This window comes from Apium graveolens, chromosome 4 (genome assembly GCF_009905375.1).
Source record: "Apium graveolens cultivar Ventura chromosome 4, ASM990537v1, whole genome shotgun sequence".
Taxonomy (NCBI): Eukaryota; Viridiplantae; Streptophyta; class Magnoliopsida; order Apiales; family Apiaceae; genus Apium; species Apium graveolens.
In genome coordinates, this window is record NC_133650.1 from 315,067,478 (window position 1) to 315,139,566 (window position 72,089).

General features: G+C 34.0%; 6 protein-coding genes across 8 annotated transcripts in view; all 6 read right to left on the reverse strand.

The window, feature by feature from the left end:
- The window catches only part of LOC141720252 (uncharacterized), a 2,688-nt gene extending 568 nt beyond the window's left edge, over window positions 1-2,120 (reverse strand). Inside the window, exon 1 of the mRNA XM_074522602.1 lies at window positions 446-2,120. Coding sequence (XP_074378703.1) covers window positions 446-2,120 — 1,675 coding nt within the window. The remainder of the gene's footprint in view (window positions 1-445) is intronic.
- A 1,701-nt stretch (window positions 2,121-3,821) lies between these two features.
- LOC141720253 (uncharacterized) lies at window positions 3,822-4,883 on the reverse strand. Its single transcript, XM_074522603.1, has 2 exons — window positions 4,464-4,883; window positions 3,822-4,388 (listed from the first exon to the last, which is right to left on the reverse strand). Exons 1-2 carry the CDS (start codon window positions 4,881-4,883, stop codon window positions 3,822-3,824), a joined length of 987 nt encoding a protein of 328 aa, XP_074378704.1.
- Window positions 4,884-17,785: 12,902 nt separating this feature from the next.
- Window positions 17,786-23,520, reverse strand: LOC141721848 (glutaminyl-peptide cyclotransferase-like). Of its 3 annotated transcripts, none has more exons than XM_074524978.1 (11): window positions 23,156-23,517; window positions 22,616-22,672; window positions 22,377-22,412; window positions 22,165-22,229; window positions 20,853-20,916; window positions 19,634-19,751; window positions 19,267-19,364; window positions 18,739-18,809; window positions 18,607-18,634; window positions 18,408-18,462; window positions 17,786-18,072 (listed from the first exon to the last, which is right to left on the reverse strand). In XM_074524978.1, exons 1-11 carry the CDS (start codon window positions 23,450-23,452, stop codon window positions 17,954-17,956), a joined length of 1,008 nt encoding a protein of 335 aa, XP_074381079.1. In that variant the 5' UTR covers window positions 23,453-23,517; the 3' UTR covers window positions 17,786-17,953. The 3 variants fall into 3 exon arrangements, with proteins under 3 accessions (XP_074381079.1, XP_074381081.1, XP_074381080.1); XM_074524980.1 differs by having other exon boundaries at window positions 22,377-22,431; window positions 23,156-23,331; XM_074524979.1 differs by having other exon boundaries at window positions 17,989-18,072; window positions 18,607-18,629; window positions 23,156-23,520.
- Window positions 23,521-34,275: 10,755 nt separating this feature from the next.
- Window positions 34,276-39,204, reverse strand: LOC141721849 (uncharacterized). Its single transcript, XM_074524981.1, has 2 exons — window positions 36,143-39,204; window positions 34,276-35,469 (listed from the first exon to the last, which is right to left on the reverse strand). The coding sequence occupies exons 1-2, from the start codon at window positions 38,972-38,974 to the stop codon at window positions 34,480-34,482; spliced, it is 3,822 nt and encodes a 1,273-aa protein (XP_074381082.1). The 5' UTR covers window positions 38,975-39,204; the 3' UTR covers window positions 34,276-34,479.
- Window positions 39,205-65,509: 26,305 nt separating this feature from the next.
- LOC141721852 (uncharacterized) lies at window positions 65,510-66,769 on the reverse strand. Its single transcript, XM_074524983.1, has 2 exons — window positions 66,643-66,769; window positions 65,510-66,396 (listed from the first exon to the last, which is right to left on the reverse strand). Exons 1-2 carry the CDS (start codon window positions 66,722-66,724, stop codon window positions 65,648-65,650), a joined length of 831 nt encoding a protein of 276 aa, XP_074381084.1. The 5' UTR covers window positions 66,725-66,769; the 3' UTR covers window positions 65,510-65,647.
- LOC141721850 (uncharacterized) overlaps window positions 66,284-72,089 on the reverse strand; it is a 6,297-nt gene continuing 491 nt past the window's right edge. Inside the window, exons 1-3 of the mRNA XM_074524982.1 lie at window positions 69,624-72,089; window positions 68,599-68,940; window positions 66,284-68,153 (exon numbers count right to left, since the gene is read on the reverse strand). The exon at window positions 69,624-72,089 is cut by the window's right edge and continues 491 nt beyond it. Of these exons, the coding sequence (XP_074381083.1) occupies window positions 67,023-68,153; window positions 68,599-68,940; window positions 69,624-72,089 (3,939 nt within the window). The 3' untranslated portion in view covers window positions 66,284-67,022. The remainder of the gene's footprint in view (window positions 68,154-68,598; window positions 68,941-69,623) is intronic.

Here is a 72,089-nt window from a genome sequence, read left to right on the forward strand (position 1 = left end):
GGTGGCAGACTGCGCTAAAGCTCTTCTGAATCTCCAGCTGCTCACAAAACTCTCGCATTTCCTTGCTATCAAATTGTTTCCCATTGTCAGATATCAGCTTGTAAGGAATGCCATAGCGACATACAATAGCCCTGTATACAAACTCCTTGAGCTTTTTCGCTGTGATGGTGGCTAGGGGCTCAGCCTCTGCCACTTATGAAATAGTCTACCGCAACCACCGCATACTTGACGCCTCCCCTGGCCTTCGGGAGTTCCCCAATCAGATCAATTCCCCACATGGAGAAGGGTCAGGGGCTCATGAGGGATGTGAGAGAGGCCACGGGGCTGTTGTAATAATTGGCATATCGCTGACACTTATCACAAGCTCGGGAGAATTCAAAGGCATCTTTTTTCAGCGTTGGCCAGTAGTAGCCTTGACGGAGGATTTTCTGAGCTAGAGAGCTACCCCCCGAGTGATTGCCACAAATGCCCTCGTGTACTTCCCTCAGGATGTAGTTGCATTCATCTCCATCTATACATTTGAGGAGAGGCACACTGAACCCTCTTCTATATAGAATCCCGTCATATATCACATAGCGGGCTGCTTTGTATTTTATCCTCCTTGCCTCGTTCTTTTCATCCGGAAGTGAACCTTCCTTTATGTATGCTAGAATAGATGTCGTCCACGTGGGGCCGAGCTCATTACTGAGGCTACCCACCTCGTGCTCGGGCACACTAGGTTGCCTCTGTATATCAAGGGGCACGGTCCCTAGCAAAGTGCTCTCGCGGCGTGAGCCGAGCTTAGCTAGCTCGTCCACGCCTTCATTCTGCCCACGCGGGATTAGTTCCAGCCTCACCTCGTTGAATCTCGCGATTATCCTCTGTGCGCACTTCAGGTAAAGCTCTGTTCTCGGCCCCTTAGCTTGATACCCCCCGTATATCTGATAGACCACAATCATGGAGTCACTAAACACATTCAAATTCTCGACCTTCATTTCCAGAGCTAGCTTGAGACCGTTGATCAGGGCCTCATACTCAGTATCATTGTTGGTTGCATGAAAGGCCAGATGGGTCGCACGTCTTATCTTGTGCGCCTCTGGGCTGATTAGCTCAATTCCAGCTCCTGCTCCATCACCGTTAGAGGCACCATCCACAAATAGGCTCCACCATGGGGCACTATTTTGTCTCTCCAGTCCAACTTCTTCTGTGCTAGGTATAACAACAAGGGCTCCCGGCTCCACTTCTTGATGTGGGGGAAATTCTAGCACAAAATCGGCCAGGGCTTGGCCTTTGATCGTAGTCATTGGCTTATAATCCACCTCGAATTGGCCGAGCTCAACCGTCCACTTCAACATTCGACCAGAAAACTCTGGTTTATGCATCACTTGTCTGAGGGGGTAGGAGGTTCGCACTTCTATCTTGTGTGCCTGAAAATAGGGCCTGAGTTTTCGGGAGGCCAGGATCAAAGCATATGCTAGCTTTTCGAGGCTTGTGTATCGAGTCTCGGCATCGGCTAGCCTTTTACTCACATAATATACCGGGAGCTGGACACCATCCTCCTCTCGGACTAATACCGCACTTATTGCAAAGTCGGAGACAGCCAAGTATAGGATCAAAGTTTCTCCTGCCTTTGGGTTGGACAACATTGGAGGGCTGCTGAGATGCTTCTTTATGTTCTGAAAGGCTTCCTCACATTCTTCAGTCCACTTAAAATCCCTCCTCGCTCCTTTAATTGCTTTGAAGAACTCTTGGCATTTATCGGAGGATTTTGAGACGAAGCGATTCAAGACAGCCACTCGTCCCATTAAGCTTTGAACATCCTTCACCCGTCGAGGGGATCTCATCTCGAGTAGGGCTTGTATCTTGGCTGGGTTGGCCTCAATGCCTCTATGGTTGATAATAAATCCCAAAAACTTCCCCGATTCAACCCCAAACACACATTTCTGGGGGTTGAGCTTCATTCTGTACTCCCTTAGGATCTGGAACATTTCTGCCAGGTGGCGGAAATGATCCCTCGCTTCTTTCGACTTCACCAGCATGTCATCTACATAGGCCTCCATAGTCTTCCCCAATTGTTGTTTGAACATCTTATTCACCAGCCTCTGATAGGTTGCCCCCGCATTAAGGAGCCCGAAGGGCATCCCGATGTAACAGTAAAGGCCCCGATCAGTAATAAAGGAGGTGTGCTCCTGATCTGGCCCATACATGGGGATTTGGTTATATCCCGAATAAGCATCCATAAAACTAAGCAATGCGTGCCCAGCCGTGGAATCAACCAGCTGGTCAATTCGGGGTAGAGGAAAGCTGTCCTTCGGGCAAGCTTTGTTCAGTTCGGTGAAGTCTACACATGTCCGTCCTCCACTTGCCATTGGGCTTTTTGACAAGCACGGGGTTGGCCAGCCATACGGGGTAGAAGGCTTCTCTCACAAGTCCTGCCTCCATTAATCTATCCACTTCTTCTCTGAGGGCCTCTGCCCTCTCTCCACTAATTGGCCGTCTCTTTTGCCTAACCCCCTTCTTTTTTGAGTCCAAGTTGAGCCGGTGGCACTTGACATTTGGGTCAATTCCTATCATATCAGAGTGTGACCATGCAAAGACATCCAAATTCTCCCTTAGGAAGCGGGCTAGATCCTCTCTCAAGTCGGGACTTAGGTTAGAGCCTATTCTGAGTACCTTGGAGGGATCATTTGGGTCTACCAAGATCGGGATTGTGTCCTCTGCGGCCCCAGCCCTCTCGACCATTGGGGGCATTCTCGGGTCTAAATCTGCTCGAGCCTCACTAGATTTTCCCATTTCCGTGATTGTCAACCCTTCTGTATCCTTGAGCTCGGGCTGGTGAGCTCGGGCCAGATTTATCAAGCGTTCAGAGGTTGTAGTTACAGTGTGAGTGATTCCGTTGGGCAGGTCCATAGTGATTATTGTTTCTTCGCGTGCCCACTTCCCTCTCCTAAGTCTTACAGCGATTTGTTCTGTGCTCTCTTCTTCATCACTTGCTTCTTCCACAATCCCCTCTTGTATCAACATGATGGGCTGAGAGGCTTCCATTAGCAAGGCCCCTGGGCGTGGTTCCACCTGAATTCTCATGTGCTCGAAGTAGTTCTCGGGCAACTCCTCCATTGAAATCAAATTACAAGTCTCGTGGCCCTCGGGACGTATCCTTTTCCTGCCCTCTGCCTCTTCCATGGGGACGTCACATTCAGTTGTCTCCCTTGAGACGTTTCTTGACTCGGCCGCCTTGAGTGCCTGATTGTAGCAGACCCTTGATTCGGATTGACAGCTCTTCAAAATGCCTACCCCCGTGGGGGTTGGGAATTTTATCGTCATATGATGGATTGAGGTTACCATCCTCATCGCCCTCATAAGGGGTCTGCCCACTTTAACATTGTAGGCACAAGGCTGATCTACAACTGTAAACATAGCGATCTGGGTGGCCACATGAGGCTCCTCTCCTATGGTCACCGGGAGCCGAATTGTCCCTTTCACTCCGATCGAGTTTCCCGTGAACCCGTACAGGTGCCCACCTGTTAAGGTTAATTCTCTATCCAGTAATCCCAGTTTTTTGTAGGCATCATAAGTCAGAACATCAGCCGAGCTCCCGGTGTCCACCATTGCTCGGTGAACATTCACCGTCCCAATCTTCATTTTTATGACTAGGGCATCGGTATGAGGATAATGCACCCATTTTGCATCGTTCTCCTTAAACACGATATCATCGGCCTCCCTTTCAAAGAGCTCCGGGGGCCTTTGGCTTAGATGGTTGACGTTGGTGAGGGGCTTGTCCTTTGCTTCCCGGGCATATCTGTCCATTGCCTTCCGGCTGTCTCCACCAATGTGAGACCCGCCTAGAATAATATGAATACTACCAGCCCGAGGGACCCTTCTTTGTCTTCTGGGGTTGGAGGAGGGACGGTATGATAATCCGTCCTGTGTCTTCGAACCTCCTTGACAACCCACTCCGTAAGCTTCCCTTGTCTAATCAAAGTCTCGATCTCATCCTTTAGTTGTCTACAATCAGCTGTATCGTGTTCGGTGGCCTCATGGTATGCACAATACTTCGAAGTGTCTCTTTTATTGTAGTCTGTGAGAGGGGTTGCCTTCCTGAATACCCCCTTCCCTACATATGTAGCATATATGTGGTCGATAGAGGCTACCAGAAGGGTGTGTGTCTGCCATTTGCTTGTATAAGGCCTTCCCGAATCTTTAGTGGTCTCTTTGCCACGGGCAGACTTTTTCGGGCTCGAAATACGCCGATATGTCTTCCTCCTCTCGTCAGGGGTTGAGGATCGGTCCCTCTTGTCTCGATAGCTTTCATTGATTTTTAGCTCTCTCATCGATTTCTCTACCCTCTTGAAGGGTTCGGCTTGCTCATAGAACTCGGCCAAGGTCCTCGGCTCACTCGCTTGGAGGCTCTTCCAAAATTTCGATCCTTCTTTCAGCCCTGCTATCAAGAAATTTTTGATGGTCTCCTCACTGGCTCCTCTTACCTTGGGGACCTCGGCGTTGAACCGACGAAAGTATTCTGCCAAGTGCTCCCCCTCCCTTTGCTTGATGTTGGCTAACGTGGCCACAGGAGGCGAATAGTGGAGGGTCGGCTGAAATTGTCTGACGAACAAGTCTTCCAATTGTCTCCACGTTCTTATGCTAGCTGGTCCCAACTTGGAGAACCATTGTTGGGAACTGCCTCTGAGTGATGCCGCGAAGAGTCTGCAGCGGGTCATCTCCGGCACCTGATAGACTTCCATCTCAGTGTTAAATTGTATAAGGTACTCCGCCGGGTCGGCTTCGCCGTTGAATAGCAGGTCGGGGTTGTGCCTAAACACCCGAGGTAGGGGGGATGATCGGATAGCAGCCGTAAACGGAGAGGGGGCAGCCGAGGCAGGGGGCCCTCTCTTCTCTCGCTCCATCTCATCTAAGATCCTTCTCAGGTCCCTTACCCTAACAACTTCTCCTTCTCTGTCACCACCCGCATTACTCGAATGGTGTGAGCCCTGAGGTCATTCGCGGCGTCCCCCTCCTCCAGCTCGCGCCTGCGACTCCTCTTCACGGTTGTCTCTGCGTCTACGTCGCTCCTCCCTCCTGGGCGAGGTGTGTTGACGTCTTTCTGTAGGGGTCGCTGCCCGTTCCCTTTCCGAGCCTCTCTGATCTACGGGCTCTTTCTCTTCTCTCTCCTTCTTACAATTCTCCAATTTGAGCCTGAGGTCATGCTCGCTTAGTTTTTTACCCACTCGGTCTAGCACGCTAGTTGACCTTGCCTCAGATGAAGCTGGCTTCTGCCCCGATCTCGTAGAGATCTGGCTGCCCCGCTCATCATGGCCTCGGGGTATATCTTCCTTTTCGCGTGATGTTTCTTTCTTCTGCTTGGTCTCGGTTGCCACGTCATCAAAATCGTGGATCAGCTTCTTCTGAGGGCCTTTGCCCTTCCAGCTACGCTGTGAGACCTTGAGGCGGCGAGCCTTACGCTTGGTGTTCCGGACCGAGCTTCTTTCTACCTTTGACATTCGGGCGTTGATCTGATTCATCTGATCGTCCAGCCCTTCGAGATACATCATCACAGCCTGCCCGTCCACGGTTGCAATTGGTGGAGGTGGCGCCTGATTCTCTGGGGGCGTGTGTTCGACCTCAGTAGGGTCCTTCTTCTTGCCTCCGCTCCCTGGTGTCGCCGCTTGCTTGTTTTCTTTGGTCATCTTTCTCCCTAAGATGAACGAGGCCCCTCCTTCTAGCGCCAAATGTTATAGGGAGAATTTCGTATAACAGTGTTGTGGAGGTTAATGGGCGGAACAAAGATCAAGGACGGTGTTTGAGGGCAGAGGAAGGTTGTTTGGTGGTGGCTGAGCTTGTATGTTGACTCCTTAAGAAAGAATAGGGTTTGTTATTCTTTGTCAAGTGTCGACTCATGTCTCATACAAGTGCCTACGTACCCTATTTATAGGGATCAAGCCTCACGTAGTTCTTGGGGAACAAGTCACATAGGTTAGGGTTAGGACTCTTCAGCCCGTGCAGCCCAAGCCCATGATAGAGTCAGGCCTTCAGCCAATTTAGTCACGTAAATCTCAACCGGCTCCACACGCTTCCTACAATCTCGCGGCATCTCCGCAATCCTTCCCGTGATTGTAGGAACAACCCGTGTCGGCCCCGAAATCTATGAGCAACTCAATCATCTATGAGTTACTTTCCATATCAAGCACAAAGTCCTCTAATGCGGTCCGGCCCGGCGGCCTCGGCCCGCACCGCCTTCATTTTTAATTAATAAATACAATATTATCTTTAACTCCATTAGATGTGAGCTCATGGGCCCAGCCTGCGTGTGGACAACCGAGCCCAGCTCGAGTATCGTCACTTGAGCCTTCTTCGCATATGAGAGCCCAATCGACAAGTATGAGCCTACCTTACGGGCGTGACCCAGCTCGCGTGTCACGAGCCCAGCTCGTATGTCACGAGCCCAGCTCGCATGTGGTCACGTGAGCCCAGCTCACACACCACGAGCCCAGCTCGCATTGGCCCATGATTCTAGCCCACACATGATAGTCCAGCTATTCAAAGCATCTAAAGGGACCTGTTTAGGGCCCATGACCGAAAGCGGGCATAACATTATGTATATTAATCATGCAAATTTAATTGATTTACACAAATGAATGACTGAGTAAAATGAATAATACATGCACATTAAATTAAAGGTTTAACAAATTATAAATGAGTTACATAATGAAAAAATAACAAAAATAGCCAATTTTTGAAAAAAATTAACAAAAATAGTCATTCTAAAAAAAGTGGCCAATTTTAGCCGATTGAGTACTCCACTGTCAGTTGGGTATCCCAATTTGTATAAGATATTCCACTGGTAGTTGGGTATTTCATATATGGGATACTCCACTGGCAGTTGGGTATCTCGTATAAAGTGAATACTCCACTAACAGTTGGCAATCCCGTCGGCTAAGTTGGCCAACTTTTCAGAAATTGGTCATTTTTGTTAATTTTGTGTAAAAATAGGCTAAATTTGTCCTTCACCCTTACATAATGTTATTTAAATAAAGTATATATATTATAAATAAATACACATACATAATAATGAAGCATAATATATATTAATTGTGAGAATAAGTTCGAAAGAAATATTATATAGACATTAATGTAGAGGCATAATAATCATATGAATTAAATATTAGTATTCATGTCGATTATTCAATTTGAGTACTCATTTTTCCCCCTAATACATATACACATGTATGCATGTGTGTATGTATGTGTGAATATGTATGTATAAATGTATATTAATCATGCAAATTTAATAAATTTTAACACATGAATGACTGAGTTAAATAAATAATAAATAATACATGTATAATTAAATTATTGTATATTTATAATTAAATACACAATCATAATAATGAAGTATATTAATGATGCGTCATTTAATATATATTAATTGTGAAAATAAGTGTAAAATAAATATTAGTGATGCGTCATTTAATAAATATTTATTGTGAGAATAAGTGTGAAATAAATATTATATACATATTAATGAAGGGGCATAATCGTCATCTGAATTAAATTGCTCATCAAGCCCCTTGTTGTTGTACTGTATATATAATAGATAGATTAATACTTCCATTTTTTAGTATTGACTATCAACGATCAACTTTATTGACAAAAAATTATAATAATACATTCAACTAGAAAAAGATTAAAACACATTGTGGCATATATTACATATGCTAACAATCAATAGGAAATGAATTCATTATAACAAAAGATTTAACAATTCTATAAAAAACAATATAAATTTTAAAAAGTACAATTCACAATATTAATGTGCATATTATATCTTTTTAAAAGATAGTAAATTTGGGTCCCAAAAAAATTCTCAAAACTTTCCCAAAAAGTGAGATTGGTTGGTTGATTGTTCATCAATGTAATGGATCCCATGTATGTTAATATGAGTCACATCAATTAAAACATGTCATGTGTGTTTGAGAGTTATTTTGAGAGTTATTTTTGTACCTCTAGCACTACTCATTTGAAAGACACTTAATTTTTATAGGCAGCTCATATGTGCACACCTTTATCTACTTGTGCACGCCTTCTTATTATATTAGGACCAAAATACTCTTGTTTACATATTTAATTCTAACCTATTTTCATGTTGAGTTACGATATTTTGGTCTTAATTTTAATAAGAGTGTGCTGAGGGTGTGCACAACTCCTTTTTAAAATAAGAATATTTCCTTTTTATGTGGGTATCAATAAATATTCAAAATTTAACATCTTTGTGGATTAACAAAAATCTAAACATAATCTGAATATGCAATCAACAAAATAAATGATATTATAATCTGGACATAACCAGTATCTAATATTTCATAAAGCATATAAATTGAGATTATTAAAATAAATGATATTATAATCTGGACATAATCAGTATCTAATATTTCATAAAGCGTATAAATTGAGAGGAACAGTGTGCTATGTTTTCATTTCAACCAAAAAACAATCTGATATAACATAATATAATAGTATATACATATATATAAGGCTCAATGGAAGTAAACCATATTGCGAAACTTATTATTATGATTCTGGTGTTAGAAATGATAGTGATTACAACATCAACTACTTATAATAACAGCGGTTTTGATCATATAGATTTTGTTTCAGTGACATGCGTTGCTGAATGCAGAGCATCATGCAAGGGTGAGGGATGGCATACGCCTATCTGTCTTGCGAAATGTATACATAAGTGTAAGGATTTCTCAACTGTATCAGAAAAAGTCCTAATGTGCACGTCTACATGTGCTCAATTTAATTGCTCCAAATTTACTGGCTCAGGTAACTAATATATTATATTTAATATTATTTATTATTTCAATATGCATCATAATTTTATTATTGATAAAAATTACACACACGTATGTATATGTGTGTAATATTTATGAACATATATATAACACAAAAAATATGATTTGTTTTTGCATGTTACAGATATCAAGAGATTGGAGGAATGTGTTATGAGTGATTGTGCCAATGATTGCATTGCTCGATCTGGAAATTAACACTGTTAATACTTCCAGTTTTACGTTGGCTACTTTCTTTATAGGATGACTTTTTATAGGACGAAGAAGCAAAAATAAATTGTGTGGATTTTATTTGCAAAAGCGGTTATGGTCAAATCAAATTATAATAATATTTTGTTATCGTGCGTATGGATGAGATATATGATAATCCGATGATTTGAATTTTTATCTTTTGGTTAAATATTCATGTATTTCTAAATTCGAAAAAAATAATTCAAACATATCACTAAAATCTTACCAAATATTAAAATAAAACGTGCACTATATTAAATTGATGTAAAAAATCTTATGTAACATTCATACCCCAAATTTAGTGGCAAAGTATTACAACTAAATTCTCACCAAATCATGATATTTTGGTGGAATAATAGACTATTCAAGTTGGTTACGTTTGCGCCACTATACTTCGGCTTTTTGCGTACATGAAATCTAACTTAACTTGATTTTCGAAAAAAAATCGGTATTTAATACAATTGTCAAATCTTATATATAAAAAATTAGGAACTTAAAGCGTAATTATGAAATTCTTTTTTATTTTCCAACAATGTTTAAAATTTTGTAAATAATACGAGACCGCGTACAAGTTAGAAAATAAACAAATTTCCTAGCATAATAAACAACTCATTATCTAAAATAAAAGAACAAAAGATTAAGTGAAATCAAATTTTAATAATCAGATATTAATATTCAAAGATGTATAATATTCATTTTTTATTACACTTCACTAAATAACCTCCTCAAATAACATATTTAAAATTACAAGTGTTTTAAATCTTGGCTGACTATGCCGATAACATGGACTCATTTCCGAGCTGATTTTTCACTAATCAGGTAGTAACCCGATTTTGAGCATAACTCGGGTCAAACTCGACAAAAATCGGATCCAAACTCAGTCCGACTCAGATTATACATTAAAAATTTAAAAATAAAAATAAAATTGAACCAACATAATAACCTAATTTTTGAAAAGCTCTCTAAATTTCACTCATTTATCATGCCATATTACCGTATCGTCTATATAATTCCGATTATGTAAAAAAGTTGACGATTTTCATCATTCTGAGGCTAGGACTCATGTTATTCTCGGTTTTCAACCATCGGATATGAACTAAAAAATGATTCTTGTTTTTTGTTATTTAGGAAAATATATATTGATAAGAATAAGAGTGATATGTATTGTTTCGGTTGATTTGTAGTATACTTCCTTCGTCCTTTCCAATTGTTTACATTTCTGAGAGAGTGTCCGACACGTATTTTAAGGTGCATATAAATTTAGTTTTGTCAATTTTGTTTACAATTTTTTTTCTGAACAAAAATTTAAACATTCAACTTTTTTTTCAGAAAAAAACTTGTTAAAACAAGTTACATAACTACACTTTTATGCACCTTAATGCGTGTCGCACACTCTCTCAGAAACGTAAATAATTGGAAAAAAACTGAGCTTGTAGAATTTATACTATGATGCATTAATATACTAATTGTTTAATTCATAAAATTTATTTTGAATGCATTCGATTCCAAGTACTCATTCTGATTACACCCTCCTATTAATCCGAGTACTCGTAATTTGATAGGCCCACCAAGTTAACCCAACTTTCAATTTTTACAATATTCAAAATTACTTGAACATATAAATTTATTATCATTAAAACAATCTAGGACCTAATCGGAATCGGAACCCGAACTGAACCGAGTCACAGTCTACAAAACCTTTCAAGAAACTCATCCCTGCTCGAATGCCTTGACTTCCAAAACTATAGATTGAAGGTCACTTTTCATTTCAAAACTATCGCCGACACGACCTGCCTCTCGTAAAACTTGAGATAGTATAACGATTTTTTATTATGACCCAATGTTGAGAGCTACCTTTTATTAAACTTGAGATAGGGAAATATTTTCTTTATTACGACACAAAATTTTCTCAAAAAAATATGTAAAGCCCAATTATAACAACTAATGACCTTTTACAAAAATTTTAAATGTTCATATTTATACTAATATTCAAAATATTCAAAATTTTCAATTTTAACCTAGTTATCCTTTCTAGTTTTTTTTTTGAACAAAAAAGGAAGATTTTATTGCTGCAAAATAGAATCATACAATAATGTTTCCAACACACTAGGTGGAAGAGACAGGAAATCATTGGAGCTATTAACCAAACAGGGAACCCTAGCTAGTAAATGGGCAACCTTATTGGCTTGCTTCTTAACAAACTTGACGGAAATATCAGGCCTAGAACGAAGAATGGCGATGCTTTCCTCTAGAATGAACCCAACTTCAAGGCAATACTCTGTCCTCTTATTCAATGTTGTCACAGTAAGCAATGAATCACATTCAACTTCCACTTCAGTCACCGGCAGAGATTGGATCCATTTTAGTGCTTCCAAAACCCCCCACACCTCAGCTTCAAACACTGGCACCTCACCAGCACATCTTGCATTTCTAGATTTCATAAACGAGCACGATGGTCTCTTAAAATCATACCAACAGAGAATGAAGATGTCACTGAAAACACAGATGCATCTACATTCAACTTCAGCTTACCTTCCTCAGGAGTAATCCATCGAGTTGTACTCCTACCTGCACAATGAACACCAGTGGCCATTCTTCCCAACCTACGTTTTCTTGCTTTCTGCCACTCTGATATGTATTTCATACTACAATCTACTGCAAGTTGAGCTGAGATTACCTTATTCTCCCACACTTTTTGATTTCTGGCTGACCATATACTCCAAAGCACCGTAGCTATTTTCACCATAATGTCCTGAGATTCTTCTACGAACTTCTGAAGCAGCCATTCTGAAGCATATTCCACATTACTAAAATCAAATTCTAGGTCCATCACTCTCCAACACTGCTTAGCAAAATCACAATCAAGGAAAATGTGTGCCAAATGTTCAACATCATGCACACACATTGGACAGCTGAAAGTACAAAGCACCCCTTTCCTTCGAAGCATATATCGAACAGGCACATTGTTACGAGCAAACCTCCATAAAAAGACTTTAACTTTTTGAGGGACTTCCAATCTCCAAAGCTGATTCCATCCAGACTCTCTATGCTCATTAGAACCTGTAGTACTGTGCCAAAACTGATAGCCTGTTTTCACACTATACTTACCATCCACAGAGTGAACCCATGCCACACGATCTTTAACCTGGGTTTGGGGAACAGGCGTTGCTAAGATTGCCTCAGTATCACAGTTTGAGAACAAACTATACACCTTTTGGTTATCCCATTTTTTAAGACCAGGAACAAACAGATCTCTTGCTTTAACAATGTCACCTCTGTCATTAATGTCAGATTCCACTCTAAAATCAACTTTATCTCTTAACCAAGCATCCTCAAAAACATCAATACTCTTCCCATCTCCGAGAATCCATCTAAATCCCTTCTTCAATGTTTCTTTAGCTTGCCAGAGTCCCGACCAAAGAAAACTCGAGCCTCCTCCTCGACTATCATTAAATAACGTACTATTAGGAAAATATTTGGCTTTGAATATACGAGCAACCAAAGAATCAGGATTGCTCAAAAAGTTCCAACATTGTTTTCCTAGAAAAGCTAAATTAAAGCCATGCAAGTCCCGAAATCCCATACCTCCTCTGCTTTTTGACATACTCATATTCTCCCATGAAAGCCACCAAATGCCTTTACCAGAATTATTACTAGAACCCCACCAAAAACTATTCATCATACGCTGTAATTCTTGACACAATGACTTTGGAAGAAGGAAACAGGACATGGTGTATGTGGGAATTGCTTGAGCTACATTACGCAGAAGAACTGCTTTCCCTGCATTTGACAGACATTTAGAACTCCATCCATGAATTTTCTTCCTCAAACGCTCCTTCAAAAAACTAAAGAATGCCTTCTTAGATCTGCAAATCAACGAAGACAAACCTAAATAATGACCTGTGCTCAGATCATTGTTAACTCCCAAAATATTCTTGATCTCATTTTGCTTGTCTTGACCAACATTAGTACTAAAGAATATGCCTGACTTTTGCACATTTATTGCTTGACCTGAAAGCTCCTCATATTTCTCCAAGATAGCCTTAATCTCCATAGTTTCTTCAGACGTTGGATTATAAAAAAGAAAACTGTCATCAGCAAACAGCAAGTGGGTCACACCTGGGGCGTTAGCACTGATTTTACAACCTTTGATCTTACCAACATCTGCAGCCTCCTTCAGAGATAAAGATAATCCTTCAACACAAAATAAAAAGAGATTTGGGGATAAAGGATCTCCCTGTCGAAGACCCCGTTTGGGATTAATAGGCCCCACATAATCGCCATTAAAGCACACCGAATACGAAACCGTAGATACACACAACATGATCCAGCCAATCCATTTTTCAGAAAAACCCATTCTCCTCATTTGATTTTTCAAAAAACCCCAATCCACTCTGTCATACGCCTTATTAACGTCCAATTTCAGGGCTACCTCTCCATCATTACTTCGATTATTACGTTTCATATAGTGCAAGACCTCGAAGGCCACTAGAACATTGTCTGTAATATTCCTCCCTGGGACGAATGCTGACTGGTTTTCTGAGATAACACCTGCAAGAATCAATTTAAGCCTGTTAGCCAGAACCTTGGCTAAAATTTTATATAGCACATTGCAGAGTGCTATAGGACGGAGATCCTTCATATTATCTGCATTGTCTTTTTAGGTATCAAGACTATATTAGTATCATTCAGCTCTGTAGGGAAGACACCTTCTCTTATCCAATTGTTGCAGCACTGAAAAATATCATGCCCCATAATAGACCAGAAATGCTGAAAAAATGCCGGGTTTAGTCCATCCGGCCCAGATGCTTTGTCAGGGTGCATCTGCTTGACTGCATCTGAGAACTCTTCATAAGTGAAATCTGCAGTTAGAACTTCATTCTGATCACTAGTGATTACTGCAGCAGTACTGTATTGCTCAACATCATGATCCACTTCCGCATTTTCAAAAACAGCTTTGAAATACTCTTTGACAACGTTGCACATCTCTTCATGCTGAACTATTACCTCACCATCGTTATTCTTTAACCGAGTAACTTGATTTACTTTCTTTCTGGCATTAGCAAAAGCATGAAAGAATTTAGAATTCGAGTCGCCTTCCTCAAGCCAAAAAGCTTTAGCCCTTTGCTTCCAATACACCTCCTCATGAAATAAGAGGTCATTGAGCTGATTAGTTGCTTCAAAAAACTTACGATCACCCTCCTCATCTTCATAATCAGCGTACAGGTTTACCTCCTCTTTTTTGTGTTTGACTTTATCCCGGAATTTATGAAAAAAATTACAACCCCATTTGGCCATAAAAGAAGAAACTGAGATCAGTTTTGGCATCAGATGAGTAGGTTTCAGAGACTTCCAGAAATTAGTCACATCAACAGTGAAAGAATCTTCCTTAAGCCATGTGTTTTCAAACCGAAAACGAAACTGTTGCTTAGAATGCGAAGTACTAATAAGCTAAAGAAGGATTGGCTCATGATCAGAGCAAATAGTGTGGTGCACTGTAAGATTGCAGAGAGGGAACATATGCCACCAAGCTTCAGTAGCAAAAGCACGATCTAATCTCTCTCTTACCCAATTTTGAGTTCCTCTACTCTTCTCCCACGTATAATTTCCTCCTTTCAAATCCAACTCCATGAGATGACACTCCTCTATTGTACTACTAAAGCCATTTAAGAGATACTGAGGATCTATTTAAATTGCAATTTCATTACTATCTATTGTAATTTGAATGAGGGCTAAACAAAACAAAACCGATACCCAAAAATTGAACCCAACCAAATACAATCCTAACTTCTCAAAAGTTCGGTCGGTCCGTAACCCCAACATTAACTTCGAACTCCGTGCATTGCCGTAAATTTTATATATATCCAATTGTTATAATAAAAGAAGAGGGTGATAATATTCCTGAGTTTAAAAAATATCATTAAAAAAACTAAATTACCCCTGATTTTAATATTTATATAAAAGATATGTTTTGTGAAAATAGAAGTCGGGATACTTCATTTACCTATACAACCTCATACCACTACACCATATTGTCGCGTGTGTTTTTTATCATACGCATAATATATAATTGTGCTAAATAAATATTTTATTTAACTTTAAGGATAGTTACTTGAATCCGTAAAATAAAATATAGTTACTTGAATATTTCTACAGTTACTTTTAAATAATTGAATTCCAGATATAAAGTTAGGCACAATACATAAGTGGATTATTATCTTATTTATTAATCATTTTTTAGTTTAAAAATATATCTCATATATTTTTAAAATATTTTTATTATAAAAAATAATTAAAATGTACATATATAATTTTCTAAAAAACTATTGAAAATAGATTCGCTTATATATTTAGATAATTTCTAATTATAATGAGTCAATGCATAATAGTTTATTTCGAATTTGAAATCAAAATTTGGCTCATTATTCAAAAAATACTCGAAATTTAAGTACATGACCAGGGCGAAAAACATCATCACCTTATACGTTTATTACATTTAAATTACAAGCTCGGCGAGAATATCTTACCAATAATGTGAAATTTTTTTACTATCTTATGTTAATATAAATTAATGTGTTTGAGATTTTTATAGGATCAAGTCAATTGATTATTTGTATTAAAATTACTAACTTCACTGGTAACGCATTATTATTTTTGGTACTTGTCCCGATTTTAAAAATATTCGAAATTTGGTATGAGATTTCACGAGATTTGTTAAAACTACGATAATATATTAAATCGATTTATTTTTCATTTTTCACTTTAGAAAAGCTAGCTTTTAAAAAGAATTCTTTTAGATAAGCAATATTCATTGATCAAGATAATATTGTACAAATATTTTGAATTATTTTAATTTTTTTAATTATACAAATAAAAGTTATATCTATACTATATTGTAGCATTTGATTCAATGCATTTTATACTATTTAAATAAAAAATATATATTATTTAATAATTTGAAGAAATTAATCAGTTCAACCAATATTTATAAAACTTTATCGAATTGAAAAATATTTAATTTTAAGAGAATAGTATACAATGTTATCAAATTATTATATAAAGAAATATTAGAATCATAATGAAAAAAACTTAAAAACGGTTTAAATAACGATATAATTACAATTTTTCCTTCGAATTCTAAAAAAATCATGAATATGGTAATAAGTCTTTACAATATTTAATTTATTTTTATGTTACAACCATGATTGATATCCGGTTCCGTAAAAATAGATATAAATCGTTTGTCAGTGATAATGTGAATACCATATATACATTATTGCAATTTATTTATTCCATAATTTTAAATTTTGAATAATTAAGTAATCAATTGCCTCACTAGATGTTAATAATGATTATACATGTACTTTAATCAGATATTTAGCATATAAATAATTGAAACCATCTTAATTTACTAAGAAATATAACATATGATATTTTACCACACATATAACTTAATCTTATTTTGTTAACAGTATTGTAAATAAAAAACTAACATTTTTCCATACATACGTTGAATTTCAAAAACTAACATTTTTTTATTAAAATCAACTTTCATATTAACATTAGTATAAATTTTACATTATTGTATATAATGACTACAAGTCATTCTGACTTGACTTCAGTTATGCATTTTTTATTTTTTTTAAATTGAGGAAGTTAATTGTAATTTAGTATTGAACTCAGTAATAATATAGACTAGTACATATATTTTATTTAAATAAAATTTAAATTTTTTTGTCAACTCTGTTAACGTATATGTTAATTTTTAACTTTTTCTTTGTAAAATACTAACGGCATTCTATTGATTAAATTTAATCATTTCGTTTTAAACATACACTGACTACCCTATTTATATTATTAATTAATTACAAATTATACAACACAAACAAAATATATAGTTTGCTTAAAGATCTATATTGGAAACGTTGTATAATTTGGTAATATCTTATATGAAAATAATACATTAATAAACAATCAACTTGTATTTGATATATATTAGATATTATACATTAACAAATAAGAAAACAACTAAAAATATTATAATTGCATGACACATAAAAAAAACTCTAGAAAATGACTCGTGCGAGGCACGAGTTATTATGCTACTCTTTCTGTCTCACTCGATTCTTTACGTACTTTTACCTCATACTTGATAAGCATTTTAAGGCTATTATAAAATATAGTTTTATAATTTATGTATTTTTAAAAAAAATCTGTATAAAAATTTAAATATTATATTTTTATTTAAAATAAAAAAAAATTAAAATTATTTAGAGAACCATATTTTACGGGAGGCTTAAAATGCGTGTCAATCCCCTGTTCCCAAATGTAAACTATCCGGTGGGACGGAGAAAGTATTAAACAGCTAATACATCGTCAGCTAATACATTCTCCACTGGTTCTTTCTGATGAACGGAATTTCTTCAATTTTTTATTAAATTTTGTGATTAAGAATTGATTCTAAACACATGAATGACCTCAATTTCTTACCCGTTACTGATTCCAAACTCGTCTCTGAACGACACCAACAAGGTTTAGACAGTGAATGCTTTGGCAAACAAGCAGCGGGTTTGCACAAGGACTCTACTACAGACAAGATACCGTGTAAACTTGTCAAGCAGCTAATGCAGGATGTGGTTTTCCTTTTGTTCAAAGGTAAGCTCCAATTGTCAGGAATATCTAACAATTTGGTGTACCAATGTAATTTTGTAATACCATGAAAAAGCTAAAAGAACAAATAGTTATAAGATTAATCATTCTCTCACAAATTGTTAGGGATATCCGCCCAATCAGCGAACTAGATGTCCATGCTAATTCGGTTTTGTTGATGTATGACTATCTCTATATCCACGGCCTACTTTTGGCTGACATTCAATTTTGACATATTAATCATTTCAGCTAGTCCCAAATACAAACCGCTTTGGCATGCAAATATCCCCAATGTTTCCATGAAGTTCTTTCTTCATAGGAAGCAGCTTTATTTCGTATAGCTTTGGCCAAAGCTTTCCTGTCACTAAAATTTGGCTTACTAGTTAATAACAAATTTAAACCAGCACAAAGCCAAAAACCAATGGCTTGAGTAAAAGATCTGAGCTTAGCAGTTTAATGTGTTGTTTTTATGCCTTTCCAGGGATCTAGAGACTTCCATTATATCCTACTAGAACCACGTGTTGTTAAATATTAGTACCATGCAACTAACAGATCTAATAATAGGTTGCTTACACTGAACACACTCTGCAGGAATAAAAGTGTAACAATGGCCCTGCTGTATATAGCTTAACCACAAGTACAATCATATTACCATTATCCAATAAATATTACTGTAAAGTAAAATAATAAGCAGCTTACCAAAAATTCTGTTTTTCTCTTTATCCCATGCTATGCCATTCAAAACATCAAAATTCTGAAACACAGGGAGCAAAGCATTAGTTTAAAAAGAGAGTTCAAAGGTTCTTTTTCTATTAAATCAATTATATTCTCCTTCATCTATTCTTGTGAAGTCTAAGTTTGAATAACAGCAAGTTAGCAAACAAAAAAATATCCTTACTTTTCTCCCAGAAGCCAGTAATCCTTCTCTGTGGAGCAGTAAAGAAATTAGTAGTTTAAAATTTAAGGCGAAATTTCTTAAAATAATTAGATAAATACACATATTTTATTAAAGGAATTTTGAAACACAAACCTTAAACTTTGAAGTAGAATCCACTCACGGACAATGCCATCTTTTGGTGAAATCTTAGCAATGCAATCAGTCTACTTCACGAAAAATCGAGAAAACAAGTTTAAGGCATTTCAAACTACAACATTGTCAGGTGAAAAATATATCCGTGAAGATGCAACAAAAATTATCTTAAATGACACAATTTTATCTTTGTAAGCAGATAATAAATAAAATAAACTTAACAGGTTATTTTCAAAGAAAAGCAAACAAACAGGCATCTGCCGACTACATTGAATTAAACAGAGGGTAACTATCAATTTAAAGCAGCAGAGATGAAGATATGACTGCAAAAAACAATTTTACGCAATTTGTTGCTCATTTGCAAGATACCGATCGATAATACTACTTTTTCTTTGCTTTTAAAGTGTTATGTGCTGGACAACTCTCACACAACAAATTTAAGAGCTAATAATATAGAAAAATGCCCACTATAATACATCATTGAAAGCAACTGAAATTTGTTAGACAATTAAAAACCCAGAATTTTACCTGCCAAACATTTGCCCAAACTTCATCATCTATATACTCCAGCTCATTGAGGTTATGCACTTCATGACCATTATAGGTGACAACTTGTTTTTGTATGACTGCAACGGCGGAAGCATTTAGCAAGAAACAAACAAATATAGTCAGTGAAGAGGAAAAGGAAGAATCCAAGCTTCCGTCATATGTATGCTTTAATAGCTATACAGATTTACCACAGAAAAGCCATGATGCCTTAATATACCAAATTCTTTACACAGAATTAACTAACGAGACAATAAGTAAACTATCTCTTCCACCCCACCCCCCGGGTCCCCTCCAGCACACAAACCCGTCTAAGAAGAAAAGGAAAGTTTTTTGTTGTAGCCGAAACCTTTCATATTTTGTGGATCAATGTGATACAGTGTTGAGCTTCCATCAGTTCCATATAAATATTTTCCGTCAGTAGCTAGCCCCCAACCATCTTCCATCTGGTGAGTAAATCTCTTAAACTGCAAAAATCATGGTGTGAATTACCACAAGATATTACTCTTGAAGTCTTGCTCAAAGTTACATCTAGGAAGAACAGAGTCACCTTCATAAAGTTGATGTACTGAAGACAATAATTAAAAGAGAGACAAGGCAGCAAAACAGGAGTGCAATTTATCATTATTGTGCAGTGTGAAAATTGATGATAATCATAAAATGTACTTTCCAGTTCAACATATATAGATAATATCTTTTGAGAACATTTTTGTGGCAGCTTTAGAAAAGTGTATATGCTGAAGTCTCAGATCTCACTTAGTGCCCTAGCTATCTTGTCCTCTAATAGTCCACCTAATTCTAAAATTGATCCAACTTTAATTACATACGATCACGAGAGTAAAATATGACTGTTTGTCATGTCACACATCCCTACTATGAAGCATCCAATTTGAAAGTTCGTGTATTTTGATAGTAAAGAATTTTTTTTTACATAGTAGCAATTATCCATTTCAACTAATTGTTTTTACATGGTAACATCATGTGACATGCTCATCTTTCTACACATCTCCACTTTAAACAACTTATACAATAATGCATAGACAGCAGCTAAGTGCACCAATATCTTGCAAAACCTTTTTAACATGCTTGTCATTTTAATAAAACAGACATTAGACAAAAAATATCAAAAGCCTAATATAACAATTATAATAACAACAAATGTAACTAAGAAAACTGCAAGAGGTAGTATAAATGTGACGAACGTTAATGTCAAGATGACACAGAATCACCAACCATTTAATATAAGTGTTCACCGACTCACCGTACTTTTAATGTATATTCTTTACCACTACAATTTACATATATTTCTAGGTAGTGGCTTTAGCATAATTCAAACTTCGGCTTCTGGAAATATCATAAAATTTAGAAGACAAAAAAAAAAGGAATCAAATTAAAACATCTCAATTTTCAGTGGCAAGATGGAAAAATTACACCAAATTTAGGTCTTAATGGTAAAAACTCACGTTAAGATTAGTAAATTGCATGTATATATACATATACTAATCACTAGAACATGCATGATGAAAAACACAACTTATGAATTCATGGAATAGGTGAAAAGAACAGACTTTGCTGAAATCATTTCGGTCATATATGAAACCAATTTTCTTCAACCAAGTAACTTGATATAACCTACAAAAGCGAATAGAGTTTCTACATCAGAATCTGGGACCCTCACCTTTTACACCAATATTATCATACATGTGAATGAAATAAATAAACACATGATAAAAAAAATTGCACATCTTATTAATCACACAGTAATGTATAGTAGTACATCTCAAGTTCCACAGAAATTCCTACAAAAAAAGCCCCTTTTGAAAAGAGTTAGTTAAGGATCTTATGACAATAACATCAATAAGTAATACTGTCGATGTAGTGATCTCTCATTCAAAGATTTAAGAGGACAATATAATCTTTCAAGTGCAAGTAATGACACGGAATACACTGGTGTGAGATGGATTGGAGAGTACCTACACGTGTCTTGTTGGAGTTGAACCAGATCTAGATCATGTACAGTGATTATATTGCTGCTATTGTCATATACATCAAGGAAAAGATTTTGTGGGAGGCGGGAGGTCAAAGAGAACTACCTTGAGGTATGTGCAGCCTGCACTTCATTAAGGTAAGTTGTTGGTGAAACTATCTTGTTCAGTTGATGAGTAAGGGCTTAGAGGTGGATGAACACATTTTTTTGGTAAACATAATTACTTCAGCATTTTAACGGGGTGCGGAAAGGATATTATTGTACCAAATAGAGGTTTCTTTTCGTATACACTAATTCAACTACTCAGTAATGCTTCGCTTATAGAAGAGGCTTTGGAGGGCCTTGACTTTTTGGTACTCAGTCTTTCTCCTTATTCAAAAATCAAAAATAGTTTCAAAGGCCGTGATGGCTCCTAGATTTGTAGCAGACACATCAGTTGCCTGATGAGTTTTTTTTAATACTCTTATATGCTTCTTATGAGCAGTGGATGGACACATCCTCTTTGGGAGGACTTTGGTGATTTCATTCCTAACATGCTCAAGCCTGATGTGGCTCTTATAATGGTTAACGCTGTGATGGTTTTGGTCCTGTTTTTGGTAGAAATCTTGGTGATTGGATGGAGATGAGATCGTTCCTGTTGTTGCAGGGTACTTTATTCTGGAAGGTTGTTGCGAGAGGTAACCTCTGATTTGATAAGTCTTAAAGAGAGTATAATTGTTATATTATATGGTTGTGATTTGCATTGTACATTTACCTTTTTACTAAAATTGACACATTTCACAATACACATCACTACTTATTAGGATCTAAATTTCTAACAATTCTCAACCTACAAAAAAAAATCAACATCTAGAAAGGGAAAATAGTGTTATGAAAGAAATTCATTCACAAACCTTTCTCCGAGAAGAGTTAACCCCTCTCCAAAGTAAGATGATTCCATTTTATGAAAGGTCATAATCTGTTGATAAAAGAAAAAATAAAATATATTGAAACCATATAATCCAACAAATTGCATACAAAGACCATAAAAAAATATTCATCTGAAAGACCCTTAACAATTTTCGCTCATTGTCATCTGCAAATGTATGAAATCAGAATGCTGTACCTCACCAGTCTGAATAGCTACTCGTCGAACCGTTGACTGAAAGCAATGGCAACGGCTGGTTATTAGCAGACCAAAAATCAAACAGTCATAAATCATAATATTGCCGCACAATATAGTATATAAAAAAAATAAGAAACAAAAACAAAACATATATACACATATAAAACAGCAGCAGTAGATTGCTACTTTTATTACTAATATATCCTAAAATAGCAAATCGACAAAACAAAACGGCTCACCTGATCATAAAGACCAGTTGACTCGAATAAGGTATCATTTCCACCATACAAAAGCCCCTAAAAGCAAACAAATATAGTAACACAATCAGCTCGTTAACTCATTCCCCAATATTACTAAAACATTGACTCCACTAACATCATAAACATTTAAATTTCCCAAAACACATTAAAAAAAAAGAACTCACTCCATCATCAAATTTCCGTTCATTTCAAAACTTAACCACAAATTTCACCGACAATCATATACATATACATATACATAAATCACTAAACCACAACCGATCAACACACGATGAAACGATACTATCATTTACGAGAATTATTGCCATCACTTTCGAAACTAAAAGTACAAATTTCACCGACAATCATGTACATACACATAAATCACTAAAATCATAACCCGATCAACGAGAGCTATTCCCATTCACTTCGAAACTAAAATACAAATTTCACCGACAATCAAATACATATCCATAAATTACTAAACTACAACGATATGATCATTTACGAGAGTTCTCAAACCAGGATTCTCAAATCAACCTGAGTGAACGCTTTAGGATCATGAGGAAACTCATTAACAACCTCAACTACATAATTCTTCGGAGAATCAGTACGAGATCTAATTGCACTGAAAGTGTTCGATGAAATGCTCAAGAGAAATAAAGCAGCGAGAAGCATAATAATTAAGGGAATGTAGATTAAGTGTTTTTTAAAAGAGGCGAAAAGAGATGAGGAGCTGATAGATTTGGACATTGACTTTGCGAGAGTGTTGTGATTTGATTTTTGCTTATCGGCAGGTGTGTTGTTTTTTCTTCTGGTGCGAGCTCCGCTCGCCATACACGACTGTGTTTGTATTCTTCATGTGGCCCACCGATCTCAAGATTTTTCGGATGATCGGAACTGATTTAAAAATCTTGAAAATTTTGTAATTAATGAAAAAATCGATTTGGTAAAAATCAGGAATCGGACCTCATAAAGTACTTAAAAATAACCGAAAATCGAGAATTAAACAAACTAATACTGGATGTGTTTAATATTAAAATATTATTTAATATGTTATTATTTTTAGAATAGTTATTTATTCATATATATTTGAATTAATTTCACTTTGCATCCTTTTAGTTTCAACATAATGCGGATTGGGTCAAAAAACTTTAATTATATACAATATGCATCCCTTAAATTTTCATATCTTTATAATGACCACCTTTGGACTAACTTTTGTTAATTTTGACCGTTAAGTAACGATTGGCTAAGGGTAAAATAGAGATATTAAGTATAAAATATTAAAAATTCAAAAAAAACTATAAAATAAAATGTAAAAAATATGGTTATTTTTTTATAGTGCGAGTATCTATATAAAAAATTTTATAATGTGTGTAATAATTATAAATATATCAAAAAATATTATTTAACTTGAATATTTTAAAGATAAAATAATTAAATAGAAAAACTAAAAAAATATTATTTTTTTAAAAAAAGTCTTAAATCGGTTTAACACTTGATTCAAATTTTTTTTTAAAATCATTATATTTTACTAATTTTTCCCATATTTTTTAAATTTATTAATGTTTTATTCAAATATTTTATATGTGTTATCTCCATTTTACCCCTAATCAACCGAAATTTAACGGTCAAAATTGACAGAAAATTGGTTAAGGGAGGTTATTGTAAGAGTATAGAAACCCAAAGGGATGCATATTGTATATAATTAAAGTTCTTAAGCCAATTTAAATTAAGTTGAAATCGAATGGATGCAAAGTGAAAACAACTATTTACTATAGAGTACATATATTCTATAATTGAGTAAGTCCGGTAAGATTCAACAATCTTTTAAAATCTTATTTATGGTTAGTTTTTCTAATATACCCATCTTCTTCTTTTTTACTAATTGATAACACACGTGTAAAGATTGAGAAAGAATAATTATCATTCACTTGTCAATGAATACATATATAATTACTGCTAATTTACAGCTGCTATATCAATTACATTATCACAGATATCAGTCTGACAATATTTTAGCAGACTACATAAGGAAACTACAACACATATACAACTACTAAATCATTGCTTAATTGTGACACTGATCTTGACTTGATTTGTTTTTATCAGCATGATCTTCATTATCTCTAATACGCCCCCGCAAGACGGACGATCGAGGAACAAGTCCGATCTTGGAGAGTAAAGAATGAAAGCGAGAAGCCATTAAGGGTTTAGTGAGAACATCCGCCAATTGATCATCACCTGATATATGAGTCACACGTACTGATCCGAAATTAACTTGTTCACACACAAAGTGGAATGCTAATGCCAGATGTTTCATACGAGAGTGAAATATTGGGTTGGCTGAGTAATGTGTAGCACCCAGGTTGTCACAATAAATAGGAGGAGTGTTCACGGAATTATAACCAAGCTCAAGCATTAATGACTTTAACCATAATACTTCAGATGTAGTATCGGCTACTGCCCTGAATTCAGCTTCAGTAGACGATCTAGCTAAAGCTCTTTGCTTTTTAGCACTCCATAATATAGGGTTACTACCAAGATACGTAATGTAACCAGTAGTGGAGATGTATTGATCTTTGTCACCTGCCCAGTCGGCATCGGTAAAGGCATGAAGCTGCAGAGGAGAGTCATAACGAAATAAAAGACCATGATGAGCAGTACCATTTAAATAACGTAGTAGCCTTTTAAGAGCATGCCAATGATCATCTGTAGGACAATGCATAAACTGAGACAACTTGTTAACCGAGAAAGCCACATCGGGTCGAGTAAGAGAGAGATATTGCAAGGAACCAACAAGAGCTCGATATTCAGTAGAAGAAGCTAGAGGTTTACCACCGGTGAGAGTAAGTGAAGGAGTGAGAATCTTAGGGGTGCTGGTAGGTTTTGCCCCGGTCATATTCGAGCGAGTGAGAATGTCAGTTATGTATTTAGTTTGATTTAAAAATAGTCCAGAGGGTGTAGGCACCACTTCAACACCGAGAAAATAAGAAAGTGGACCAAGGTCCTTAAGAGGTAATCGTTGTGAGAGAGTAGAAATGAAGCTATTAAGATGCGGAAAAGAAGGCCCAGTGATGATAGTATCATCTACATATACTAGAAGGTATATTGTGGTTGTTCCCTTTTTGTAAAGAAATAGTGAGGGATCCGAGATTGATTTTATAAACCCGAAATTGAGTAAAAATGACTTGAGTTCATTGTACCAGGCGCGAGGGGCCTGTTTTAGACCATAAATGGCTTTTATCAATTTACAGACGTAATTTGGAAATTGTGGATCAATGAAACCAGGGGGTTGAGACATATAGACATCTTCTGTAAGAGTACCTTGTAAGAAAGAATTATTTATATCAAGTTGTTGCAAAGACCAACCACTGGACACTGCAAGAGAGAGGATGAGTCTGAGCGTAGCAGGTTTGATTACTGGACTGAAGGTGTCTGAATAGTCAATCCCAGGCCTTTGATGAAAACCTTTGGCAACCAATCGAGATTTAAGGTGTTCCACAGAACCATCAGCATTGTATTTCACTCTATGAACCCATTTACACCCAACAATATTTTGTGAAAGGATGAGGAGGAACCAAACACCATGTATTATTTCGAGTAAGTGCGTTATATTCATCAGTCATAGCTTGCCTCCATTGAGGATGTTTAAGAGCTTCAGAAATGGTACGAGGCTCAGTAAGTTGAGAAGAGATAGCAAGATGCATATTGTATTTAGGATTGGGTTTTCGAATATTATTTTGAAGTCGAGTGACTATATTACGTGTGGGTGGTGATTGAGGCGGGGAAGGTGGGAATGATAATGATGAAGGAGATGCAGAAGATGATGACTTGTTACTTGATGATGGTGAGGGAGAGGCCTGGTCAGGCACTGTACTATTTGAGGATGTAGAATCTGATGAGGAGGAGGACACTAGATGATTATAATTAGTAGAGACATGATGGGTTGGTGGCATAATAGATAAGATAAGTGGACACCAGTCATTAAGATTAATATTTTGTGTAGGGAAGGAGTTAGTTGTCAATGCCATGAAAGGAAATTCATTTTCAACAAATTTTACATGACGAGATGTGTATATTTTGTTAGTTTTCGGTTCAAGACAATGATATGCACTTTGAGAAGCCGAATATCCTACAAAAATACAGGCTTATGAGCGGGGTTCAAGTTTGTGATGGGTGTATGGTCGGAGCCAAGGGTAACATAGGCATCCAAAACTCCGTAATTTTCTGTAGCTGGGGGGCTCTTTAAAAATTTTGAGATAAGGAGATTGATTTTGTAGAGTCGGGGTGGGAAGCCGATTTATTAGATAAATAGCTGTAGTAAAATCTATAGGCCAATAGCGCGTATGCATGTTGGCGTAAGAAAGAAGAGTTAGACCAGTTTCTACTATATGACGGTGCCTACGTTCGGCATAGCCGTTGTGTTCAGGTGTATGGGGCGGAGATGTTAAGTGAGATATGCCATTAATCGATAGATATAGAGTAAGTTTTTGATATTCACCACCATTATCAGAAAAGAATTGTATTATTTTTCGATTAAAATTTTTTTCCACTATGGCACGAAATTGAAGAAATATGGAGTAGGTGTCCGATTTTCGCTTTAAAGGATAAATCCAAATATATTTTGTAAAGTGATCAACAAAAATGATATAATATTTGTAGTTTTCATATGATAAAATGGGAGATGTCCAAACATCAGAAAATATCAAGTCAAGGAGAGCATGAGAAGTAAGGCTAGAAGTAAAGAAAGGAAGTTTGTGACTTTTATTAATATTGCATGAATTACATGGTAAACTGGAAATATTAGGAATTTGAAATGGGAAAACAGTAGATAAGCTCTTAACGATGGAGCTGGAAGGATGGCCTAGACGGTGGTGCCAATTAGACACCGATTCTTTTATTGTAGAGTTGATAGTTGGAGAGGAGGGACACCACTCATATACGCCCTGTTTGGTTGGACCCTTTAGAAGAATTTTCCCCGTAAAAAGCTCCTTTGCACAAAAAGAAGATGGTAAGAATTCAATAAAAGCATTATTATCTCGACAAAATTGAGATATAGATATAATATTGCGAGATATAGATGGGACATATAAGACATTAGAGAAATTAAAGGTTTTAGATGGAGTAAGAATTTGGAAAGAACCAGTATGAGAGATTGGAAGTGAGGACCCATCACCAATAACGAGTTCATCAGTGCCATCATAGGGAGCATGCAGTGCTAGATTGTTCAAATCATTAGTGACATGGTGTGATGCTCCACTATCCAATAGCTACGATGATGAGGGAGCGAACATGGTTGTGGCAGCATGCACTTGAGGAGACTGATGGGCTTGTGGAGCCTGAAGCCCAGGTTGAGTGACACGAGGTTGTCGATTGGGACGAACACTGGGAGTAGTGGTATGTCCGGATGGAAAGACAATATTAGAAAATAGTTGCTTAAAGACAGGACACTGAGATGCATAGTGACCTCGAGTACGACACCACTGACAAGTACCTTCATATTTGCGAGGTAGACGAGATGAGGAGCAATGTGGAGGGGTGGGAAGTAAGCCATCATATGAAGGACGCGAGGAACGATTCTGGTTGAAGAATCGAGTTTGAGTTGCATGGACGGTGGCTGGGAAAGATGAGTTGTGACGCCCTCCAAACCCGGGGTCTAGATTTGGGGGTCACTAGCCAATAAACTATAATAAAATAATCATAGCGGAATAATATAATAAATACGACCCCTTGAATGCACTGGATCGATCACAGGTTATAGTATGGAACAGGCACTAATACAAACCAACTGTTATTACAAACCATGGTCTAATTAGTTTTACAACTTATTCAAATTTTATTACAAACCTCTAGACTAATTAAGTATCCCAAACTGTCTACCTGGAAACACACCAACTATTTACAAACACATAACCTCTGGTCAGACCTGGAACTTAAGCTTGCCCTGGCCTAGCTGAAAGAATCAAGATAAGAAACAAGTATGAGCGAAAGAAATGCTCAGCAAGTAGTAAATAGCTTATGATTTGGAATAACAACAGTATATCTGATGAACAAAACCAACTACAATAACTGAACAGTATCAAAACTGATATAAATTTGATAATAAACAACATTTGCAATATATTATGTTTTGGGATTGGAATCCTCGAACGACGGTGTGTTGCCGCCGGTGATCAGCCGCGGAGCAACACCGGTATGCCGAAGCATATCCAACTAAACAAAAGGTACCCAAGGCACATATCGGCCTAGCAAGGTGTTATATCCTGTATAACACATAGCTCACACTGGACCGCCGCCACGGCCTCTTACGCAACCATCCAACCCATAAAAACAATTGTCCGTCAAAGGAGTCGAATCAAATGACATCCTTAACCACATAACTCCCCATTTCTCATGGTCCGGAGTTTTCTCAACAACCAATGGCGAAATAACCAGAACAATTAGTTATTCGCTAATCTCAATTCAAAGCTTTGCCGTATAGAGTAAGTTGTAGCAAAATGTAAAAATATTTAACTATTCTGAACTTAGAATAGTAAAGAAATTGAAAGGATAAATTCAGAGTCAATACCACTTGAATGATATGTGATGATATAAATAATTGCTTAATATGATGCGAAATAAACGTCACTTGAACAATAAGTGAAGTTAGGGTACTTGCCTGGTATGCTCAATAACCTCTTACTTTAACTCTGTTTCTAACTGCTGGCTACTATCTCCGTCTAACACTTGACTGCGCTCCTTGCTACTCGATTCTATAAACAAAAGGACTATCTCAATTGACAGAACTAAACTCAATCGACGTAACTATACGTTTTGACATCTACCCGACCGTTTATAACTAACATGGCATTTTTAAAACTGTAACAGATAGCATATATATCACGTAACACGTAATCATGGTATTCATATAACACGTACTCACATATTTCATGTGACACATAAGTCAGATCATTAAAAGGTACGTCTCAGTGCGTTCAGAATGAAAATTAGGTCAATATTAGCATTTACCGACCAAATACCGACTAAAACTGATACACAAATCAAATGACATTGCAATACAAAAGAAATTAGGTCTCAAAAGTATTTTTATTAGAAGCGCAATATTTTTCTGAGTCTGTACGCGTTCGTTTCATATTAAACGGACGAACGGTTTAATTGTTATGAATAAAATAAGGAATAAATAGATTTAAATCAATTAATAATAATATTAATTGATTTTTAAATACCAAAATATAATTTTTAAAACCTTAAAATAATTTTTTTTTTAGAAATTATTTGAATTAATTATAAATAATTTACATTTATTTAACTATTTATAAGTAAGATTAATTGATTTTTAATCAATTAATTAAATTCATAAATAATTAACTAAAATGAATTATAAATAATTAAATCAAATTATATTTTTGAAAATAATTAAAGAAAATAATTTTAGGAATTTAAAATAATTAAGAAAATAATTTTTAGAATTACAGATATTAAGTAATTGATTTTTGAAATTAAATAAATAATTTTATAACAGAAAAATGAATTTTTATTTAAAAATAAACAAAAACATAGAAACAGAAACTCAGGGCAAGCATAACCGGAAAATGGATCAAAGGGCGGCCGTCCAAGAACACGACCGGAATTCTTGAAGAAAACCGCCGGAATCAGGGAAAACCCAGAAACCGGCCGGTGAGCTTCGAACTCCGGTCGAGCTCCGGCAGGACCCTTAGATAGTCGAAACCACGCGAATCACCCCGTTTTTCTCAGCCAAAACATTCTAAACAATCCCCTAACCCTCCTGGCACTCTCAGTTCGTCCAAAATCATCCCGGAACTCAAGTTCCGATCAAAATCGATCCCCCTCCGGCGAACCAATTCGGAAAAATCCGAATTCGATCAAATCTCCACCAAAAACAACGTTTCAAGCATCAAAATAAAGCTGGGGTCATTTGTAACCTAACTACATCATCGAATACTAACCCGGATTCAAGAATCAACCAGAAAAATCAAATCAAAAAAACCCAAAACTCAAGAACGCGGTTTCAATAATTCGGGACTAAAACGATGCAACTAAATACATAAATCGATCATAAACATCATTCTAAAACTCTCTGTAACATCAAAATCAACCCAGAATCATCCAAAAACAAATACGATTTTCAAGAATAAAAAGATAAAAATCGACTTTTCGATTTACTGTACCTCAGATCAAGATATTGGTATCAATGGAAAGCGCTCTTCGAGAGGAAGATTTTGGTTACTAGCACGTCTGATTTGGTTTCCAGAATCGATCAAAAACCGTGTTGGAAGTTGAGAGAAAAGATTTCACCCCCAAGAACTTGTTCTTGGTGTTTATGAATTTTCTGAATTTTTAATAAAATAAAATGAATAAATTAATCCTGTTCAGCTATTTATATTAATTCTGAAATTATATCCCCAAAATAAATTAAGGGTGTTTTTATCCCTAAATTACAATAATTAAGCCCCAAAATAATAATTACGGGGAATAATTTTAAAAACGATAAAATACAAAATTAATGTCAAAATTCCCCGAAAATTGCGAATAATTTAAAAATACAAAAATAAAGGGTATTTGAAATACGAATAATTTTATAAAAATAAAAACATCGATTTTGTGGGGTTTGTCGTCCCGTTGGGGTCCCGGTTCGATGATTTTTGAAAAACAGGAACGATCCCTAAATTACCAGAAAAATCCGAGAACACATAAAATACATTGAAACACGCGTAAAATGAAATAAAACGAGTACCTTAATAAAGACGCTAATAAATACGCGTCCCGATTGCAGATAAGTTCTTATAATTGCAATTTAAACATATTTTAATCAACCGAAAATTTTCTGGCCCGTACAGAAACATACATAACAGTTATAACATCTCATATCATAGCAACAATTACTTTAAATTTATAAAACACACAATATTTATTTATTTAACATATAATATTCACATAATTTTCCCGGTTATTACATGAGTTGTTGGTGTTTTGTTGATTTTTGATAGTAAGTTCAAGATTAATAAGTTTCTCATGAAGTTCTTCAAAGAGGATGGGTGTATCGCGTGCATTCACAGCATCAATGATGGGTTTAAAGACTTCATATTCAAGGCCTTTGAGAACTTTTTCAATGATGTCTTCAGGATCTATAGGTTTTCCAAGAAGTGCAAGTTGGTCGGTGCAGGCTTTGATGGATTGCATGTATTCGGTGATGGATTGAGTGGGAGATTTTGTTATATTACTGAGTCGGTCCTTGAGTTGATTGATATGACCACGTGATGGATTGGCATAGGTTGATGCAAAAGTTTGCCAGGCAACACGGGATGTTGATGCTTGAGAGATGAGAGGAACAAGTGTGGGTGTAAGTGTGCCAACAAGTGCACCAAAAATGAGTTTGTCTTGACGAACCCAGGTGGAATAAGCAGAGTTAGGTGTAATCTTAGAATCATATGTGATTGTAGAGGGAGGACATGGAGTAGTGTCATCAATAAATCGGTATAAATCAAAGCCTATTAGAATAGCCTCAATCTGTGTTTTCCAGGCAAGGTAATTTGTTGGTGCAAGTTTGATAGAGTTGTTAAAAGTAATGACAGTAAGAGGTTTGCTTGGTTCATGAGTATTAGAAATAAAAGATGAATCTCCATTGTTGGCCATGAAGAAGAACAAAGAGAAGACAAAGAAATTAGAGAGATAGAGGATCGGTTGAAGGCTGATACCATGTAAAGATTGAGAAAGAGTAATTCTCATTCACTTGTCAATGAATACATATATACAGATTGTCAAGCTAAATTACTGCTAATTTACAGCTATATCAATTACATTATCACAGATATCATCAGTCTGATAATATTTTAGCAGACTACATACAACACATATACAACTACTAAATCATTACTTAATTGTGACACTGATCCTGACTTGATTTGTTTTTATCAGCATGATCTTCATTATCTCTAATAACACGCACACGCTGAGTCAACTCCTGAGCTCTGACAAGGGAGTTCAATAGCTCAACCACTTACTATACTCTATCTTTCATTTGCTTAAAATGAGCTGCGAAAACAATCCATTGCAAATCAACAGGTAATGCTTCAAACCGTATTGTATTAGTGCAGACCGCATTACTTTGTTCTTTCATCACCCTTTTCCTTCGACGTCCTTAATTTCATTGCTTTCACCAACCCTCAACAGCAACATTTTTAATAGACTCTTTAGAACCTTCAAATTCTCTCATCACTGCACACTCCATCCACAAAACTCTCTGCAAGTGTATCTGTAGCACTTCTCCAATTCATCATCTACTTCTCTGATCCAAAAGCTCTCCCTAGACCACCCAAAAAAAGGCTCTTGAATACCCTTATACATTTTCTCTTGCATCCGTCTTTCTCATACATTCCTCTCATTTATATACTACAATCACTGCAATCTCTTTCTTGAAACACATCCCATCCTCTAACTTGTATCTCTGGCAATTAAAACCGAAACACCTACTTCCAGGAGGGTTGTACTATTGTCCGCCATGGTATCCTTTTAGCCTTGAATTCATGTGCATATAGGGTTTGCCACAGAATCACGGTCCTCACAGGTTGCCATGCTTCCTATGGATGCTACTGGTTTAGTTGATCCAGTTTTAAACAACTCAAATTGCAAGAGAGAGTGAGGATACCAGCCTTTGTATTCTATTTTACCAGTCAAGTAGCATTACAACTCCATATTACACGAAATGTAGGAAAATTTATACATACAAGGCTAGATATTTATAATTTTTCAAGAATTTTACCATGAAGAAGTGTTCCACTAATTTGCAGTTAGATACATGTAATCCTTCAAGAAGATGGATTTCTCGGAAGAATGAGCACGAGAAAATAGCAAATAGCACTTGTAACTTGCACCATAGAAAACACTTTTGAAAATTGGTAAACCTTGAATATAAACTGTAGAGACTTGATTTAGTGTGATGATCTTGTCACTATTATCAAGAATCAGCCCTTGCATCCTCAGAGACGCTTTTCAACAATTTGCACTCGCATACACACACACTTAATCCTTTGAGCTGTTTGAGATTTTTGAAGACAGAGTGTGCGAATAGATTATCAGATAATAAACAGTCGCTAACTTTCAGTTCCTCTACAACTGGCATGTGAAACTCATATTTTGCATTCTGAAAGAACTTTTGAGGTTTCGAAATCCTGTGAGTATAGATCTAGAATATTGTTTGGTAGTATAGATCTAGAATATTGCATTTATGCATTCTTGTTCTTATGAACTCTCCAGACAGTCGGAAGGGTGTATTTTTGTGTTAAATTGACGATGATAAAGAGGGAAAGCATATTGGCAATACAAGTAATGCATGAACTGAAACTCGAAATTGTGAACAGAATTACTAGGTTGAACCATTATCGGGGTCTCGGGGATCAGATCTTTTCAGAAACTTGGGCACTAAATTTTCAAGTATTGTTGTATAATTAATTTTCTCGTGTGGAGTTTGGGATTAAAAGTACAGGTTTCTCATCAGATTCCTTAGAGTACTCTAACCCAAAATAAATAAACTACAGAGTAAGAGTTCTTGCTTGCTCTGTACCAAATTATGATAAATACAGTTTTAAAGAACATTCCTATATAACTTATTTATTTTCAGTTATTTAAGAAGATGATTTATCATTAACAACACTAGAAATAGGTGTATCATCAACAAAACCAGACAATATAAAAGGTTGAAGTTTTTACATAACTCAAGGATTTTGTCTATATCTAAATAAAATTGAAACATCACGCTTTATTACTCCATCTCTTTAGAGGTACTTATTTGTCTAAAAGTTTCAGCTTCAGTCAGGCTCTTCTTCTTCAGTTATCTCTGACTATAACTCGATTCTCGTGCACAACCACTCAAGTAGCTTCCTCTTTTGTGATATATATTGTCCTGTGTAGTCGTTCAAGTCTTGAAATTCCTCTCCACTGCAGTAGTCGCTAGTAACACTTACCCACGCTGTGTTTGTTTTCAAGGAACTGAAATACTCTATCTGGGGACACTTAATAAGCCTGAAATTCTTCAATCTGGGCATATTGAAAGCACAGCTCGAACTGCAACTGAAACTTTTGAGGTTTGGCAAAGATTCAAGAGTAATTGATGAGAGTTTAGAATATGTGATACTCTTACCATTTACCTCAGAAGTTTCACCACCCCCAACCTCCTCAACAATATGTTCCAACAAATCGCAGTTAGATACATGTAATTCTTCAAGCTGTTGGATTTTTTCAAACACCGAGCACGTAAAAAGAACAGAGAGTCCACACCCAACAATTCTCACTTTCTTTAGAGCCGGCATATAGCACTCGAAAGTTGCACCGCAGAACATACTTTTGAACTTCGGTAAGCCACCAAGAAAAACTGTAGAGACTTGATTAAGTGTGATAATCTTGTCACTCGTATTGAGAGTTTCATCACCCCTCGCATCCTCAAAGATGCCTTCCAACAATTCGCAATCAGAAACTTCTAATGTTTTCAGTTGCTTGAGATTTTTGAAGATAGAGCGGGTGAAAAGAGTGTTAGATAACCCACAACGATGAACTATCACCTTCTCTATAACCGGCATGTTGAACTCATAATTCTCATTATGGAAAAAACTTTTGAGGTTCGGCAATCCTAAAAGAAAAACTTCTGTCAGCTGAGAGAGTGTCAACATGGCCTCTGGGATCACAATTTGCAGTTTGTCACACCAACGTACATCAAGAAGTTTTAGTTTGGAAAAGGAGGATAAAGTGTCACTATCAAAGCAGTCATTTCCCCAAATAACACTTGTGTTTAGCAACTGCCTGATAAACAGTTCTTCCAAGGAAGGGAAGGCCACCTGCATCATATAACTAAAAATTTGTTTACTGAAATAATAACTTTCATCTACCCGTATATATTTCTAATATTCAATTTTTTTTATTAAAAAGTTCTAAAACTGTTTTTAAAAAGATTTCAAATAATTTTTCTGCAGTGATATACTATACATATATTAATCTATTTTTAAATATTCAATTATCTTGAATAAAAATTATCAATATTTGAATATTAGTTTACTTTTACTCATTTAAAATTAGTTGTATCATAATTCTAATTTTATTAATAATATTATAAAATTTAGAAATTTATAAACATATTATTTTTTACGATAGATAACTCTAAATAATAATAATAATAATAATAAATTTAAATTCCGACACCTAAGAACTTATATATACTTTTTAAAAATGAACATCTAGCTAATAAATATGAGCTTTATTTATACAATCATTTGACCTTTTTTTAATGGTCTGTTATAAAGAAAAAACACAACAAATTTTAAAGTAAAAAAAGCTTACTCTCCCATTAAAAAAAAAATGATATTGATATGGAGTACAGCTGAGTAAAATCGAACCTAAATCGAAAAATTGAATTGAACAAGCTAATTTCAGTTTAATTTGATTTAAGTTTTATTAAAAATTTCATTATTTCCATTATTTTTGTAATCTTCTTAGAAAGGAAAGAAAACATACCATTTGATCGAAAAGAGGTTGATGTTGAGAAGAGCTGTCCATTGCTGATGTTGAACCAGCTGCATGCATTTTTTCTTTTTCCCCGTAAAAGCTTGCTAGTCTTTTCGCATTCTCTATCTTCATTTTTCTTAATTTAGGGAATTCAATGATTTCTCTATCACTTGTACCGTCATTCATTATGATGGCTTCCATAGATTTACAATCTATCACACTGAGGTGTTGCAGCTGTACCAGACTTTTTGCAATGCTGTCGCAGAACAGGTATTTTAATTTAGAGCAGAATTGAATATATAAAATGGTAAGTTTAGAGAAACATGTTGCCTCATTATGGATCTCATCATGTGATATACTTGCTAGATACCCCATGTGGTGACATGAGTTAATGTACAGTCTTCTCAAGTCTTCAAATGCTTTTACGCGGCCTTTGCAAATGCTACTCACTTCAATACTGCTTCTAACCAATATCACTTGTTCAGCCCTCGCCATCAAACCTTCCCAGGGTTGCCAGTGATTTCCATAAAATTTAATCGACCTCCCTTCCCCAAAATTAAATCCTGGTGGAAAAAGTCTAAATCTCTGCCATTTCAACTGTAATTGCTCACCCACAGATATGTTGTATCTATCTAAATTAGAAAACACATCTCTACCTTGAAAAGTATCAAAATCATAAAAATTAAATTGTAAACTTGTGAGATCAGTCAATCTACTAATCTCCATCACTACCGATTGATACTCTTCACGGTCAGTGATGATTGCCTTTGATATGTTTAACTCTTTCAGACAGGCTAGACTAAACCGCCTTACTACCGATTGATACTCTTCACGGTCAGTGATGATTGCCTTTGATATGTTTAACTCTTTCAGACAGGCTAGACTAGATCTGACACTTGACCGCATTGCAAATTCATTCCATTGTTGGATCTCTAGCTTTTGAAGATATTCCAGGTTTGCTACATCTAGCGGACTTGGGAGTTTACCCTCATAAATCCAAAGAGATTCTAGTTTTTTGGGAAAAAGAGTGACATCTGTCTTACTTATGTCACACTTTATTAAACTAAGGGTCCGGAGATTATCCAAGGATTGAAGAGAGAACTTCTCCAAAGATATGTTCACTTTTTGTAGCATCAGAGATCTTAGATTGACAAACATTCTGAAGAAGCCACCTAAGAACTGTTGTGAATGGTTGTTGCTTTGTAGCCACAAGGTACGCAGCACGTCTGGACATACCACATTCTCATGGAACTGGACATCATCAGTCTCCACATCTAAACGTAAGAATTTCCGATTACTATAATCGGCATTAGAAGGCAAGAATTTTGAGTTGCACGTCACCTGTAAAAAAGCATAGTTTGAATCTGAGACAGCTACGGATCTTGCTACGTCTCTAATGATATCATGAACTTTAGTTTCATTATGGTAGAAAGTTCCAGAGTCGAGCAACAAAGAAGATTTCTTGAGAGATTGAACCATAGCAAGTATTCTTGACCTTCCCTCAGGAATAAGTTGAGAGCCTGTTGCTAACTGAATCAGCATCTCCATATTAACCGTTTCAGTAATGTTAGCATCTTCGGGAAAGAAAGAGCACAGAAAAAGACATGACTTTGCATCTCTCTGTTTCAACTTATCAATACTTAATTTAATACATTTATATACTTGTGCATCTATTCCATCAATTTTTTCAAATTTCCCCTTTCGAAGTTGATCATGTGCATCCTTCCACAAATCTTGATCCTCACCTTTCAGGGCTTCGCCAACCGCTTGAATAATCAATGGTAAACGACCACACTCGTCACACACTTTTTGTACCAAGGATTTATCCTGTAGAGAGTTAATTGTATCAGCACCGACAGCCTTCTTGAACAGATTCAAAGCTTCATCAGGACTCAAGATTTTAATCTCGACAAGATGCTCGCACTTGTTACGCTTTAGTACATCAAGCTCTCGAGATGTGAAGAGGATTTTAGAACCCTTGGAATTACTATCATCTGTAAATGGAGTTCCAATAATATTGTCCAAGGGAATTGCAGTCCAAACATCGTCTAATATAAGGAGAATCTTACCCCCATTCCTTAGACTCTGTTCCAGCTGAGAAGCTCTATGTACTACATCATCTGGCCGCTCCAGTTTGCAATCTAGACGGGCAGCAATCTGTTCTTGTAACTTTATTTCGTCCGTGTTTTCGTTCCCTACATTTATGCGTACCACCTTGTCAAAAATCTTCTTCTCCATGACATCTTCCCAAAATTTTTCCATCATGCGAGTTTTGCCCACCCCTGCCATTCCATAGATGCCATGAACCAGAGGAGTATCTTTATTTACCAGCCCATCGTAGAGCTGTTTATAAATATCTTTTCTAGACTGAAAATCTTCGAATGAGGTATCAGATTTTGGCATATTTTTAACCGGTGCAAGGTATGCAATGTCTCCAGCAAGATATTTATTTCCCGTGTCACCGAGTTCAATCACGGCTGCGGCCTTCTTTGCTGCATTCCTCCCGATTTGAAAACGAGAGACAGGATTAGGAATGGGCAGACTCTGGATGCAGCTGCATGAAGGTGAATACTCTTTGCCACTCTTCTTTAACTCTGTAGCATCATCTTGCCATTTCAATACATACTCTTCGATAATTTTACCATTATCCTTTTCTTTCTCAACTTTCCTGGACATGTTGTCCATTTGAAAGTTAAGCTTGTCAGTTTCGGAATTGAGTTGGTCAACAAGAGACTTGTAACAGAACATGTACTTCAAACCACGAAACACAGCTTCAACTGTATAATCTGATAGCTTGTCAACAAATTTTCCGATGCATGGAATGTCAGCTACACCCACCATGATTAAATTTTATAGAAAGAGTCTTTTTTGTATTTTGAGTTTGAATTGTAAAAAGGAAAACAAAGATGCAGATCAAGTTGCTACAAATGAAAGATGAAAGGTAAAAAGAGCAGAAGCAGTAATACAAGAGAAAAGAAAGCCAAGAGCGAGTAGCTGAAGAAAACCAATAGGGATGCTAAGAAAACCAATAGGGATGCTAAGAACTGGAGCATCAAGCGAAAGCTCATTTCAAGTGGTACTTGGTTTCACTTATTTTTTGGTACCACCACCTTTTGGTTTCACTTTTCATGATTGATGTTATAACTTATTATTATCCTTTTTATTCCTATATGACACATAATTCTATATATATATATATATATATATATATATATATATATATATATATATATTATTTTTACCTATTTTTCTTTATTAATAAATTTTTTAAGTGATACTTTGTTTTCACTTATTTTTTGGTTCTATCAACTTTTGTTTTTTTGTTTTTATGATTCATTGTGTAACTATAGGTGTAATATTTTTATCTTTTTAGATTACTATATGACTTATAATTCTATATGTATTATTTTTACCCGTTTTTCTTTATTAATAAACGAAACATATTCACTTATTTTTTAGTTCCACCACCTTTTGGTTTCACCTTTTATAACTCCAAGTGTATCATTTTTATCCCCGTTTATTCCTATATGACTTATAATTGTATATGTATTATTTTTACTCATTTTTAAATTTTTTATAAGCCATAATTTTTTATTATTTTTATAGGTTTGATCCTATTTTTAATTATATTTTAAAATAAATAAGTTCATAAATGGCTCAACTAAATAGATTCCGAGAAATATAAACCACGACCAAGTAAATAGGCCATGTGTTTAAATTGAAATTTTTTAATTTAGAATTTTTTAATTTGTTGGTAGAATTCCATTTTAATAAAAAGGTATGAATATTATTTAAAAATTGTATTTTGGTTTCAACACTAGAAAATAATAAAATTGTTCAAACCATAATATGATTACAATTCTATTTTCGTAGAACTCCAAATTATTTCTTGATAGGGTACTTAGTTTCATCATAGTACGGTTACGCCGTGTTTTGGTTTCACCCGTATAGTTCTCTTTCATGTAGAGTTCTATGTTGTTTTTTAACAAAATATAGATTGGAATCATATTATATTTACGACATTTCTATTTTTCGTAATTTTTTTTATTTTTTATTAAAATAATAAAATGAAATCCTTTAAACAGTGTTATTATTAATTAATAGGGAAATCATTTTTTAAGGGATACTTTGGTTTCATCTCTTTTCAGTTTTACGAACTTTTGGTTTCACCCTTTTTTAAATTTTGCTATAACTTTAAATATACCATTTTTATTCTTTTTTATTCATAAATGACTTATAATTCTATATGTAATACTTTACCCGTTTTTTGATTCTTATATACCACATATTTATATTATTTTTATATGAACAAAATCGTATATACATTGTAATTTTTAGATTCATACCTACGTAATGCTATTTTAGTACCAATTGCAAATTTATACATATATAATGAATATTTTATCAAAAAAAATTATGCAATCACAAACTATATAAAAACACAAATTCAGCTAATAATAAGAAATTTAATATGCAATTACTTAGTGTTGTTGATTTAATTTTTTGTTAAATTATCCATCAATCGTGTCGCGACTAAAGTTTTGACGTAAAATATTAGTTATGTCTTTTCGAACAATAGATACATAATAACGTTGAGTTTATTGTTATAATAACATTTGAATTAATGAAAGCTACATATAATTTAAAAATGAAAATTACAATAATCGTACAATTTTATTTATTATATATTTTAATAAAAAAAATTAAAATAAATTTCTATAATCATTTTATATATTGATATTTTGATCTCGGTCCGTGCGAAGTACGGGTTATCTACTAGTATAATTAAAACATGTATATTGTTTTAAACTGGGAGTAAAAAAATAATGAATAAATTACGGTGGTAGCATTTTACACCGATTTTTAAAAAAGAGGTTAAAATTTTAAATTCTCAAAATAGTGACCGAATTTAACTTTTATAAATTATTGAAATCCTTTTTCGCCTTTTACAAGACTGGTTTCGTCAAATTGTTGTCCGCACTCACATCTGTATTGTCATAAAAAAATATATAATATGATATTGCTAAACAAATTTATACAAACACAACTCAAATAATTATTAATTTTTCGCTTCTTCTAATTAATTCAAGTGCCCGACTTCCATATTTTTTCAACCTCCTCACACAAGAACACGAATAAAAAATTTAACAAAAATATAGAGAAAAGCGGCCGTCCATCCATTGAAAAACTTAAAACCAAAAAGTGATATTGATTTGTTAATTGACACCCAGCCTTAGGATCAATATAGGAGAACATTTTAAAACTCTTAACTCTTAAGAGACCGACAATATATCATTATTTTAAAATTTTAAAAGTATAGTTACTATTTTGAAAATAAGTGTAAAATACGACCATCATTATATAATTTATGGTGTAATTATATTAGTTAACGGCCAACACTTAACGGCAGTTGAAATCAACCAATTTTTTGAAAGGCGGACATAAAAATTGGCCATATTTTTTGAGAATTTAAACTTTTGACCATTAATTGAAAATCAGACCAACACTCTGTAATTTTCTCTAAAATAATTCATCTGTAGCTTCAAAATAAAAAGTTTAACTTATCCGTAAATCAAAATCATATAAACTGCCTCTAAGAATTTTCTCATTTTACTTTATTCTATTATCATATATCAAGTTTGTTAACAGAAGAAACCGAAAAAGAAACTTAGTTTCATTATATTTACTTCTTTCTGGATATCATTAAAAAAAGTAATTGAGCAACATATTTGACAAACTGAACAAATTTAGAACAATATTTGATAATCTTGACTTATAAAATTTAATGTTCGAACTATACTGAATAAACGAATAGTTCGTTAATACTGTATATTTCAAGAAAAGAGGTTGTTTTTAGTCAACTACAATGTTTGTCATAAATAATTCTACATTAGTAAAATAAAATTTAAAAGTGAAATATTATTAAAATATATAGTATAAACACATAGTATAAAATTAAATATCTGCTTCCTTTTACGAACCCACAAGAGCTTCATGAACTAGCTAGAATTCCAATTAAATCTCAGGGGAACGGCTTACACTAGAGTTGGCAATTTGGTATACGACACGATAAAACGACATGAGAACGACACGATATAAATGGATATGTGTTCAGCTTTTTGGTACACGAACACGAAAGTACACGACACAAAATCTAAACGGGTACGGATATGTGTTTACGCTTGGATACACGACACTACACGAAAGTACACGAAATAATAAATTTATTAATAAATTTTTAATATTTATATATGCATTTTTATAAATATATATATTACTTTAATATTATATGTATATATACATAAAATTCACATATATTTATAAAAATATATCCAAAAATATACCGTTATATTTAAATATATATATATAATATATAAATATATATATATGTAAAATTATGTCAAATTATATAATATTTTATATATTATTTATTTATTTATTTATTTTTATACACGAAATATACACGAAACGAACACGAAACGATAAGTGACGAATATGTGTTTACCGTTAAATACACGAATGCTAAACGTGTCGGATATGTGTTTGCCCTTCACTACACGAAACACGAAAGTACACGACACGAAAGTATACGAACGACGCGAATTGTTAGCTCTTGCTCTAAAGACCCCCTCAAACTTCAAGTTTCACCAGCATCTTTCCTCTCGTTGGGCAATCAAGCTAAATTTGGACCGATTTCTATCCAAATTTACCTAAAAACGATCTATTATTAGGTTCTAATTTAAGTCAGTGAATAATACAAGTCTGAATTTAGGCTCATATTATTCATCAATCTAAATCATTTTATTAATAAAATATTATAGTATAGTATAGATTAATCATGTAATTTGTAACTTTCATTTTTTTTTTTCAAAACAGAAAATTCACCAAACACTTTATCAAATTATAAGTAAATTATACGTAAAATTATTCAAACACCTAAAAAATTTATAAATTACCATATTTAAATCACTTATATAATAACTTTTAATTTTAAATTATAAATTACATTTTTTAAAAAATCACGAACATGTTCTGAATCGGAGTGGAACGGCTTGCACATCTGATTCAATAATGGAGTAGCGAACAAGAACTTTACATACAAACTCAATTATTTATCAAAGGGTCCATATTGAAACGACGTTAAATCACAGATGCAGAAAAAGACAACGAGTCTTAACGCGTTAAACGGACAGTTTGCATGGACTGTCAATCTCAAGCACTAAATATTAGGGGTCTATAAATGAATCGTTCAATCGCATTCAATCGCTCAACCGCTTGCAATCGAATCGTATTTTGCGGATAATCACGAAATGTGGGTTGGTTGTGGATTTAAATTTTAAAAATCGCTCATTCGTGGTCTGGATGCGGTTTTAAATTCTTGAAAATCGCAAAATCGCAACCGCAACTCGTAACATATATTTATAATAAAATATATTATAAATGAAAATCGCAAAATCGCAAAATCGCATTATAAATGTATGTATGTTCACATGAGCAAGGACCCACTCAAACTTCAATTTGTACCAACATCTTTTCTCCACTTACACTTTGAACATTTTACATTATGACGCGCACAGTGAAAAGTATCAATCATTTTAAAAATAAATTATAATGCGGTTGTTCGCATCTAATAATTTCAATTCATTTCTTATTTAAATTTTAAAATAATTGTAACTTTTGAATGCGGAAGATAAATTTAGAAAAGTGGTATAAATTTCAATTCTCTTGTAGGACATCCTTATCTATTTACACTTTGTACGTTTTCCATTCAGACGCGCACAGACAGAAATGTCAATTATTTTAAAAATTAATAAGTATAAATATTATTCAATATCTCTAATTTCAATTCTTTTCTTATATTTTATTACCTCCGACCCCCTCATTTCTTTAGAATTTTTTCACATATTTGACACGCATTTTAAGACAACTATAAAGTATATTTCTGTAATTTATTTTTAAAATTTTCATTTTTTGTATAAAAGTTTGAACATTATATTTTTATTTAGAAAAAAAAAATATTAAAAAGATTCATAAAACTACATTTAATAAGAGCATTAAAGTACGTGCCGAGCCTTCGTCCCTGAATATAAAAAATTGAAGGGGACGGAGGGAGTATTTTAAAATTTAAAACAATTTTAATTTTAAATACAGAAGATCTAGTTAGAAATGTGTTAAGAAATGTGATTCTCTTACGGGAGCATGATTAAAAATTTCAGAATCAGAACTATTCGATTGAGTTGTCGATTTATGATTTATAGGATATTTTTTTTAACAAATCAAATAATTTATCTGGAAGTTAATATAACAGTTAAATGCTTTTAATTAATTTATCAACAACTTTTAAAATATCAACTGATTTTTTCGACAAATTGTATAAAGAGTGAACGGCAGGTTTTCAAGGTTTCTTTTGAAAAACATAGTACTCCAACCGTCTCAATATAGATTTCTTTTCTCGAAAAAAATCGTCCCAAATTACTTGTTTATCTCTTGTTTTAATATAAATTTAAGGGTATTTTTTCGAAACTATCCATATATTGATTATTTCCAAGATTTAATTTTTCAAAGATTAACCCAATTCTCATATTCAATACATTAAATAAGGATATTTGGTAGAAAACCTTATTCAACTAACATTTTCTTTAATATACATAGTTTTTAAAAAGAAAAATGTGACCAAATAAGACATTTCTTTACTACGAGCAATAATGTGTAATGATGACCAAATAAAGCAATTATTGCTTTATTTTATCAATAGCATATTGTTTTATTAGTACTAATCTTGTCAATAGTATGAAATAAGACATTTCATCAATAGCATAATACCAAATAGTATGAAATAGTATAATACCAAATATTATGAATCATATTTATATTTTTAAATACATTTTAAGTAAAGCTCAAGTAAGCCAAATGTCAATTATTTACATTTGTAAATAAACAATTTTTTCTAATGTATATGTGAAAAATTAGCACATCTTTAGTTGTATCTAGTTAATTTAAATGATGTACACAACTTTGAGAAATAGTCCCCTACCTTCTACAAAAGAAGTTAGGGGGATTTATGGTCTATTTTTGCTTTTGACAAGATTAGTACTAATAAAACAATATGTTATTGATAAAATAAAGCAATGATGAAATGTATAAGACATTTTCAGAAACACTCTGTTTATTTCTCACCCGTCCCCTTACTACGAGCAATAATGCACAAAGATTTAAGGTGACTATACAATAATTTGTTTACAATGTAATGTTAATAGTTCCTTTTATTAGTCAAAATATAGGTTTTTTAAATTTGTTTTAAAAATAAAGCAAAGGACCCAATTTGTAAATTTCGTATAAGGCTTCGGAATATTTTTCCCCTACCATGCTTTACTTTTGGTAAAGCAAGTAGTGGACGTGGAGGACACATACTCTTTGCTAAGAAGGTGACAAGTAATAATTGTTGAAATCCTGGACATTAATTGGCCGATAACTTTTGATAACGCATGTGGTGGCCGTGGCCCACAGACGAGGGACAGATTGAAGTCACGCGTAAGGAATACCTATAAATCCGACAATTTTGGACACAACACGACTTATACACGAAATGATACGAAAATTTAGTGTTTGTGTTTGCATTTTTAGTATACGACATGAAAGTACACGAACACGAAAGTACACGGTCAAAATTTAATGTCGATTTTGTGTTTAAATTTCGAGTACACGACACGACACAAAATATACATGACATGAAGTATACGACATAAATATATATTATAATTGAAGTTTTATATTTCTTATAAATATACGTAGAATTATAATAAATGCATGCATTTCTATATTTAAAATATAATTATTTGATTTGATTATATTGTATATAATTGAGATCTAAATATATATTTTTTTATATATTTATAATTTTTTTACCTAAAATTTTTTTTTTTTTAATTTATATTAATAATAAATTTAATATATATTAATATTCAATTAACACAACATACAGAACATGAAACGAAAGTACACGAACACGGATGTGCACGAACGCTAAACATGTCGATTTTGTGTTTCGCATTCAAGTACACGAAACATGAAAATACACGATACGAAAGTATATCACATGAAGGAATGGCCAGGTCTACTTTAATGTCAGGGACGTGATATTAAATTATGCTGGATTTTGCTAGTGTGTAAGTATAAACAGATACTAAGAGTTAGTGTTTGTTCATATTTCCACGAAATAATTGGTGGAGAGTTCATTAATAATGACGGACCCCTTACGTGCACAGAAATCTCCACCAATAAAATTTTTACAACTCATCAATCACAGGCACGTACTAGACAAACCCAATTATGTTTATATATCCATTTCATTATGTAGGGCTCAAATTGATCATTTTTTGACTTAATACTTATATTTATTAATTGATTATTTTTAAAATAAAATTTATATTTTAAAATAGACTAATATACTTTTCAATAATATATTGTTTACTTTTTTTTTCAATTATACAGTAGGTATAAACTTTAGTCAAAATTTGATGAAATTGACATGTCCATTTTAAATTTTGAGAGATCAACTTGACTAAATTTTGACTCAAATTTATAGCCGCGGATGTCCATTCAAATGGTAAACAAAAATTTATACGCTCACATGTGCTGATTTAAGTTACCAATTTAAACTAAAGCATAAATTTAATATGAAATTGCTAGTAATTCATAAAGTTCATGTCTTATTCAATTTTATGTACTTCCCATTTTTAATGTTTAATTTAATTATATACATTTTAAAAGTTAGTTGTTAGGAAATGAATAACACAGAGGGGGTGAATGTGTTTTACTGTTTTTTAGTTTTTCTTGAATATTTATGGTTGATCAAAATAAATTAAATCTTGTAGTGAAATGTGTTCATGCGCATAAATTAAACTTGCAAAAAATAAAGAACACAGATCTTCAAAACTCACTTAATTTTATATTAAAATTAAGACTGTTTTGCTATAAAATTTCTAGACTCTTTGTTGATAAAGAGTTTAGATTCTCCTTGAGAATGTTACAAGAAATTTGATCTCAATTGTTACTCCTGACTGAAAGACCAGTGTTAACTTTATAACTTAGTTAACTGCTGGTTTACACAGTATGCAATAAGACATGCTATTAACTTTTCTAAACTGTCACTTGTCATTTCTATTTATAGAAAAGTAGATCTTCCATTTATGGCTTAGCATATCTTTAGCATCCTGTGATAATTTTAATCTTCCTCTGTCAGTTAATCTTCACCATTGATCTTGCACATTCTTCAAGCTGTTTTTTGTAGACTTGTCAATCGAGCTGTTTGGATTGTTTGTTGATTGTTAATCTTGAATATTGAACTCGACTGTGATTTTGAACTTTGAGAGTTTTACTCGAGATCTCCAATTAGGCACATAGAGATCTTGACATCTCGATAAGTATAATGACTTATCGAGATCTCTAATGCTCTAGTGCATTTGACTTATAGAGGTCTCTGAGTTCTCGAATGAAACTTTAGCTTGTCGAGATCTCTCAGCATCATGTCTTCACTTTGTCTTGTCGACAACTTAGAGTTCTCTAGTGAATTTTGACTTATCGATATCTCTGAGTTCTCTAGTAGACTTAGACTTATTGATAACTCAGAGTTCTCTATTGAATGTAGACTTATCGATATGTCATTTTTAAGATTATCGAGAAGTCGCTCGAGAATTCAGTAAATTGACTTATCGAGGACTCACTCGAGAAGTCCTAAAATGACTTGTCGAGAAGTTAATTTTGACTTATCGAGAACTCAGTTTTCTATATACTTTTGGTTTTTGTAATTCTGTCTTGTGTTAATTTTACATATTAAGGATGTAAATTAACAACTGAGCAGTTTACTTAGAATTTGAAATATTCCAAGTTGAATTTGAATTTGATAAATAAATATGCAGAGATTTCTGAAATATTTATAATTCATATTTCAGTTACTTTCCAAATAAATCAAATTTATTTTGATTTACTGGAGATTAATCTGCTATAAAATATTAGCTGAGTTCTTGCCTTAGGATGAAGAATTAAACATTCCAATTTCACCTACAAGTCTAGTGAAAGTTGCTTCATCCAAAGGTTTAGTAAAAATGTCAGCCAATTGTTTTTCTGTTGGTACAAAAATGAGCTCAATGATACCATTTGTAGCATGTTCTCTGATGAAATGATACCTCACATCAATGTGCTTTGTCCTAGAATGATTAACTGGATTAGCTACTATAGATATAGCACTAGTATTGTCACACATGATAGGGATTTTTGTAACACTAGGCCATAATCCATGAGTTGATTTCTAATCCAATGCACTTGAACACAACAACTTCCTGCAGATATATATTTAGCTTCAGCTGTAGAAGTTGATACAGATTGTTGTTTCTAGCTATACCATGATACAAGTCTTTGTCCAAGAAATTGACAGCTTCCACTAGTACTCTTTCTGTCAACCCTGCATCAAGTAAAATCTGCATCCGTGTAACCAACAGCTTGAAAACCAGTTCCCTTAGGATACCATAATCTCAAGTTTGTAGTTCCCTTCAAGTATCTAAAAATCCTCTTTACAGCCATCAAATATGATTCCTTTGGATTAGCTTGAAATCTTGAACATAGACATGTTGCAAACTTGATGTCTGGTCTACTTGTTGTTAAATAAAGCAATGATCCAATCATTCCTCTATAGCTTGAGATATGTACACTCTTGCCCTTTTTATCTTCATCCAACTTTATTGCAGTAGACATAGGTGTAGATGCAGGTGAACAATCAACCATTCCAAACTTTTTAATAGATTCTTGACATATTTAGTTTGGCTGATGAAGATAACATCACTTCTTTGACTGACTTGAAGTCCAAGGAAGTAACTCAGTTCCCCCATCATACTCATTTCATATTCACTTTGCATAAGCTTGGAGAATCTTTGGCAAAGTATCTCATTAGTTCAACCAAAGATGATATCATCTACATAAATCTGAACTAGGATCATATCTTCACCATATTTCTTGTAGAAGAGAGTCTTGTCTATGCTACCTCTAGTAAAACCATTCTTCAGTAGGAAATCTGATAGTGTGTCATACCAAGCTCTAGGTGCCTGTTTTAGTCCATATAGAGCCTTGAGTAACTTGTACACAAAGTTTGGAAATTCGGGATCTTCAAAGCCAGGTGGCTGTTGCATATAAACTTCTTCTTCTAGCTCAGCATTCAGAAAGGCAATCTTGACGTCCATTTGATACACTTTAAAATTTGAATGTGCAGCAAATGTTAGAAAGATTCTTATTGCTTCAAGTCTTGCAACTGGAGCAAAAGTTTCATCATAATCAATTCCTTCTTCTTGTGAGTAGCCTTTTGCAACCAACCTTGCTTTGTTTCTGGTAACTATACCATTTTCATCCATTTTATTCCCGAACACCTATTTTATTCCAAAAATGCTTCTATTCTTTGGTACAGGAACTAACTTCCAGACTTTGCTTCTTTCAAATTGATTCAGCTCTTCCTGCATGACAGATATCCAGTCAGGATCCAGTAGAGCTTCATCAATTTTCTTAGGTTCTACTTGAGACATAAAACATGCATGTAGGCACTCATTAGCAGTTGCATTTCTAGTCCGCACACCAACAGTAGGACCACCAATAATTGCTTCTCTAGTGTGGCTTCTATCCCACTTTCTTATATGAGTTTGTTGACTTGTGCCTTCATTATTTTCTTCATTATTGGTATGACTTCTGGATCCTTCTTCTCTTTCTCCCCTGAGTTTGTGCTCTCAAATTCTGGTGTTTGAGATGAGTTTCCATTTTCATGATTTCCAGTTGAGTAGTCTCTTCATTTAATATCTGTTGTGCATCAACTTCATCTTCCCCATCAGAATCACTATCAATGTTGAGGTTTTCAAATGCCCGGACTTCAGCTTCATTATCAACAAGGCATTTCAAGCCTGGACGCTTGTCATCATCAAAGGTCACATCTGTGCTCTCCATAATCTTCTTTTGATCAATCACATAAACTTTGTAGGCTGTTCTTTCCCGTGAATATCCCAGAAAAATTGCTTCAAAAACCTTTGAGTCAAATTTTCCCACATATTCAGAGTTATCTTTCAAAATGTAACACTCGCTTCCAAATACATGAAGATACTTTACAATAGGCTTTCTTTTAGACATGATTGATTAAGGTGACTTTCCATGTGTCTTATTAATGAGATATATGTTCTGAGTATAATATGCAGTGTTAACAGCCTCTTCCCAGAAACTTGTTGGCAACTTGGCATCTTGCAGCATTGTCTTGACAGCTTCAACCAATGTTTTATTCTTTCTCTCAACTATTCCATTTTGTTGAGGTGTTCTGGAAGCTGAGAATTTTTGAACAATGTCTTTGCCTTTGCAGAATTCACTCAACGTAGCATTTCTGAATTTTGTTCCATTGTCACTTCTCAATCTTTTCACACAATTGTAATCTTCAGCCTATTTTTTTATCTTCTAGATGTGCTCAATTATGATGTGTGGAGCTTCATCTTTAGAGTACATGAACTCTACCCAAGTGTATATTAAGAAATCATACACTATCACAAGTGCATATTTGTTCCTTGAAATTGATAAGACATTCACTGGCCCAAATAAGTCCATGTGGATAAGTTACAATGGTGCACTTATAGAATTCACAATTTTGACTTGTGACTAGATCTTTTCATTTTTCCTTTCAGACAAGCTTCATAAACTTCAACTTGAGCAAATTCCAGTTTGGGCATGTCTCTTACTAACTCCTTTTTGACTAAGGTCTTAATTGCCTTGAAATTCAAGTGAAACAGCTTCTTATGCCATAGTTTATTTTGTTTTTCTGATGCCTTGGTGTAGAAGCAGTAAATATCATCCTTTTTTATTGAGTCCAAGTCTGCAACAAACAGGCTTCCATTCCTTGCTCCTTTCAGAGCAACTTCACCAGTTCTCTTGCTAATAAAAGTGCATTCTTCTTTGTTGAATAAAACTTCAAAGCCTTTGTCTACAAATTGGTTAACACTGAGAAGATTCACTTCAAGACCAGCTACTAGTGCTACATCATCAATGACAATTTTTCAGAAACAATCTTGTCATATCCCATTGTGAATCCTTTGTTGTTGTCTCTAAAGGTCACCAATGGGCCATCTTTCTCCTCAAACTGTGATAGCAGGGCCTTATCACCTGTCATATGTCTGGAACATACACTATCAATGATCCATATGACTGTCTTCACTTTGCCCTGCACATAATGAGATTTAGTTGTGTTTAGTGACCCAAGCAGTGTTGGGTACTTTCTTCTTGTTAACTGATTTAGCAGAATTAGAGTGATTTGTTTCAGATAAAATAGAGTTCAATGATTGTTCTGTATTTTCCCTATCTGATGTAGACCCAATTTTTGTTTCTTTAAGGTCTACACTCAGTTTGTGGCAACTCTTCATCACTTTCAAGTTGCAAGGGATGCAGTCAAACTTGTCACAGAATGAGTAGGGATCATTTGAATCTGCTTCATTGTATTTGCAAGCTCCTTCAGTTGGCTTGCTAACAACCTTTTTACAAAGGTGAGTTAGATAATTTGCAGAGCCACATTTTTCACACTTCTTTCTAGGAGCATCTGCAACTTAAGCAAGATTATTGCTTTTATTTATCCCTATTTTCTCATTTCTATTTTTCTTCTTCTTTCTTGCATCTTCAATCTTTATTTCTTTGATAGGAGTCTTGGTGCTTTGATTGTCCATGAGATTTTCTTCAGCCTTAGAAGATTGAGTTGAGTTTACATTTTTCTTTTCATTATCCTCATCTGCAATTTCTTGCTTGATAATCAATTCTTTTTCACTGAAGTTTACTTCACAGGCCTTAAACACAGGTGACCCAATATTTTTCAGCATTGCTGGAACATTTTCATTCTCTGTTGCTTTTCCTTTGTCACTTATGTTTTTCTTTTTGCTGTTCAAGGCATCATAATCAAGACCAATAGCAATGTTTGCACATGGTTTGTTTTTCTCATGGTACTAACCAACCAATTCAGATACATTACTGAAGGACTTCAACTTTACTTAATTTTTCTCCTGTTTTTCCCTTAGCACAGCCTCAATCTCATTTGCACACTTGAGCTTGTTCTTTAGATAACCATTTTCTTGTTTCAAGGCTTCAAGCTCCACTATCAACAATTTAGTTCCTTGTGTTTCATTCTCAAGCTTCTCATTCATTTTTGTCAGTCTGCTCACTTCTTCATTTGCAGCCACCATGCTTGTATGAATGTGAAACATTTCTGTGCTCATCTTTTCAACAGTTTCCTTATATTGATTCACATTTAAATCAGTGGTGGTAAGAGTTGGTACCTGTGATTTAGATTAGGATGATTCTCCTTGCTCTAAGGCCATGAGTGCATAGTTTCCAAGTTCTTCATCTTCATCATTTTCAGAATCATCCCAACTTTTACCTTCTCCAATATAAGCTTTGTTTTGCTGTTTCTTCAGAAGAGCTTCATACTTTGCTTCAAGTTCAAAATAAGCTTTATCTTTCGTTTCCTTCTTGGGTTTCCTGCATTCTGTAGCAAAATGGTCCAGTTCATCACAATTGAAGCACCTTATCTTAAAGCTGTCAATAGATCCAGTTTTGTAGTCATTGAAAGACTGTACTTTACTCTTGAAGTATCTTGGCTTCTTTACTCTAATGTTATAGAATTTTCTAGACAATTAGGCCATTGACTGATCTAGCTCATCCAGTTCTTCAAGAGGTCAGAATTCATCTTTTTCCAATTCCATAATGACTTGTTCCTGTGAATCATTTGTTCTTTGCTCACTTGTTGAGACAACTAGAGTTTGAGATCTTGGTTCATCATTGGATGTTTGACTTTCATTTATAATTAAAGCACTTGAGCCATCAACAACATGTCCTTGACCATATCTCAATGATTGCCTTTGAATCATCTCTAGTTCATATGTTTTGAGAATTCCATATAGAACTTCGAGTGTTATTCTGCTCAAGTCTCTTCCTCACCTGATTGCTGAGATTTTCTGTTCCAAGTTATCAGGAAGAGTAAGAAAGAACTTTAGGTTCACTTCTTCATCTTCATAGTATTTTTCATGAAGTTGCAAGTTATTTATCAGCTTATTGAATCTTTCAAACACATCGGTAATGCTTTCCTTTGGCTTTGCCATAAAACCCTCATACTGTGAAATCAGTATTCTTCTTTGTTTTGACCTAACTTCCTCAGTTCCCTCACAGTGTGTCTCAATCTTTTCCCATATTTGCTTGGCAGTGTCACAGTTGACAATGTTGTTGTACATCACATTATCAAGTGACTCAATCAATATTAATTGCAAGCTGCTATCCAGGAAAACTTTCTCCTTTTCAGGGTCAGTATACTCAGAAGGATCTTTTGGAGCATAATGAGCTGGGATAACCATGTCTCCATCTGTATATTCCTAAACTCTAACCATAAGAATAAAGGGTCCATTCTTGAGGATCTGAATGTAGAGTGGATTGGTCATCATGATAAACAACATCATTTTCTTTTTCCAAAGAGTGTAGTTAGCTTTGTCAAAGGTAGGTATTTTGATGCTACTGATTTTCTATGTATTCATTCTTCCAAGATCTTGAATCTGTTTATTTTCAGATTTTGCTCTGATACCACTTGTTAGGAATGAATAACACACGGATGGGGGGGTGAATGTGTTTTACTGTTTTTGAGCTTTTCTTGAATATTTATGGTCGATCAAAATATATTAAATCTTGTAGTGAAATGTGTTTATACAGAAATTAAACTTGCAAAAAATAAAGAACACGGATCTTCAAAACTCACTTAATTTTATATTAAAATTAAGACTGTTTTGCTATAAAATTTATAGGCTCTTTGTTGATAAAGAGCTTAGCTTCTCCTTAAGAGTGTTACAAGAAATTTAATCTCAATTGTTACTCCTGACTGAAAGACCGGTATTAACTTTATAACTTAGTTAATTGCTGGTTTACACAGTGTGCAATAAGACATACTATTAACTTTTCTAAACTGTCACTTGTCATTTATATTAATAGAAAAGTAGATCTTCCATTTCTGGCTTAGCATATCTTTAACATCCTGTGATAATTTTAATCTCCCTCTGTCAGTTTAACTTCACTATTGATCTTGCACATTCTTCAAGCTGCTTTTTGTAAACTTGTCAATCCAGCTGTTTGGATTATTTGTTGATTGTTAATCTTGAATATTGAATTAGGCTGTGATTTTGAACTTTGAGAGTTTTACTTGAGATCTCCAATTAGGCACATAGAGATTTTGATATCTCGATAAGTATAATGACTTATCGAGATCTCTTATGCTCTAGTGAATTTGACTTATAGAGGTCTCTGAGTTCTCGAATGAAACTTTAGCTTGTCGAGATCTCTCAGCATCATGTCTTCACTTTGTCTTGTCGACAACTTAAAGTTCTCTAGTGAATTTTGACTTATCGATATCTCTGAGTTCTCTAGTTGACTTAGACTTATCGATAACTCAGAGTTCTCTAATGAATGTAGACTTGTCGATAACTCTGAGTTCTCTAGTGAAGAAATGACTTGTCGATATCTTCAACCTTTATGTCTTCTTGACTTGTCGATATCTCACTGAGTTCTCTAGTATCTTTTCTGACTTCTCAATAAGTCATTTAGAGTTCTCGAGTGACTTCTCTATAACACTAAATCCGTGACTTGTAGAGATCCTGACTTAGAGTATTTTTATCCAAACATTTTATTCAACTCCAAGTTTCTTCAAAATTCTTCTGAGGCATGATCTTCTTAATCTTCTTCCAGATAAAATCCTTAGGCTTGATACTGTTTCAGGAAAAAGACTCCAGTCTGCTCCTTTAACATTTTTACAGGCTTTAAGTGTTACAAGTATAAAATAAAAATTAAGATAATAATACAACTTACTTAGGGTTGATAAAATGACTTAGTCTTGTTTTGATACAGGTATGTCTTGCACAACAATCTCTCCCAATTGGTGAAAAGATTGTTTAACACACATTCACTGTTAACAAGACTAACCCCACGCTTAACAGATTATGAAAAGTAACAGTTCATTTCTTCTCCCTAAATCAGATGTCCATTTGGCTATGCTTCACACTTTGACCAGGGCCACTAATGATATTGTTATCTTCAGTAATCTTTGGCATCATCTCTTATATATATTACATTAGTAAAAATAGGTAAATTTATAATATAAAAAATTAGTTATATTCAGTAACATCCACTACTTTGTCCATTAAACTTACTTTATACATTAAATATTAATTGATCGCATCCTTTTACATACTTTCTTTACTATTAAATTACATATTTTTTTTTTCACATTCATAATCAAATCATGCGTATAGAAGTCACTAGAATGGAGAAAGTAAGTAGCAATAACGAAAACTTTTGCGTCATTATGGTAACTCATTATCAATGTAAGATTGCCCTAGACTGCAAATGTATAGAATCATTTGTACATAAAATTTAAAATCGATTCTTTAAGTGAAACAGATTCCACTCATTTTTTAAGACGATTTAGGCTCTGTTTGGAATTGCTGTTAAAAATTGCTGTGCTGTTAGAAAAAGTGCTGTTGAAAAAAGTGCTGTTGTAAAAATCAGATGAATGTTTGGTAATTTTTTTGATATGTACATGTTTTGATGTAAAAAATTAAAAACAATAATATTTTTGGTAAGGTTTGATGTTGAAATCAGAATCTGCTTCCCGCAAAAGCTGAAAAACAGCTTTTTTTAAAAGCATGGGGGGACTTACTTTCAACAAAAACAGCTGTTAAATTTTACCAAACAGTTTTTTAACTGCTTTTCAACAAAAAGCTGTTGAAATCCTAAACACACCCTTAGTTTTGAACATAAAAATCTACTACTTGATTAGTAAACAAATTCGTTGAGCATTTTATCTGGGCGACATAAACACGACCCATTTACTTGAAATCAGTTTAAACTTTTGAGTGGAATTGAATAAAAAATTGTATATGTTACAAATCACTTAAATACGAGAAATGTGAAATTTGGAAGGAAAGATGTCATCAACCTAGTCTACCAGTGAAATACGTGCCAAAACACCAATTAATAAATAATGCTAATACATTTATTTTTTCATTTATTAGTAATTTAATTAATTTTGAAATTCTATTCAACAAAGACACTGTAAGCAACCACAACAGTCTCAGCAACCTCATGAATCCTCCCCAATGTTATCTATGTGCCCTCCAGCCACACAATCTAATACCAGCACAACTGATCCTGCAAAATTGGCAGTAGCAGCTGATAGCAATATGAAAGAAGGTTGCTTCTCTTCGCATGGCATTCTCCATTCTCCCATGTTTAGCATACAATTTCTAGGAAATTCTCATCAGCTACTGCCTGTGGGATTTTCCTATGGTCACAACAACATTCCTACCACGGTCCAGGTTAAGCCAGCGGAGCAGAAATAATTTTGGGAAAGTTGAATGGGGAAATGATATGCTGGCGGATGGGTTGGACATGAAATATAAGATGTTGAGTATATGCCCCTTTGTGCACAAGCTCTTCTTTTAATTTGACAGGTTGATAATGCGTTCATGGTACTAATTGATCGAGATGAAGTAGCAGGATGACGATGTACAACGGGAGAGAAGTCTCCAACAATGTGAATGACGGATATTTAATTAAGGATGAACGGAAGAATTGATGAAGAAGTCATCTTCCTTCCATATACTTTGCAAAGCTTTTGTTTATTTTTCTGTCATTATTTATTACTATCATGAAAGTAGAAGTAGTTTAGATTTGGCACATATATATGTACTGGAGTCTCGAGGGCTGTGCATGCATATGTCTAGCATGTGATAGTAACCCCCTCTCAATTTTTTTAATTAAACAGGCTCCCTTATCTCTCTGTCCTTTTTGAATGTTTGTGATCATAATCTTGCAGAGAAATCAGAAAAGGGTCTTACTTTAAACAAGATTTCCCGTATATTGATACGACAGTGCTTTGATGGTGCTAATTTTTGTTTATGAGGTAGTTATCAGAAAATAACACTACTTATTTTTGGTGTACATAGTCTGGTATTGCCGTCTGCACCTTGTATCTTCGAACATGGCCATATTAGAAGAATAAGAAACAAGTATGAAACACCGAAAAAATGACACATGATAAATATGGAGTCATGTCTCTCTTAGTTACGAAGGTGTGATAGTATTTTCATTTTTATTTGTTGACACACAGGTGATGAAATGGTATCTTGGTATTACTTGAGACCTAGATACTTACATTTAATGTATAGTGGAAGAAATGGTTGGAGAGACAAGAGGGACAACGACAAATAATATGCGTGTAGTGTGTATATCACTAATGCTTCTGCAGTGAAGTTGCAAGAACATCTCTCGAGTTAACGGTGTTAAGTTGCAGCTAATAGATGTATACATTTTGCTCTTCTTCTCCAAAGTCCAGGTACACCATTTGCAATATGTTAAAATCAAGGTACACAAGTTGCACAATTGGCACACTTGAGGTACACATTCTGCATTTAACTCTTAAATTAATTTATTTAATTTTTTCGTAAGAAAACAATCAAACATCATCATCGCGATTTGTTCGTCTTCAATTTTCTTCATTTTTATAAACACAATACATAAAACTTGCAATCTACAAAATCAAATCTAAGTAAATTATCAAAACTTAATTAAAGTTTCCACATAAACAATTTAAAAAATAATTTACAATTTATAAAATTATGAATGTCTCAATAATTTCATAAAAAAATTGGATATAATCTTAGAACTCGACTTAAAAGATAAAAAGACACAGAAGAAGGAACTGGTGCGCAGTATCAGAGCGAGTATACAATTGTAAGATAAATAAAAAGATTTGATCTCGTTGTAAATTGTAAATTTATAAATTATATTTTTTGATTTGTCGAGTAACATAATACACGAACTATTTGTAGATAAGTAGTTTGGCTCCATTTGAATTCTTCGTAAGCAAACTCGTTTCGCTCATTAATTAAAAACGTTTAACATCAATTTATGTTTGATTATTAAACTCAGATCGATGCCATAGAAAAACATAATTAAATTTTGCTCGTCTCTGAGTTTGTCGGGTTTATGTTCATTTACAGTTATAATTATCATAGTGTGTTTTGTATAGTAATTTTTTTCCCGTATTAATTGCACACTACACGTGTGTATATTAATTGTATATTAATCCCTCCGTCCCATTAATTTGTATACAAATTGTTTGGGCACGGAAGTTAATAAAATGTGTAATTTAGTAAGAAAAAGTAAGAATAATGGGTAAAGTGGTGGGTCCAATCATTATTTAATGTATGTAGTAGGTATATTGGAAGAAATGAGTGGATGTGAGTCTGTGAGCATAAAAATCCGAAAACCGGATTATCCGAATTTCCGATCCGGTATCCGATTTAAAAAATCCAATAATTAGGATATCCGATCCGAATAATTCGGACCGGATATCCTATCCGGTTTTTTTGTATAGATTCGGATTGGATCCGGATCACATTTTTTCATAAAACCGGATATCCAGATCCGATCCCATTTTTACTTTTTTTAATAAAAATCAAATTATATATATAAATACATGATAAATTATATTTACTTTAGATTTTTTTAAAAAAAATATTTAGCGACATTATGACGGTTTCTATATGGGACTTTCAAAATTTCAGCTAAATATCTAATTTACTCATCATTTCTTCAGTAATATCATCAACAAATTTGATATAAGTGTGTAATATCAATATTAACAAGTTTATATTGACCATGCTTGCAAATTTGACATAAGTGATAGTAAGAAATAATAATTTATGTTTGACGAGTATTCTAAAAAATAAATATGAACAAATTTAATATAAGTGTGCAATAAGAAATATGATTATATTGATCATGTTCGCTAATTTACAATCAATATTTATATTAAATTAATTTACATGTCAATATTTTTCCCAACTAATAATATGATGACAAAAGTATAGTTTCATGCATCATCAGTTTCAGAACTCGAATATATATTACTTATCACGTAAATCATATTTTTTTAAAAAAATAGAAGTTTTAAATGGATCCGGATAATCCGATTTCCGATCCGGTTTAATCGAATATCCGAATATCTGGATATCCGGTTAAATCGAATCCGGATATGGAATGTAATTTTAGCGATCCGAAAAACCGGATATCTGGTTTTAACTTTAAAACCGGACCGGATATCCGGTTTTGCTCACCCCTAATATTCAAGTCACCCGCCCGCAAGGGTTGACTTAGTTGGTTAAAGAGAGGAAAACTAACCTCTTGGTCACAGGTTCGAATCCCACGGGAGGAGAATTTATGATTATGCCTCCTGAGCCAGAGTCTGTCGCTTAAATGCGGTTTACCTTGGTTCACGTGGTTTGCAGGCTATTACGTGAACCCGTAGGGTTTACCCAGTGCGCACCCGAAGGGTAGCGGCTGCGAGTTACCTACGATAAAAAAAAAATATTCAAGTCACCCCTCCCATTACCTATATTTTTGACACTTGTTATTATACGGGATGATCAAAATTGAAGCACCCTAATCCAAAGGGTTGAAGCGCCCTAATCCAAATCCCCTTGTCTAAAAAAATTTAGGTGATAGAAACTCAAATTCCATATTTGAAGAACCAATTTGGCTCCTATATATGCCACATCCAGTGTTCTAAAAATCGGCCGATTAACCAATTAATCGGCCGATTAATCGGAGTTCGGACGATTCCCGTCTTGATTAATCGTTAATCGGGTCAAAGTACGGCTTTTTAAAAAATCGGTCAAAAGTCGGGCAGTTCGAAAAAAAATAGGTCGAATCGGGTCAAAAATCGGTCAAATCGGTCAAAGTTTAAAAAAATTAAGAAAAATTATAGTTTTTTGAAAATAATAATTAATATTTAATATTAATATTAATAATAATATATTAATATATTGACTCTTTTACATATAAAAACGAATCGTATATTCTTATATCTCTAAATTCTCTACACAAATCCCTATTTGAATTACTCTCAAATCTCAACACTCAACTTGAGCACCTCTACACAAATCCCTATTTGAATTACTCTCAAATCTCAACACTCAACTCGCTTGCTCAATCGATTCATAATCTTAAGGTATTCTAAATTTATTCAATAATGATTAGATCTTTTATATTTGTATTGTTTTGTCCTACGCTTTGTCCTACGCTCACTCAGTTTATTTTAAATCTTAAGGTTTCAACTAGTAAATAGTAATTTTCTAATTATGAAAATTTTGAATTAATGATATGTAGTTTTATTTTTATAAATCTTATGAAAGGTCATTTAAATAGAATTATTTTTTATTTTTTATTAAATAAATTGCTTCTGATTAATAATCCGATTAATCACCGATTATCCGATTAATCACTAAAAGGTCCCTCCACCGAACAATCCCGATTTCCGCTTCTTAGAACACTCGTCACATCACACATTTCACTAACTTCTTCCATTTTACTAATAAAATATAATATAGTATCTCTACCACCCTCCAAATCTATTAGTATTAAGTAATATTTTAAGAATATAGGTAAGGATTATAGGAAATACCATTGGAATAAAATAATTTTTGAATACCTAAATTTTTGGGAAATAATATTTTAATATATTTTAGAGAATCAAAATAAGTATCCCATCGAAGTTGCTCAGAGCATTCACATTGGTTACCTATATCATCCCTCATCTCTATATTGTAAGAAACTGATGCATTTTTTGTGAAAAATGGAGCTCCATCTGGTTCCCTATTTTAGGGGAACTTTTGCAGTAATATTTTAACAATATACTTACACGAAGAGGATGAAGGAGAGGAGTGAGAAAGTAAAAAAATAATATTAATTGTTAAAGTTATAAAGGAAGGGAGAGTAAGAAGTAATAAAATAATATATAGATATAGAAATGGGAATTGGGATGTAGCAAATTTTTGGATGATAGATAAATTATAAGAATAAATTTACAAATTTACTATTTTTAGTATGATTATGAGGATGAGGATGAGGGATGTGAATGCTAGCATTAACAATGGAATCCCCATCCTCAAAAATTTACTATAAATAGTAATTTCCTAAAAAATTTCTCAAATTTTATTTATCTTTCAAAAATTTCTTACATCCCAATCCCCATCCCTATATCTATACTTATTTTATTAATTCTTTCTCTCACCTTTTTTTACAACTTCAACCTCTAAATAAATTTTAATATATCTCCCTCCTTCCTTACATAGTACAAGTGTATAAAATATAGGTTGGGAAATAAAAAGTAAGTCCCCGTATTTGGGGACTCAATTAGTTGTCTCTAAAATTTATTTTGAAATAGAGAAACGGATGTAAACTTATATTTAAATTTCAAGATTGGGGATTAGGGATGTATGTAGAATAGAATGAGAATGCTCTAAGAGCATTCCTTATCTATCCCCAATCCCCATTATTTTGGGAAATTTATAAAATTTAGCTCAAATATCATTTTACATCGAGTTCCCCATTTTAGGGAAAATTTTAGGGACAAACATTTGAGTCCCCATATTTTGGGTACTCGTTTTTCATTTCCTATTTTATATTTTATACAATTTTACGTGTAAGAAATAATAAAATAATAGTTAGTGGTTAAAGTTGTGAAAAGAAGTGAGAGGAAGAATTAATAAAAAAGAATATAGAGATAAAGATGGGGATTGAGATGTAGGAATTTTTTTTAAGATAAATAGAATATGAGAAATTTTTTAGGAACTTACTATTTACTATATGTTTTTGGGGATGGGAATGACAATCTATTAGATCCAACATTTAACAGAAATTTACCTTTCTTTAACGTTTCCATGACCGAACATTATCTTTTCACACTGCATAAATCAGGTTCAAGTAGAAGAAAACTTTTCTTCAATAATGTGCTTTTAGAAAGAAAATCATAAGATAGCAACCAACAAGTTCCAAGATGTTTTAATTTACCATCCTAATCTGCATAAAATACATGAAAAAGAGTTTATCATGCACAACAAAGTGGTTAGCAATTGATTAAAAACAAGAAGTTGCAAGGAATAGATAATACGGATGTGTTCCCATGGAAAAGATTTTCTGAATTTCATCAGATGAATGTGTTCTCATGCATTGCAGCTTAAAAATCTTAACGGGTTAAATCATTGTTTGCAAGGGACTTTTAATCTGAATCAATTGAAATTTAGTTCTTCCAGGACGATTCTTCAGTTATTCCACAAAAGTTAAGAAATATTTTACATACATTGGATAACTGTGCATTAGTTGATTATACACGTTTCATAGGAGTACTTGATCCGGACTCCAGACTAGAACCAGATATGTATATGATACGACTCCAAATTGAGTTAGACGACACTATTATATGTCAAAATTAACAAGAGTTAATATCACACATTTATAATGACATGGAGAAAAGCAAACCATGTATAAAAGGCCAGTTTGTCATTGTTGCAACCTACTGTGGGAAAAATATTGTGGAGAATAGTGCAGTCAGAAAAATTTGAAAAGTGTCTCGTAAATACACAAATTAAAATTTTCAAGTTAATAGATTTAATATTAAATTTTCTTTAAAAATTAGTAAAGTCCGAATAATCTTTTGTCTAAAAAAAAGATAGAATCAGGCAATCAGCTTTCCGATAAGCTGTAAAAACTAATTTAAGTTTCACGCGTAAAATGGAAATTTGTTTCCACGAAAGCGGGTTTCAAAGAGAAAAACTTGTAGTGTGATAATAACTTAACACCCCTCTTAGCTCAGAATGCTTCGTCTACGAAAGCCTGTCAAATGGGCACTGATCAGGATAAATGCATACAAGTTTTACAACCAACAAGCATCACTTATAACAAATTAAAGATTTTACGATAATAAAAACGGAATAAACTAAAAATCCTGTATATGATGCTTTCAAATTCCAGTTTTTCCAAACAACTTCTTAACATGAATAAAGGAAGAAACGAAAATTTACTGTCTCACACGAAAAGAAGAATCCATAGATCAAAAAAGATGTCCAGATTAAAACAATAGAGCCCATACGATAACCATTCATACATAAAGGTTATTTATACTATGCTATTAACAGTGTTCTAAAAGTTGGAGAAAATCGGGATTAATCGTCAATTAATCGTTGTTCGATGGGAAAATGAACTAATTAAGCAAAAATCGGGTAAAAATCGTTTTTCTGCGAAAAACGGACAAGAATCAAAAAATCGGATTAATCGGTCAGAAATCGGCCTAATTGGTAAAGAATTAAAAAAATTAGAAAAATTAAAAAAATAAATTTTATAAAACTAAGAAAAAAATATTTTTGTAAACATAATTATTATTTTAAATGGTTGAATAATGAACTTTCTTAATTTTTCATCTCAAATTAACCTCAATTCATAAGTTGGATCTTAAAAATTATGTTTACTTTAATAATATTACATATTTTAAATTTATTTGTGTAAATATAAATAATAATTGTATAAGTATAATCGAAAATAAAAAAATAATTACAGATATTAATATTTAAATATAAAAATAATATTAAATTAATTCCAATTAATGACACGATCATTCCGATTAATCCCTAGACGGTGCCTCCACCGACTAAGTCCCGCCTTTTTTGTACAATAAAAAACAAGTGAGCTCTTAAGGAAAATAAATGAGAACCTATAGATCTAATATAAACTAATACTCTTTGTTTAATACTTTCGCAGGTTCAAGATTTAAACCTCGTCTATAAAATTTTATAGTTAAACATTTATATTAATTTATTTTCTAAATTATTTTAGAGGTTCGAGTTCGATGAATAACATTATAACAATTATACTTCACATTATCTATTTTCAAGATAATATACAAGCAAATGACCTTCGTCCAAAATACCATCAAACATGTATTATTATTTTATTTTTTATTATCTTCTCTATTTTTTTTTCATACTAAAAAAATTATATATCTATACTAAAAAAATTATATATCTAGTTTACTTGAGCCAAACTCTAAAAATCACACCATTTTGATGTTATAACAAAAATTACACCAACTTTGGTGTTTCCACCAAAATTTATAGAGTTTTTCAAAGTTCCAACACTATCCTTCTATCCTTTCACAAAAACAAATCATTTTTTTTGTACCCAAATAACTTAACATTCTTTTGTTCTCATTATCTTTTTAATTATTTTGTTTATGGTTTATTAATTTTAAAAAATAAAAATTTGATGGAAATTGGTATTCAATATAATTTAAATATGTATATGCATGGTCTTGAAATTTAAATTCACAGAATAATTAAAAATGAGATAAATTATAATAAAATTGAATTTTTTGTGTTAAGCACATTAGTTTCATTGTACATGCATGCAAGATGCAACCTCATGAGCTCAAACCTCAAGTAAATACCGACTCATATTGTCGAGCACTCCTCTAGATCACCAGCATTTTATCAAAATATAGTCCATGTTCAAATTTGTAAAGAATTACCTTTACTATTTTTATTTTATTTTCCTCTCTACATTTAATTTTTATCATTTTATTTCTGGCTTTCTGAATATTATAATTTAATAATTTATTTGCTTATATATAATTTAATTAGTATATATATTAGCATGAATTTTGAATAAGAATGAAGAATATGCTTTCAAAGAAAATTGATTCCTTTTTAATATTATGTTTGATGTACATGGCTTGGAGATGATCTAAATTTTGGTGTGATTTTTACATCAATTTAGTATAAAAGTTATACCAAATTGGTACTCTAATAAAACCATTTACTACTCCCTAAGTACATGTTCATTTCATTAACTCTTCATTGGACTACATTGCGCTTGCAAGCATAATTGTATGATTGAAGTACATTTTCTTTTTATTAGTTATTGTAGAACCAACCAAAGATTTTCAATACATAGTTTGTGAGAGGAGAATTTTGAGGCATCTAGAATTGTTACCCTAAAAAATGAACACACTTGCTACACATTTCTCACACTTACAAAATTTACCTTCATTGGTGCAAATGAAAGTGCAATGTCTAAGATAATTTTAAACTTAACAATCATTAATGAATTCAAATACTTGGAAATTTTAAAATTTACACAAGATGCTACTAATCACTTTCTACGAAAGGGAGAGTCCGAAGTCACTTCCAACTAATTTACTAATTTACTGCAGGTGTGGGTATGGGATCTAATGGATCCTTCACGTGAAAACCGGACACTTTGATTTCAAGAGATCTGGGTCAAAATAATTTACAAGGCCTCACAATATCTTAATTATGGATAAGAATATTTGAATATTTGAATATTTGAATATAAGAATGTTTATAGATCACTGTTATCCTTTTAATCTATGCTATAAATTTACCACTAACGATTATGTATGTTTTCTTTATTTGTTAGATGACATTAATTTAGAAATGTGAAGTGTTAGATGACATATCCATGAATACTAATTTTTTTAAAAGTAAGAGTTTGATAATTGAATCCGCACTCATGTTGACACCCATACGGCCATACCGGATCCGAGTAACATAGCATTTATGAATTACTCTAATATGGCCTCCTTTGTTTCAAGACATGACATTTTGTCAGGAGACTGGATAGACTAGATAGACTAGATAGACTAGATATGACATTTTCCGCCATTAACAGTTCAGGTTTCCATTGTTGGATCTCTAGCTTTCGCAGTTTTGTCAGGTTTGCTACATCCCGCGGCCTTGGAAGATCACAATCATAAATCCAAAGACTTCTTAGGTTTTTGGGAAAAAGACTAACATCTGTCTTCCTTATATCACACTTTAATAAACTAAGCCTCCTGAGATTACCCAATGGTTGAAGAGAAAACTGCTCCAAAGATATGTTCACATTTTGTAGCATTAGAAAACTAAGATTCAAAAACATTCTAAAGAAGCCAACTGAGAATTCTTGTGGATGGTTATTGCTTTGTAGCCACAAAATATGCAGGTCTGGGCATTCCAGATCTTCATCAAAATGAATATTAACAGTCTCCGCCTCTAAACGTAAGAATTTTCCGCTACAACCAGCATCAGAAGAAAAATACCTTGAGTTGCCTTTTACATGTAAAAATTCATATTTGGAATCTGTGGAAGCCATGGATCTTGCTACGTGTCTGATGACGTCATGAACTTTAGTTTCATCAACTCTTTTAGAGTTGAGCAGCAAAGAAGATTTCTTGAGAGAGTCAACCATGTTAAGTACTCTCGATTCTCCCGCATCTGGGGGTATAAGTTCCGAGCCTGTTGCTAACTGGACCAGCATCTTCATATGGATTATAGCATCTTCAGGAAACAAAGAGCACAGAAAAAGACATGACTTATAGATCAATCGAATATTATAACATTTTCTCAATATCGACTAAATCTGAGTTAGTAGTTGAGTATCAATCTTAGCAAGGTAATTGAACAACGTAGTTTAGTTTAGTTGGGTAAATCTTAGTTAGTAGACTCTCAAGTCATGTAATGTAATAATCAAGCTGAAATTTTCGTCAGCAATAACAAGATTACAGTATAATGTTGATTCCATACCTTTAAGCTCCTTACCTCCATTGCTTCCGCTAACCCAATATGGTGCCATCATCGTTTCTGGTATGCAAGCTCTTTGAGACATTAACACAAACACTTTACGAGCAACTCGGTGAGCTACACAAACAACTCGGTGAGCTACACAAACAAACACTTTACGAGCAACTCGCTACCCAAACACTCTGGTAAATCTATATTAATGAATACCAAATTTCTTAATTTTTCCAAAGTAGCTCCTGGCAGACAGGAGTATCCAAATACAAGACAGCTAATAAATTGAACAAACATGTTCAACAAAACAAGACAATAAAAATGGTTTAAGTTTATACATAACACAACGATTCATCTCTGTTGAGGTACATCTTTGTCTAAAAGTTTCAGCTTCAGTTAGACTCTTCTCCTTCAGTTATCTCTGATTGTGTTCTCAGATATATCTTGCAATAAATCGATGCTTCAGCACTATCACTTAAGTAGCTTCCACTTTTGTGATATTGTCTTGTGTAGTCGTTCAAGTCTTGAAAATAATCCTCTTCACTGCACCAGTCGCTGGTAACACATACGAACGATGTGTTTGTTTCCGAGGAACTGAAATATTCTATCCGGGGACACTTAATAAGCCTGAAATTCTTCAATCTGGGCATATTGAAAACACAGCTCGAACTGCAACTGAAACTTTTGAGGTTTGGCAAAGATTCAAGAGTAATTGATGAGAGTTTAGAGTATGTGATACTCTTACCATTTACCTCAGAAGTTTCACCACCCCCAACCTCCTCAACAATATGTTCTAACAAATCGCAGTTAGATACATGTAATTCTTCAAGCTGTAGGATTTTTTCAAACACCGAGCACGTAAAAAGAACAGAGAGTCCACACCTAATAATTTTCACTTTCTTTAGAGCCGGCATATAGCACTCGAAAGTTGCACCGCAGAACATACTTTTGAACTTTGGTAGGCCATCAAGAAAAACTGTAGAGACTTGATTAAGTGTGATAATCTTGTCACTTGTATTTAGAGTTACATCACCCCAAGCATCCTCAAAGATGCCTTCCAACAATCCGCAATCAGAAACTTTTAATACTTCCAGTTGCTTGAGATTTTTGAAGATAGAGCGGGTGAAAAGAGTGTTAGATAACCCACAATCATGAACTGTCACCTTCTCTATAACCGGCATGTTGAACTCATAATTCTCATTATGGAAAGAACTTTTGAGGTTCGGCAATCCTAAAAGAAAAACTTCTGTCAGCTGAGAGAGAGTGATAGTCTTGTTGCAAGTCTCATCACCCCTTACTTCCTCAACAATGTTCTTCAAATTTTTACAATTATGTACTTGTAAGTTTTTGAGTTGGAAACTTTTGAACATAGAGAACGTAAAAAGAGTTGAGAGTCCGCAGGTTATAACGTTCACTTTCTTTAAAGCCGGCAAATGGAAATTGAAATTCGCACCATGAAAAAGCCTTTTGAGACCAAGCAAGTATCGAAGATCAATTAACTCCAGTTGAGGGAGTATAAAATCCTACGAATAATAAAGATAGCAGATAGTGCACAGGTAAATACGAATAATTTAAATGCTCCATGATAATAGAATATGTGTATATTGTATTAAAAAGTAACAAGTAACAATCTATAAGATAACTATGCAAAACGTTTGAAACTGTTAGAACTTGAACTCCAAAATATATAATTGTTCTTGTATGTGTAAGACTAGAAACACATGTAATCTGTTATACATAAATAGTTAGTTTAGAATCTTAAGTGAAATGATACTCCCACTTCTAACCGTTTTTTTACATTTTCCTTTAGCATGAACATCAAGATTTTGTTGGTCAATGAGAATTTTCTAGTAAGGAAAAAACACTATTTTGGACGAACATATATATGTAATGAGTAAACTACCTATACGTGCAGCAATATATAAAATATTGAAATTGAGTCACTTAGCAATACATATTTATATGTACCTGGCAAGAAATTACTTGTTGACCTGCCTCGATAATATCTGTCATCTTCTCACAGTCCCATACACGAAATCCCTTGAGGTGCTTAAGAGCAGTTGCAACAGACAGTGGGAATACGGTTCTCAAGCTTTTGCATTCATATACTTCTATGTATTCCAGATTATTAAGCCTATGCAACATGGCCTCTGGGATCACAATTTCCAGTTTGTGACAAGAAGATACATGAAGACGTTTTAGTTTGGAAAAAGAGGATAAAGTGTCACAATTAAAGCAGTCATTTCCCCAAATAACACTTTGGTTTGGCAAGTGGGAGATAGTCAGTTCTTCTAAGGAAGGGAAGGCCACCTGCATCATATAACTAAAAAATTTATTTACTCAAATAATATTTTTAATCGACCTGTACATATTTTTAATATTCAATGTTTTTGATTAAAAAGTTCAAAAATTATTTTTTAAAAAGCTTTCAAATAATTTTTCTGCAGTCATATACTACATATTTATTAATCTATTTTAAATATTCAATTATCTTGAATAAAAATTATCAATATTTGAATATTAGTTTACTTTTACTCATTTAAACTTAGCTGTATCATAATTCTAATTTTATTAATAATATTAATAAAATTTAGAAATTTATAAACATATTATTTTCACAATAGATAACTCTAAATAATAATAATAATAATAATAATAATAAACTTTAAATTCAGACGCCTAAGAACTTATATATACTTTTTAAAAATGAACATCTAGCTAATAAATATGAGCTTTATTTATACAATCATTTGACCTTTTTTTAATGGTCCTCTTATAAAGAAAAAACACAACAAATTTTAAAGTAAAAAAAGCTTACTCTTCCATTAAAAAAAGAATGATATTGATATGGAGTACAGCTGAGTAAAACCGAACCTAAATAGAAAAAATTGAATCGAACCAGCAAATTTCGGTTTAATTTGATTTAAGTTTTATTAAAATTTCGATTATTTCGATTATTTTTATAATCTTCTTGGAAAGGAAAGAAAGCATACCATTTGATCGAAAAGAGGTCGATGTCGAGAAGAGCTGTCCATTGCTGATGTTGAACCAGCTGCATGTATTTTTTTCTTTTCCCCGTAAAAGCTTGCTAGTCTATTCGTAACCCATATCTTCAGTGATCTTAATTTAGGGAATTCAATGATTTCTCTATCACTTGTACCGTCATTCATTATGATGGCTTTCATAGATCCACAATAACTTACACTGAGCTCTTGCAGCTGTACCAGACCTTTTGCAATGTTGTTGCAGAACAGGTATTTTAAGTTAGAGCATAATTGAATATTTAAAATGGTAAGTTTAGAGAAACATGTTGCCTCATTATGGATCTCATCATGTGATATACTTGCTAGATACCCCATGTGGTGACATGAGTTAATGTCAAGTCTTCTCAAGTCTTCAAATGCTTTTACGCGGCCTTTGCAAATGCTACTCACTTCAATATCGCTGCTACCCAATCTCACTTGTTCAGCCCTCGCCATCAAACCTTCCCAGGGTTGCCAGTGATTTCCATAAAATATAATCGACCTCCCTTCCCCAAAATTAAATCCTGGTGGAAAAAGTCTATATCCCACAGATATGTTGTATCTATCTAAATTAGAAAACACATCTCTACCTTGAAAAGTATCATCATCATAAAAATGAAATTGTAAACTTGTGAGATCAGTCAATTTACTAATCTCCATCACTACCGATTGATACTCTTCACGGTCAGTGATGATTCTCTTTGATATGTTTAACTCTTTCAGACAGGCTAGACTAGACCGCCTTACTACCGATTGATACTCTACACGGTCAGTGATGATTCCCTTTGATATGTTTAACTCTTTCAGACAGGCTAGACTAGATCTGACACTTGACCGCATTGCAAATTTGTCCCGTTGTTGGATCTCTAGCTTTTGAAGATATTCCAGGTTTGCTACATCCAGCGGAATTGGGAGTATACAATCATAAATCCAAAGAGATTCTAGTTTTTTGGGAAAAAGACTGGCATCTGTCTTACTTATGTCACACTTTATTAAACTAAGGGTCCGGAGATTATCCAAGGATTGAAGAGAGAACTTCTCCAAAGATATGTTCACTTTTTGTAGCATCAGAGATCTGAGATTGACAAACATTCTGAAGAAGCCACCTAAGAACTGTTGTGGATGGTTGTTGCTCTGTAGCCACAAGGTATGCAGGTCTGGGCATATGAGATCCTCCTTGAAATGAACATCATGAGTCTCCGCATCTAAACGTAAAAATTTTCCAGTACAACAACCGGCATTAGAAGGAAAATACCGTGAGTTGCATTTTTCGTGTAAAAATGCATATTGTGAATCTGTGGAAGCCACCAATCTTGCTACATCTCTAATGATATCATGAACTTTAGTTTCATTATCTCTTCCAGAGTCCACCAGCAAAGAAGATGTCTTGAGAGACTCAACCATAGCAAGTATTCGCAACTCTCCATCAGGTATAAGTTGGGATCCTGTTGCTAACACGATCAGCATCTTCATGTCAATGTTAGCATCTTCGGGAAACATGGAGCACAAAAAAAGACATAACTTTGCATCATCATGTTCCAAATAATCAATACTCAGTTTGATACCCGCATATACTTCGGAAGGTACTCCAGGAATTTCTTTAAATTTGCCTTTTTGAAGTTGATCATATGCATGGTCCCACGAACGGCGAGGCTTGCCTTTTAGTGCTTTGCCAACTGCAAAAATGAGTAAAGGTAATTGACCACACTCATCACACACTTTCTGTACCAAGGATTTATCCGGTAAAGAGTTGATTGTATCAGGACCAACAGTGTCCATAAACAGATACAAAGCTTCATGAGGAGTCAAGGTTTCGATCTTGACAGGATTCTGGCATCCGTTAACCTCGCATACACATTTATCTCGAGATGTAAAGAGGAGTTTAGAACCATGGGAACTATTGCCATCGCCAAATGAAGCCCCAATAATATCCGCTAAACGAATCTCTGTCCAAACATCGTCAAATATAAGGAGAGTCTTACCCCCATTCCTTAAACTGTTTTCCAGCTGAGAAGCTCTATGTTCCACATCATCTTGCCGCTCCAGTGTGCAATTTAGACGGGCAGCAATCTGGTCTTGTAACTTTAATTCGTCCTTGTTCTCATTACCCACATTTACTCTTACCACCTTGTCAAAAATCTTGTCATTGATGGCATCTTCCCAAATTTTTTCCATCATTCGAGTTTTTCCCACTCCTGCCATTCCATAGATGCCATGAACCATAGGACTATTTTGGTTTACTAGCGCGTCATAGAGCTTCCGATAAGTATCTTTTCTAGACTGAAAATCTTCGAATGAGGTATCAGATTTTGGCATATTTATAACCGGTGCAAGGTATGCAATGTCTCCAGCAAGATATTTATTTCCCGTGTCACCGAGTTCAATCACGGTTGCGGCCTTCTTTGCTGCATTCCTGCCGATTCGAAAACGAGACAC

Coding starts and splice junctions, on each gene's coding strand:
- LOC141721849 (XM_074524981.1), bottom strand. CDS start 38,974: ATGGTGGGTGTAGCTGACATTCCATGCATCGGAAAATTTGTTGACAAG. Junction 35,470..36,142: donor AACCTCTTTTCGATCAAATG/GTATGTTTTCTT, acceptor TATATGATGCAG/GTGGCCTTCCCTTCCTTGGA.
- LOC141721852 (XM_074524983.1), bottom strand. CDS start 66,724: ATGTCTCAAAGAGCTTGCATACCAGAAACGATGATGGCACCATATTGG. Junction 66,397..66,642: donor TGGAGGTAAGGAGCTTAAAG/GTATGGAATCAA, acceptor TGTTTCCTGAAG/ATGCTATAATCCATATGAAG.
- LOC141721848 (XM_074524978.1), bottom strand. CDS start 23,452: ATGGCGAGCGGAGCTCGCACCAGAAGAAAAAACAACACACCTGCCGAT. Junction 19,752..20,852: donor ACCGAAATGATTTCAGCAAA/GTCTGTTCTTTT, acceptor TGATTTTTGCAG/TTTAAGAGATTTACTCACCA. Junction 18,073..18,407: donor AGAGAAAAACAGAATTTTTG/GTAAGCTGCTTA, acceptor GCCAAATTTTAG/TGACAGGAAAGCTTTGGCCA.
- LOC141720253 (XM_074522603.1), bottom strand. CDS start 4,883: ATGGAGCGAGAGAAGAGAGGGCCCCCTGCCTCGGCTGCCCCCTCTCCG. Junction 4,389..4,463: donor TCAACGCCGAGGTCCCCAAG/GTAAGAGGAGCC, acceptor AAATTTTGGAAG/AGCCTCCAAGCGAGTGAGCC.